This window comes from Ananas comosus, linkage group 8, assembly GCF_001540865.1.
Source record: "Ananas comosus cultivar F153 linkage group 8, ASM154086v1, whole genome shotgun sequence".
NCBI classification, from domain to species: Eukaryota; Viridiplantae; Streptophyta; class Magnoliopsida; order Poales; family Bromeliaceae; genus Ananas; species Ananas comosus.
In genome coordinates, this window is record NC_033628.1 from 8,450,654 (window position 1) to 8,522,742 (window position 72,089).

Below are 72,089 nucleotides of genomic sequence, written 5' to 3' on the forward strand. Positions count from 1 at the left end.
CAGACTCTTGAGCGAGGTTAGTGCACTGTGCAAACAACACTGCATACTCCATAGTAAGATGATCATATAAACTCTTGTAGAAGATACTGTTGTCATAATTAACATCTTTGATATGCAAATCGCATTCATCCGTGAGTCTCTTAATCGCAATACGGGTAGCATCTTGCTCAGCCCAGAGAGACATAAGGGATTGTGCACCCCAGCACCGGATAATTTCAGCTGCAGACTCACTGTAAGGAATCTGCAAATCTATATATGTAGCCCAGAAAGTTTCCCTCAGCATCCATTGTTAATACACACTATGGTACCTCGAGCTGAAGTTGTTCGTAAACCTCACGGAGCAATCTAGTGTAAGATAGCTGCACAGTTGACATCGGAACAACTGCAAGAAGAAGGAAGCAAAATTTTGCCATGGAAGAGTTATATATAGAGCAGAAAAGGCCGTGATAAAAAAGTGCCCACAACCACTCTATAATTCACAAATGAGAAATTTAAATCAAAAGAAACTGAAATCTGTATTCGAAACATTTTTTCAATCTAAAAAAATCTTGAAAGAAGACCTGATTCTATAAATCGAGAAAAAATGCTTGATAGAGAAAGAAGGAACAAATGTGTGCAAAAAATAAAGAGGTTAAGGTGTTATTTCCGAAGGCAACGCCCAGCAGAACCGTCATGCTGGAAATAGACAGCGTAAGTCGGTAAATAAATATAATCAATACATGGAACACTGACTTAGCAGGAAAAGCAACATCGGCAGATGGTTGCCTAAGATCAGGCCATCCAAATCTGTTCATGCAAAACTATTCTCTCCAGTAGATGGTTGCCTGAGACCAGGCCATCCAAATCTGTTCTTACCAAGCTGTTTTCTGTTTACCGACAATCATCATCGCCTCAAGAAGTCGAGAAAAAGCTAAAGATGGAAATAGCGAAGAGTGAAAAAGGATAAGTTGAAAGCTAATATGTGAAAGCAAATCAGGTTAAAACAAAAAAACTAAAAAATTAGTGTAACAGAAAAAAAAAACGTTTAAAAGAAAGAGTAGAGTGGAGAGTTCTTTGCATAGCGTATTAACAAATAAGGAGGAAAATAAGAATTTACAATCTGAAAGGGAAAAGTAAGTAGAAAAATATTAAAAGATAGAGAAAAGTATATAAATGCAAATCAGGAACAACAACAATAAAATCAGATTCTAAAATCAACACCAAGAAGCACAACTAAATCATATATATATAGAGAAAAAGAATAGAGAGAAGGAAAGCTTTCTTCTCAACTCCTGAACATATAGGGGTACAACAAACTCCTGTTCATTTAGCAAGTATATATGTACATGGAACAACTTACACACAACAATAATAACCCCTATTAATTCAGCACCAATAGAGTGAAAAGGGCAAAACTGAGAATAATTGTCACCAACGCCAACACAAATACATAAATGTTGAATCACTAATAGGCCATAAAATAACTCGCAGATAATCATTCACAACTAATAGATCAACATCAAATATTGAAGCAAATATCTTTATGATCAAGTAATGCATAGTAAGCTATTAACATACAGACTGAAAAATCAAGAATAACCAAATAATTATAGAAAAAAAAATGGAGGTGTATACTAAGCGATGCGCAAACAGTGAAAACCGTAGCTGAACCGGCATAGTTATAGATTTTTCAGCAATAAGCACATAAGCTGTCACAGCCCATTCCCTTTCCTCTTCTATCTCCACAGAACCAGGGGCCACGGCCCCCAAATCCACCGCGACTCCCGACGGTGCACGGCGCGCTGCTACCGGCGCAGCTACCGCGGCCTGTTGTGTCAACAACTCATGGAGCTCCTTGATCTGCTCTTCCTGTCGTTGCACTACGTCCGTGAGTGCGTTCAACTGCTCGCGGAGCACCGGGTCCCCGCTCGCCTCGGCTTGCTCAGGGACACCACTTGCCCCGCCCCGCGCCGACCTGGATGAAGATCGCCTGCGCGGTGCCATCGCTTCCTGAAACAGGACAACTCGATTAGCTCTCGACCCTCAGGGTCAAACACGAAACCATTAACACGACTCAAAAGTCAATCAGGCGAAAGTCATGCGAGGGCGTCTATTCTCATCGCTCGGTTTCATGTTGTCGCACGCCAACATGAACTCCCTTGATTGAGAATAAAGCACACCTCGAGTCTACCTCTAATATCCGTCTTAGAGGTTAATAACACAACCCAATCCATAATCCTTTCGCCGCACGTCTCAAGTCCTCGTCTCTCACGAGCCTTAACCTCTATGGTTTTACTATCCTAGGGTCTCCTAGGTCATCTAAACCATTTTCCCATTCTCTACTTTATGCTCTGATACTATCTACTGTCACGCCGCGACCTCGGCCAAATAGGCGGGTGGTCGCGGGCTGTGACATAAGCAACATCCACCAACAGTAAGAACAGTCAGAAGTGGTTGATTGTGAGTAGCCCATCCAAACTTCCACTTATTCCAACCCAACATTTTCCATATTTTCCCCTATTTATCATCATGGCCTCAAAGAAAATACAGAAAAATGAGAAGAAATGAAAGGAAATAAAGTAATATTGGTAAAAATAACAGCATATTGAAGGCTGGAATAAAAGAAGAGATGGAACAAATAGCTCAAAATATTTAAACTTGAATGGTTCAACAGAAGCATAAATTTTAATACTACGACAAAATAAAAGTAATATAAAATTTAAACAATTTTAAAAAATATGCACAAAAATGTAAGGCTCAGGTAAGTTGAATCGGCAATACCGCTCATGAGTACAGGGTAGTAATAGGAGCAGTGGATTACTAAGAGTAGCTAATGTGCAACCAGCGAGAATTATAACCGAGCATGCATAGCTACAGTTTAACTTTCTTGCTATCTCTAATGTTCTTGCCATTTAAGGGAGAGGTCATCACAGCATTGAGAAATAAGAGCAAAAGAATAGTAAGCGGAAAAAGTAATAATTAATAAGCATTCAAAAACAACAGTAATAGATAATTAAGAATCATGAACTATGACCATGAAATTTTCGATAATGAATAATCTGCAACACATTGAAAATACTAACAATCATATTGCGTGAAAATTATTAAATAGAATACACAAAAGAAAGACGAATCCAACATACGACATATTGCATTTCGCAGCATCCTGCTTCTACACTATCCTGCGCAAGATCTATGATCCTAATCACTTGATAAACGATGGTCCTAGAGGTAGCTAAGTCCTCAGCAAGTAGCAATAAATTTATTAAGAATGCATGGAAATGATATTTATGAATTCTACGCATAAACTAAAGCAACAAAGTCTAGCTTATAGTACATAGTCTATTTTACAAATAAGGGTAAAGCAAAGCATTATAAGTTACGGCCATCAACCCCGGAGTACAAAAAGAGCTGAGGAAACCCCTAGGCACGTAAGGAAAGCCAAAAGGGCACGGAGGAAGGTAGCAGGAGCAAGAAGTACGTGCAAGCTTGAAGTACAGTATGAAGACCAAGGGAGGAGCACAGGGCTAAGAAGCCGACCCTGATCCAGAGGAGTCAGTCGCCATAGCAGCACGGCCCGCGCGAAGGCGATCGACGGTCGCGCGGTATTCGGCAATTGTACGGCTCAGTTTTTGGTTCTCATCTATATACTTAATTCTTTTGGCAACAGATGAAGCGTAACAATCCCTGAGAACACTGTGTTCGCGCTTCAATTTATTTAACTGTGCAAGGAGGTCATTAAACTGAACCGTAACATTGTCGTACATGCTTTTATATATTATGCAGTCGTCATAATTTATATCTTTTATGTGAAGATCGAGCTCAGACTTCATTCGCTGGATAGCCACACGAGCTGAATCATCCTTAGCTAGAAGAAAATCAGGGGAAGCAGCACCCTAGCAGCGGGTAATTTTGACAATTGCCCCGTTGCGTGCGATAGGAAGGTCTATATACGCAACGAACCAGCCTTCAGCACTGGCTGTGGCAACACAATCAGGGACCCGGAAACCCAATTTCTGGCATATTTCTTCAAGTAATTTACTAAAACAGAGATGAACAATCGACATCCTGACAATTGTGGTTAAAAGGGAAATGAGAGAATGAAGCAAACAATTTAGAAGTGTGAAGAGATAAATTGGTAAAAATCAGCAGGCACAGGGACCTCAGAAACCAGCAGGCCGATTTAATTTCCTAAAAATATTTGTTAAGAAATCGCTGAATTATCTATATCATAATTTATAGGGAATAGGCTGATCCTTTTTTGTTTCTGAAAAAGCATTGCTTAAATATAAAGGAATGCGCAGGGACCTTAGTAAATACCATAGTGATCTCAGGTCTTTAAAAAATTTCGTATGTTCATCATAATTTAGAGTGTGTAGACTCAAGCATCACTCACCAAAAAGAGCCGAGAGAACAAAAGTTCAATAATTGGCAAGGCGAGCCGGGCACCGAAAAGGACACAGTAGCACACAACCTAGGAGGAAAAAGCCAAAGCAGTGACATCAGGCATCCCAAGTTTTGTATAAAGAATTTAATAAATTTGAGCCCTCGAGCCTTACTCCGGAAGAGGGCACAACAGTAGAGAACCTAGGAGGTAAAAGGCAACATCAGCCACCCCAAACTCCGTATAAAATTTTTTACAAATTCAAATGTCCAAACCTCAGGAACCAAGCCAGCCACCTCAGAGTACAACAAGTATTATAAGAGGGCCCAGCAGAGATAGGAGGCCGATGGAATCTAAAGCAAGAATAGTAAACGGAGGTAGAGTATAGGGAACCAAAAGGCCAAATCTTAGAAACGAAGGCAACCAACCCGCGACATCTCTGCATAGATGCATGAATATTTATAGATCCCTGCTGCAACTGGAGAGCAAGAAGGAGATGGGGATGCGAGGGAGTGGGGCAGGCTGCCCTGGGGGCCCAACCGTACCACAACGTGCTTAGAGAGCGAGGAGGAGGAGAGAGAAGGGCGGCGGAGTAGATCAGATAGTGGGAGAGCGCCCATCACAGGCGAAGGGTCACTACGGGCCTGAGGGAACCCACACCCGGCGGCCACGCAGCAGAAGCGGGTGAAGCCCGGACAGGGGAAGGGAGGGTTGTTAGATTGTAGGGTAGGGTGCAATAATTACATACCATAAACCTTATGCCCATCAGGTAGCCCATATCCGGCGGCGGCGGGGAGAAGGATGACGATGGACATCGCAAAGAGAGGGGAGGCGGGTATGGCACACGTGCGTAGAAGTACGATGATGCCCACCGCAGAGAGAGGAGTTGGGACACAGTGCACACTGGCGAAGCTAGGGCTCCTGCCACACGGTGTGCCCGCACGTACGAGGAGAGCGACAATGCCCCGCATCCTGCGGTACCTGCGAGGGCTCGGTTTCGCGAGAGAGGGATCGGGAGAGAGAGATTGGGGAGACAGGTTTCGGGAGACGCGGGTAGGACGACACGTTGCCCTTCGGAGCACCCACGCTACGCAGGCCGAGCACGGAAGGGAACGGTAGAGGGGGGGGCGTCGAGGAGGCGCCACGTAGGGCACAACAGAACTAAAAAATTAGAGTAATGCTTCTATACTTTTTGTTTTTCGTTACCGTTCAATCACTCCCACTCAACGGTACAGATTTAATTTTCTTAAAATTGTGACCTGCAATAGCAGGTCATTTTAGGAGTGGTACCGGTCACCAGGTACCTCAAAAAATGATATTTTTGTCTTTTAATACATGAACAATTTAGTCATTTTATCTCTATTATATTATTAAAATTTTATTATCTCTTTATTTCTTTTTTCTCTCTCTATCTTTCCTCTCATATTTGGTATTTCATATAAGAAAAATTTCAAATTATTTGACAACAAGAACATGAGATTATTTTGTGAACCAACTATGGATTTTTTTCTATATCCATCTTGAATCCAACCTGAATCATATATAAAGTTTAATATTATATTCGAATTTATATTTTAAAATTTTAAATTTAATATAAAATATTTTGAAATATGGTAAAAAGAAATAATTGTTTCGGGTTCCAGTCTTCCGGTTTGGATTTGGTTTTGGGTTTCGAAAAATTGGTTAGTTTCGGGTTTAGATATGGATTTTTGAAATCCATCGAGTTTAGAAATAGATTTTGTGATTGTTAATCAGATTCGAATTCAAATTTCTAACCTTTTTTTTTTCTGAATAGTAATCCTAATCTTTTTAATTTTTATGTTTAAACTAAATTCGTAAATTTCTAAACTAAATTTGTAAATTAATACCTAATTAATGCCTAAATTAGGGTAATCAATCAATTTCCTAAATTAGTGCAAATTAATGTATAAATTTAGGATATCAATTAAAAGTTTCTTTAAATGATGTATAGTTTAATTACCGAAATAACCTCGAATGATATAACCCATTTACCTGCTAAATATTAAAATTACACCTTTACCCTCTATTAATCAACGGTTAATTAAGTTTTATTTTGTTTTTTTAATAATAAAGTACCGAATCATTTCTCAAAAAATTAATATATCTATAGATTATGAGACAACCAAAGAAATAATAAAAACCAAGATTCTACTAGCTAAGTGATTCTTAGCAAATAATTTTTCGAAAGAAAAACTTAAAATTCAAGAATTTACGCGAAAACATTAAAAGAAGACCTATGTACAAATTTTTCATTCTGTTTCTTGTTTCGTTTGTTAAGAAAAATATTGTTAGTAACGCAAACAATTAATTAAAATCTCTTTCATTTATGTGTTGCAATTTTATTGAGTTTGATTCAAGAATGATGCGGTAGACTAGGTCCACAAAACAATTTCTGAAGAATCTTATTCCTGCTGATTCTAGAAGTTAGCATTTTGTTCTTATTCTTAGGGCAACAACTTAGACAAGTAGATATGCTGGTCCATAAAATGCAAAGGATTTTAGAATGAAGAGGAGTAAGCAATGTATATTCCCTGAGACAAATGCAAATAGAATATTCAAAGTTTTTAATTTTTTTTCTTAAAAAATGGTTTTAAATTAAAGTGCCAACTACATAGGTGTAGTTGCCACTATATATATAATATATATATATATTTATATATATATATTATATATATAATATATAATAAATATTAGTATATACTATATAAATATAATAATATAAACAAAGAATTCTCACACAGTGTCAAACAAAGTAATTGCTTCATCCCCTTCTCAATTAACGTATTCTTAATGAGTAATACTTCAATACACCATGTAAATTTTGATCATTTATTTTTTTAAATAGATGGTTGATATGTAATATGATTCTAAAGACGAGACCTACTATTCAGGCATAGTTACCGTTCACCAGGTACGTATTTAAAGGATATTTTGATCTTAGAAAAATATTTTGGTCTACAAAACCGGTTTTATCCAACTAAGAATTAATATTATAACCTTCTCAAATACCTACAACAATAGTTGGAATTCAAATTACAACTAAGCTGTAAATTTAAATGCAAAACAACGTAAAAAACTTAATTATAAATCAAATTCATCTTTTAAATATAAAACACAAATTTAAAATAAACTTTCAGATCAAATTCAAAATTTTAATTTAAATGTAAATCTAACTATACCCTTACTAATTAAGAATTTGATTTTAATACTTATGGTGTATTGAAGCATTTGCTCATTCTTAATTACTCTTACGTATTCTTAATTAGCTGGGTATTAAACTATATATGCTCTATATACCCACTTAGGGCTAACATTTGTAACACAACTATATTCTTGTACAATCCAAAATTTCATATTTTATATTATTAACTGCATGCTATTGTATTTCCTGCATTGTTTTCTATTGGATTTATTTTTTGGGTAATTAACGATGTGCTATATTGGAGCTAGTTCTTAATTTTGTGAAACAATATGCAATAACCAGTATTGTTCATTTTCAAAAGATTCAGCTGCTAGAGAATGGTCTTTTTATATTCTTATGTTTAATACTTTATCTCACGTCTGAGCTTCACATTTTGATGAATTCAAAATATACAAATTAAACAACTTGGGACTTCTTGTTATGATAACTTAATATAAAATATAAGTTTATCTCCAAAAGAATATTAAACAACTAAAGAATAATATTTTGAATATTTTTGTATTCAACAAATTAAATTCTCCCTCTTTATATATAAAGAGATTCTAAATGAATCAATACTTATTATCTGTTACTTTGATATGATACATATTACTATTCTATAATATATTGTAGTTATGAACTATATATACACACAAAATTTCAAGCTTGATTAATAAATATACATGTAAATACTTTATTTCCCGTCAAATTACAAAACGGGCTTTTTGCATCTATTCTAATTAGTGGGATGTTAATATCTGGGATATCTTAAATATTATATATGGGATCTATCCAAGTTGGTGCACTTTAATTGTTGGCTAATAATAACTAATCATAATAATAATAATATTTTTACTATTGCAAATATATCCCCTTGTTTGTGGAGGATATATTAATAGAGACCTACCACGTGACAAACCCAACTTATGTAGAATATTATTATTATTATTATTATTATTATTAGGCATGCATTCGGTGGGTGCATGCGGCCACCTACCAATTATTAATTTTTATTCATAAAAATATTAAAAGAAAAAAAGTTTAGTTAACAGCGTAAGATAAAAACAAATAGAATATTAGTGCTAGAATGTAATTCAAAAATAAATATATTTTGCTAAAGATGTGTTTTCTTGATATTTGCTTGGTAACTATATTATAAGCAAACTTTACTATAGGAAGGTACTGATGCCAACTACTTTGCTAGTCTAAAATCCACATCCTGAGCATGTTCTTCAAAATCTGAATTGTACGTTTTGACTGTACATTACTCTGTGGGTGAAAAATAGTGCTAAAATTCAACTCTGTGCCTAGTGTCTTATGAAGACTTCTGTAAAAGTGAGATATAAATCTACAATCTTGATCTGTAATAATAGATGTAGGCATTCTATGAGATCGCACAATCTCATAAGGTACATTTATGTGGGCTTCTCTCTCGACCAAGTAGTGTGAATAAGAATAAAATGTATTGTTTTGGTTAATCTATTCACGATTAGCCAAATAGAATATACCCGGCTTGTGAGGGGGGAAATCCTATGATAAAGTCCATAGTGATCCTTTTTCACTTCTATACGAGAATATGTAAACTCTGCTACTTACCTATGGAAAGTTGATACTCAACTTTCATCTATTGGCACGTCAAATATTGTGCTACAAACTTTCCAATATCTGTCTTTATTCTGGACTACCAATAGGGCAATTTTAAATCTTTATATATCTTAGTGCCACCCGGTTGCAATGAGTAAGGTGCTCGATGCACCTCTCTCAAGATCTCCTCTCTGATCTCTGTATCCGCTGGTACACAAACTCGGTTTTGGAACCGAATCTCATGATTGTCCAAATGAAATCCACCGGCGCGTCCCTTCTCGATATTAGAACGAATCTTTTACAAACTTGTATCTTGAGCTTGTTTCTCTTTGATTTTATCCAACAACATTGGTTGCACCACCAATGCTATCAACTTCATCAGTGTCTTGGGTGCCACAATCTCTAACTCCAACTGTCTCATCTCTTCAAGTAGTAGTGATTGAGTAGTAATCAACATTGCCCAATTCTCCACTAACCTATAACTTAGGGCGTCCGCTACAATATTTGCTTTTCTGAAGTGGTAGAGAATAGTCAAATCATAATTCTAGAGTAGTTCCAATCATCGCCGTGGTCTCAAGCTTAATTTCTTTTGAGTAACATAAGAGTAGATTGCATTATAAGAAACTCTCTCTCAGGAGCCCTCCATGTTTTCCTCTCAACTAGGGTATTTTCAATGAAGCTCATAATTTAAAAGATTAATTACAATAGTTTATATAAGCCTAAAATTCTAATTCTAGTAGGAAACAATTTTCGCCTTCCATCCAAGTCTGATTTATATGTAGTCATCAATTCCTTTTAGGAATACTTTTAAAGTGATTTTGCACTATTCCTAATCTTTTAGAACAAGATTAGATCCAATCAGAGTCAAACTCTGCGTATCAACTCAGAACATGACTTTACATAATCCAACATTATAGAGGATGGATATTTGCACAATCAATATTTTTATTTTTTCCAAACTCAGCCTGCACAACTCTCAGCTATGTAGGTTTTGGAACTTACGTATCGAAATTCCGCAATCAGGTCATGTTCAAGAACTAATGAACAAGTTCCTTAGAACCCAAATCTTTTTCTACCCAGCTTCTCTATTCAAGTTCCAAAACCTGAAACTCATATTCTGAAACTTGACACATTCAACTAAAATCTTTTTCTTCTTCTCCTTTTCTTTTCTCCTTTTGAAACGGAGGATATTTCATGCATAAATAAATATACCGATATTCATCGGAGGTATACAAAGTATTCAATATACATCTTAAAATTATGATCAATTTATTTTTATTTTTTATTTTATTAAGGAAAAAAGTAACTTGCAGTTGCATTAACTAGTTAACTAGGGATAAATGGGAGAATACAGAGAAAGAAATTAAGGACAACTAAGCTCCATAAAGCATTACCTATTTAAATTGAAAGTGTTTCACCTAAGAGTTTTCTACAAGAAATTAGGTTTCCACATAAGGGTATATCTTTGAATTTCAAGTTTGCATGAAAAAAAAAGAATAATAATGTTAACAATCTATTTAACTGATTTGGCTCATTAAATCTAGTCAAATTCAATCAATAAATAATGATCTTATTTGATGAATGCATTTGTTTAACTTCGAAATGAAATGTGTTAACGGAATCACCCTTGGAAAAGGTAAATGTCGATATACAGGGATTGCACATACATGCAAGTAGATGATTTTGTAAGGTCATTTATGTAATTGTTCATTTTACTAATCAAGTAGATTATGCGGGTATTAAAGAAGGGAGCTATCCAGCTGTGGTGATTAGGGGTGGCAATCCAGTCACTGTTCACGAGCCGGCTCATATTTGTGGCTCGTTAATAAATGAACCAAACACCAGCTAAATTTTTCAGCTCGATATTTTAACGAGCCGGCTCATGTTCGGCTCGTTTCAGGTGGCAATCTAGCTCGCTGTTTGCAGGCACCTCGTTTTCGAGAGCTGAATTTTTTTGCTCGATGCTTTAACGAGCCAGCTAATATTCGGCTCATCTATTAAATGAACCGAACTCGAGTCAACCCTAGCTCGCTCATGTTTAGCTCGTTGACGGTCCTACTGGTGATAGCATAGTGATTTTGCATGCTTAATTGTCTCCATTTGGGTAGCTAATATTAATAATTGCCACCGACTGTCCCTAGCGCAAGTGGCAAAGAGTTTTGGTGGTTGATATCTGAGGTTTCGAATTCGAAGTCTTGTTGTTTCACATTGTCAGCTAAGTTTATTTCTAAAAGAAATGAACGAAATAATTAGCATACTACCTCTCTCAATAATAATAATAATAATAATAACTGTCACCTAATTATGCCACTATTTGATTCATAAACTTTTTTAATCAAAAGAGAAAAGGGCAAAAAGGATTCATTAAACTGTAACTCTCCATGTCCCAGCTAGTTATAGTTTCTGGAAAAGATGGGAATGTAGGAATTCCAACCAGGACAAATTCCAAAAAATTTTCAAATGTATTGATGTCAATTTTTTTATCATATTCACCAAAGATTTCTTTTTTAAAAAAAAAAAAAAAAAAAAACAACACCAACCACATTGGTTAAGTTATTAAATTAACCTTCTCTTGGGCCTTTAATGTGTTAAGTGTGACCCATTTTGAGTAAAGCCCAATTTAGTAATAGGCCCAAATTGACCCAAATTTGGATGGGCCTCTTTATTTGCTCTATAGCCAAACCGGGCCGTTACCGTCCTTATTTACGGACCATACAGAAAAACACATATGGTTACGAAATTCTTACAAAATTCTAATCATCGCATATATTTTTTTTGAAGCTCTGATTGGATAAGCAGCAAAAAAAATTCCATGGAGTTTAAATACTGTAGTTTTGATCCAAAAGAAATGGAGAATCTCGTAACTCCAAAAAAATTTCACAGGCTATTTTAAAAGCTGTTTGGATGCACATTACACAATTCTACAGGATTTCCGACCATTTTCAAAAATTAGCCTTGAGGGAGTTTAAATTTAAATTATTAGCTATTAAATGATTTTAAATTTAAAAAATAAAATTTTAAAGACATCTAAAATAAAGACGAGAGGGAGGAAGTCGAGCGAGTCGGGGAGGCGGCCCGAAAAATAGCGTAAAGTTTTTCAGAGAAAATACTCGATTTTACTTTTACCTTATGTTTTTGAACCATCCAAACACTTTTTGGAAAACTTTTTTTTGCACCCATAGCATAGTTATATTATGCTCCAAAAAAATAAGCATCCAGACAGCCCTAAATGTGCAAATTTACTTTTACAAGTAAACTACCGTTAATTGACCGTTAAATTTTTACCATCAGGACCATTATGCCTTTAATAAAAAGAAAATTCATTTTTCAAAAAAATTGAGAATTTATAATTTATGGTTCACGTAGAATGACATAGAGATTGAAATAAAAATATTAGAAAATAATAAATGATGCTAAATATAATTAAAAAGTTATATCTTTCTCAAGAGTAGAATAGCTATTTCGTAGAAGAAGAAAATCAATTTAAACCGGTCGACAAACAGGGAGGTACGTATTTGCAAATTATTCAATTTTGGAGCGATATATTAGATAACTACAATTTCATTGCTTTATAGGCATGCATGTGCAATCATCTCGTGATTTAATAAATGTTCAAAGTATATAATATTTTATATAATTAGTCAGATCCAATTTCAAGAATCAAAACCAAAGAAAAAAAGCAAATGGAACAATTAATTCTTAAAATGGTGGTTTATCTCAAACAAAAAGATCCAAATAAACCACAAAAAATATATATGTTCGATTTTTCAGAAAGAGAGAGTTTTTTAAAATTTAAATTGTTTCCTCCCAGACAATTTTATGAATTTTTTGAATATAATTGATTTCAATTTGTTATCATACTAGAATGGCTGCGTTTGGTAATAGAATAAATATTTGAAGGAATAAATATTTCATTGTTGGGATAACGTGCTATTCTAGAATATAAAAGAAAATTTGTATTTAGTTTAATATTTTCGTATTCCCTAAGATAATTAAAATCTTGTTTGGTAATTTTATTAAGAATAATGAAGAATAGTTAAAAAAGTAAATTAAAATTTTTAAAATGCTAAGATTGTCTTTGTCTATATCTCGCATATATAGAATATTTAATATATGCACAATAATAAGTATAAAAAATAATATATTTCATAAAATATAAAAGAATAAAAATATTATATATAACACTATTATAATCATATTATTGTATAATATACTTCAATATTATTACATAACAAACTTCAATAAAAACGATAGCACCAAGTGTGCTATCGAATTTTCCGCCATTAGATTTAATTAACCCTTTGACTATTTTTATCCGTTAGATTATAGTATTAAACTAATAACTCATTTAACCCTAAAGAGTCCACATCATCCTAATCATATATTTTTTCATCTAAGGGTCGAAAATCTAATAGCACCAATAGCTTGGTGCTATTGATAGTATTCCCTTATATAATATTTTAGAATATTATACATTTAATATATTTATTACCTTATATAATATTTTATTTTATATTATATGGTATATTATAGGATAATGTATAATATATATTTATTTTCTTACAGTGTTTGGTGGAATAACGGGGATAACTTTTATAGTTTTCAGTTTATTTTGAAACCAAACAAAGCTTTATTTTGTCATTATGTGATTTTATCTTATTTCATTGTAAGGGACTGCGGATAAATAGCGTGGTGAAGTAATACATTTTATAAATTGAATAGCAGTTAAATGCAAATTATAGACTAATAAAATACTATATTTTGCCGTCATACTGCTTGCAAAATATACATCCATGTGCTAACCAGTGTTTTGCAAATGTCAGTATTTTGATACCTTTCTTAGCCGCATGTCTTTATAGTGATGTGATACAAAAGAGAAAATGATAATAGTAAACTAAAATTTTTTAAATTATAAGATAATAAAATAAAAATGTGCTAAATCATAAGTGGGACGGTTAGGGCTTAGTTTGGTATTGAAGTCTATCTAACGATAGAATGGAGTTGAGAAAAAGCATATAGGGTTATGCTTCTGCGTTCTCCGATGGGACCAAAGAAAATTTATCGTAACCGACTAATTGCAATATGCGGAACGCAATATTATGTACGGAAACAAACAGGGTATTTTTCCATCGTCGTTTCTCACCGCACGTAACGCAATCTCCCCGCAATTCCAAACGAACCCTAAGCGTGCCCTAGCTGGGACTTTGGGAGGCCATTGTGGTTAAGTTTGTAGACCTTGACCCGACTTGTTTTGCACAAAGGTCCATTTGGTAGTAGGTGATCCAGGAGGATCAAATCATCCGAATAAGTCTCAATCGTTGCGGATAAGGCGGAGGTCGTTCCAACTTCTTCGGTTAGAATAAGGCGGAGATGGTTACAACTAATTCGGTTAAGATATGGATCGAGATGATTCCAACTAATTCTGTTAGTATATGAATCGAACTAATTCGGTTAAGATATGAATCGAGACGGTTCCAACTAATTCGGTTAGGATAAGATCGAGGTGGTTTCAACTACTTCGGTTAGAACAAGAATAAAGCTGTTATTTTATTCTTATCTTTTTGTAAGCCGGAAGGCTATAAATAGGGGCCCTAGCTCTTGTAAATCATTCCAGTTTTAGAGAGAATTAATATACAGGCTCTTCCACATAAATATTCTTTTCTTTTCTTTCCTCTTTAATCTGGTTTCAGATATCCATCGGGGAGGCGTTGCGACATTGCTTTTCTCCTCCGACGGATCAAGTGGTATCAGAGCATCTGACCCTGGTCAGAAGCATCTACAAAGCTACTGGCGAACAACTCTCCGTTCTCGACATCTTTCGTAAGCCACCGACGAGGAAAATGAAGAGCGCATCTACCATGTCTGCAGGCGAGTAGATAGCGACGCCATCTGACCTTGCCGCCAAGGTCGCCGCACTGTCCGACGGCATGAAGACCGTTTTAGATTGGATCAAGACCCAATCTGCAGCACCATCGGCAATACCGGTGGAGAAGAGTGGTCGGCTCGCAGGAACTCCTCCTCCAAAGGCGCGTGTGACGCCGATGAAGGGCACTGCCGAGGATACCTCGGGTGTGCGAGACGACGACGACTCCGACGATGACGGAAGCATAGCTCCGTCGGTTGCAGAAGGAAGGTCGAAACCGTTTAAGGTTGAGGCCAAGATCGAGATCCCCAATTACGACGGTGTTGTCGACATTGAAAAGCTGGATGCCTGGCTTGACCAACTAGAGACGTACTTCGACCTCTACAACTATAGCAACGCAGAAAAGGTAACTTTCGCAAAACTAAAACTTGTAGATCATGCTTTGACTTGGTGGAAGGCTACTATCCAAACTACCGCCAACGAGGAGTTCACCTGGAGTCAGTTTAAACGACTGATTCGTCGGGAGTTCTACCCTATGGGATATGAAGAAGAGCGATGGAAGCGCTGGCATGTCCTGCGCCAAAGACGTGACCAGACAGTGCAGGACTACACCGACTTCCAACGCCAAGCCTTGGCGCTTGGCATCTCCCTCGATGATCCACAGGTTTTTTGTAAATATACCGCGGGCCTACAGGAACGCATCAGTGATGAGTTTCGTCTCTTCGGTGTTTGTGATATTGCCTCGGCCAGCCAAACAGCTATGGCGATTGAGCGGAAGAACAAACTATCTCTCGGGGAGAAGCCATCTAGAGAGTCTGCTGAGGGCTCGAAAAAGTTCAAAAAGAAGGGCTCTAAAAAGAAGGGGTTCTCTGAGCCTGATTTGTACTGTGATAATTGTAAAGTCACAGGACATGTCAATGATCGATGCTGGAAGCTCCATCCAGAACTGAGACCAAAGAAGAAGGATGATTGTGGAAAACGCACAACGGCAACGGCAGCATAGACAAGTGATGCTCCTACCTTAATCGGACGGATTGATTAAGCAGACACTAGTTTGTCTCTGATAGCTATGCCGAAGGAGACAAGCCTGCGCCCGTCAAATCCGACTGATAAGAGAGAAGAGTTGTTTACTTTTCGAGTTCAAGTCAAGAATGAAGTGATCGATGCCATCATTGATCCCGGCAGCCAAAAGAACTTGATCTCGTAGAACCTAGTTCGAAGACTGGGTTTGTTGACCACACCCATATCCATTAGGGTGGATTAACAGCAACATCAAGATGAAGATCGATCGCCAGTGCAAGGTGAAGTTTGCGGTGACCGGCGTCTACATCGATGAAATGCTGTGCGAGGTTGTGCCGTTGAATATTTGCAACCTCATTTTCGACAGTCCCTACCAATGGGACCGTGACGCTACCTTCTTCTGTCATCCTCAGCAATATCAATTTATTAAGGATGGACAGAAATTTTTATTCACCACAGAGCCATTATCAACAACTGTAGACCTGATAACCGCTTGCCAGGCCAAGAGGATGATCAATGCATGTCAGAAGTTTGCCTTACTGGTCATTCGACTAATTATATCTGAAAAGGTAAACGACAAGGTATTGAGTCTAGCATGTAAGGAAAGAACTAATAATATAGCTAAATTGATTGGCGAGTATCAGGATCTGTTTCAAGAAGTCCAAGGACTGCCACCAAAGCGAGCCGTGGAACATGAGATCCAATTGATCAGCGACTCTCCGTTACCGAATCTCGACATGTTTCGAAACTCGGTGGTGGAGAATGAGGAGATAAAGCGATAGGTGACTGAGTTACTCGAGAGTGGTGCTATCAAACCGAGAAGCCCTCCCTGTGGCTCCCCGATCGTGTTGGTGCCAAAGAAAGACGGCGGGTGGCAAATGTGTATCGACTACCGCACCCTTAACAAAATCGCCATCAAGAATTGGTTCCCCTTATGGCGGATCGATGATCTCTTGGACCAACTGAAGCATGCTCGCTACTTCACCAAACTGGACCTGAAGTTCGGCTATCATCAGGTTTGGATCCGAGAGGATGACACCTGGAAGGCTGCGTTCAAGACTCGACAAAGCTTGTTTGAATGGCTCGTCATGCCATTCGGCCTTTGCAATGCACCAGCCAACTTTATGCGACTGATGAACAATGTTTTATGCCCCTTCCTCGATGACTTCGTGATCGTCTACCTCGACGACATTCTCATCTACAGTTGATCGTGGGAGGAGCATCTGGAGCATGTCAAGAAGGTCTTCAAGCTGCTTGAGTGTTTGAGATAAAAAAGAAATTTGAATTCGAATTCAAATTGGGATGTAGAAGGAAAAAATAATATGTGATTTGATTGCTACTTTCCTTAGAGGACTAGGTACCAACAAGGAAAGGGACAAGGGAAATATCGTTGCCTTATTTTCAAAATATTTTGAATTGTTTCCAAAATCGAAGTGGTCCTAAAACCCCTATAAATGGGACAATAGAATTCAAAAATAAATCTCTTAGAGAGGGAGGGGGAGATAAAAAAAAGAAAGAAAGAAAGAAAGAAAAAAGCAAAAAAAAAAAAAGAAAGGAAGAAGAAGAAGAAAAAAAGGGTGAGAAACAAAAAAAAGAGTTTTTATACTCTCCTCTCTCTCTCTCTCTCTCTCTCTCTCTCTCTCTCTCTCTCTCGGCTGGCAGAGGAGGGGTGCCACGTGCACCCCACCACCTTTGTTCGTACACAGCAAAAAAAAAAGAAGAAGAAGAAAAAAAAAGGGATATCGGCTCTCGCATTCGACGACGACTTTTACGACAATAAGAGAATGCATGCATACGAATAGCGTAAGCGCGGCTTTTTGTTGGTTTGATCAACCCGACCATCTTCGTGATAGGTTTCGAACCAATCAAATCTGACAGCAAGTCGCCGCTTTCGCCGTGCGTATACATCGCTAATCCCTAACCGTGCGGCCATCTTCGTGATAGGCTCGACATTGTCAAAATGATTGATCGAACTGGGTGTTTTATTACGTAAACCATGCGGCCATCTTCGTGATAGGCTCGACATGGTCAAAATGGGTGATCGAGCACCATTTATTTTGTTACGAAAACCGTGCGGCCATCTTCGTGATAGGCTCGACATGGTCGAAAGCGTAAATCGTGCGGCCATCTTCGTGATAGGCTCGACATGGTCGAAGGGATTGATCGAGCGGCCATCTTCGTGATAGGCTCGACACGATTAAACTCCGCGTGCTTGAACAAAACGCGACAAAAAAAATAACATGAAGATTGATGATAAATAATGGACGGGTTTTGATTCGTCATAAATTTCGAGACGAGATTTCGTATATTTGGACAAATAAACAAAAATAAAAAAATAATAATAAACAAACAAAAGAAAACAACAACAAAAAAAAAAAGAGAAAAAAAAAAGAAAAGGAGGGTACCCCTCCCCCTCTCTCTCGGTTTGCATACACACAGGGAGAAAGAGAGAGGGAGTTGGGTTTTCTCTCTCTCTCTCTCTCTCTCTCTCTCTCTCTCTCTCTCTGCCGCAAAACAAAAAAAAAAAAAAGGATGAATGAAGAATCAAAAGAAAAAAGAAAAAAAAAGAGGTTTATTATTTCTCTGACAGTCAACAAAAAAAAAAAAAAAAAAAAGAGCAAGAAAAAGAGAATGAATGAAAGAATCAAAAAAAAAAAGAAAAAAAAAGAAAAGAAAAGAAGAACAAAAAAAAAAAAGAGAATTTAAAGAATTGGATTTGTTTTATTTCAATCCATTATGGGTCCAATCTCATGAGCAGTCAAAAAAAATAATAATAATGCAGAGCCCATATGCAAATTCGGGTCCAAGGCCCAAAACATGTAGAGCCCGAAATTCAGTCTACATACAAATTCGGACACAGGATATTAAAGCCCGAAATCCATCTCAGCCCGCATGTAGATTTGGGCCCAGAACATATAAAATCCAAGATCTATTTCAGTCCACCTGCAAATTGGATCCAAGGTCCAGACCCTGTAAAGCCCGAAACCAATCTCAACCCACATGCAGATTTGGGTCCAAGAGAAATGAAAATTCATATGAATGGATTTCTTAATCCAAAATCCAAAGATCCAAAATTCAAAAGTTCACAAATAAAATCACAAAAATCCCAAAATCCACAAATAAAACCCCAGAAATCCCAAAGCCCACAAATAAAAATCCCCAAAATCCCAAAGTCCATAAATAAAATTCCAAAAATTTCAAAATCCACAAATAAATCCCAAAATCCAAAATTCACAAACAAAAAAAATCCAAAAATCCAAAAGCCCACAAACGAAATCCCAAAAAATCCAAAGTTCACAAATAAAGATCCAAAACCCAAAGATCCAAAATCCAAAGTCTATAAATAAAACCCAATCAAATCTACCAAACCTATGTCATCCAAATACTCCCAACCCAAACCGAATTCGTGGGCTTTCCAAATGGGCCCTTTATTATGAATTAATTCTATGAATTAATTTTCTGGGCTTTCCAAAGGCCCTTCTATCATGCATTAATTCGATAAATTAATTTCATGGGTTTGCCAAATAGGCCCTTTATCACGGATTAATTCTATGAATTAATTTTATGGGCCCTCCTTGTCATAGATTAATTTCATGAATTAATGGGCCCTCCAAATGGCTCCTTATCATGAATTAATTCAATGGGCTCTCCAAATGGCCCCTATCATGAATTAATTTCATCAATTAATTCAATGGACTTTACAAACGGGCTTCTAGCATGAATTAATTTCATGAATCAGCTTCATGAACATCTCGATTTCAAACGACCGAAAAGTCGTTAAACTAAACCCAAATTTCAAATGACCGAAACGTCGCTAAACTAAACCCAAATTTCAAACGACCGAAAAGTCGTTAAACTAAACCCAAATTTCAAACGACCGAAAAGTCGTTAAACTAAACCCAAATCTCAAACGACCGAAAAGTCGTTAAACTAAACCCAAATTTCAAACGACCGAAAAGTCGTTAAACTAAACCCAAATCCCAACGACCGAAAAGTCGTTAAACTAAACCCAAATTTCTTGAACCATGAACCAAGTCCGTACACCAAATTCATGAACCATATCCAAGTTCATGAACCAAGTCCATACACCAAATCTATGAACCATATCCAAGTTCATGAACCAAGTCCATACACCAAATTCATGAACCATATCCAAATTCATGAACCAAATCTCATGAGCCAATACTAAAATCTCATGAACCAATACCCAAATCTCATCGTGAACCTTTTTTTTACTCTGGCACATATACCTAGAGTAAAAATTAAATATCGACTACCCCTAATACATATACTTAGGGCTATGTCAATCGCCTTAGCACATATAACTAAGGCAAAACATCTCCAAATCGACAGAGTTCTAAGTCATATACTTAGAATTCAGTCAAATGATATCAAGTTTATTCGAACTCTAACATATATACTTAGAGTTCATCCGACTAACCCTAACACATATACTTAGGGTCTAGTCAGCCTTTTGCTCTAGCACATATACCTAGAGTGGAAGTCAAACCATGGTCGACTAACCCTAACCCATATACTTAGGGTCTAGTCAGTCTTTTGCTCTAGCACATATACCTAGAGTGGAAGTCAAACCATACTCGACTAACCCTAACACATATACTTAGGGTCTAGTCAGTCTTTTGCTCTAGCACATATACCTAGAGTGGAAGTCAAACCATGCTCGACTAGTCCTAACCCATATACTTAGGGTCTAGTCAGCCTTTCACTCTAGCACATATACCTAGGTGAAATCCTTACCCGATCGAGCTCTAATACATATACTTAGAGTTCAAATCCGACTACCCCTAATACATATACTTAGGGCTTAGTCAGATCTTCATTCTAGCACATATAACTAGAGTGAAACTCGGTTAATCCTGATACATATACTCAGGAATTAGCCACTCCCTACTTTCGGGTAATTCGACCCACCTCAATACATATACTTGAGGTCTGGTCACATTTTCATCTTGGAACATATAACCAAGGTGGACATAATCGGACTCTAAGACATATACTTAGAGCCAATTAGATTCTAATACATAGAGTCTAAGATCGACTAGGTCATAACACATATATTTAGGATCTGGTCAATCTCAAATCCAACTGAACCCTAATACATATACTTAGGATTCAATAAATCAAAACTTCTTCGCTAGATTGGATATTTAGTCTGATAAAATTCATGTACAGTGGGGGAATGCCCCTGCTTAAGCCATGTAAACGGCAAATCATATCAATAAAATTTTATTTGCCTGTTTTGTCTCTTTTATTATCAGCATTTATATTTGGTCTCTTAATCGAGGGTTCCTTAACACCGAAAGTGTGGGATAATTAACAACAGATTCTTGAGTCTGTTGGAAGCCATGAACCTATAATCCTGATTTCAAAATAAAATATAAATAAATTTTATCTCTACCATGAATGACCACTCGCCTTAGAAACAACCTACGGCGGGACCGGTTCGTTCGCAGCAGACATTGAGGAACACCAACTTCGCTTAAACCCTAAAAAGTGTAAGTACGGCAACCAAAGCCTGGTGTATCTCGGATTTGTGGTGGGCGGTGGCGGGCGTCAAATCGACCTCGACAAGGTCAGGGCCATCAAAAATGTGACTGAGGTGCGGAGCTTTATGAGCGCTTGCTAGTATGTCCGAAAGTTTACCCGACACTTTTCTGTCCTTACTGCCCCTCTACATGCACTAACGAAGGCACAACACTTCTTGGAGAGCATTCAGAAAGTGCATAGCGAGGCGGAAGGACAACTATAAAAATCTCAGCAGAAATATAAAGAACGACATGATCGACATCGAGTAAAAGGCGACTTCCGAGAGGGTGATCTCGTTTGGCTCCATCGCAACAAGGAGCGCTTGAAAGGCGAGGGTAAGAAACTTAAACCCAATCGTTATGGTCCGTTCAAGATCCTAAGCAGAATTGGTGAGAATGCTTATCAATTGGTGTTGCCCGCATACATGAAGATGTATTCAATCGCCTATGTCGAAAACCTAAAGTCCTTCAAGCCATCAATGCTAGACACTGAGCCCAGAGAAGTACTGCCATCCGTGGAGGATCTCGTGGTAGAACGCGAAGAGCGACTAACTGAGGATACTATCCTAGAACGCAAGGTCACGGCGACACGCAGAGGTGAACGTGAATCCTTTTTGTGTTGGACAGAAAGGTTAAAAGCCAAGTACCGCTAAGTGGTTCACTAGGGAAGCTGGGGAAACTCAGTTGCCTCATTTGTAGTTCTAGATCCAGCAGGTGCAAATTCCTCCCAAAATTGGAGAGTCATGATCCGGGACGATCAAACCATCCGGATAAGTCTCAATCGTTGCGGATAAGGCGAAGGTCATTCCAACTACTTCGGTTAGAATAAGGGGGAGATGGTTACAACTAATTCGGTTAAGATATGGATTGAGAGGATTCCAACTAATTCGGTTAGGAGTGTTGAGCTGGAATACTATCGGTAGCAAACGGGCTCTGTTGCCACCCATTTGTTTTTGATAATGGAGCCTCCAAATCGACGATCGGCACCGTTGAAAATGATCTATACCACTTGAAGTATCTAGAAATCAAATTTCATACTTTTTCGATATTGTTCTCTTATCCATCAAGTGGGCGTAAAAATGAATGGCTGAAAATGAATATCCTCTAAAAAGTGATGATAGGAATTTTGTAATCATGATCGAGAGTATAGATCTTGTTCTAAATAGTTTAAAGAATTTTCTAACCAAAATTCAATTGATTTGAATAGTTTTACACCGTTAAACGAGAAAACGCCTCATATCTACCATTAAAATTATAAATTTTGAAACCCTTTGATCATTAGGTCAATGATGTCGAAAAGATTTGAAATTTGATTTCTAAATACTTCAAGTGATATAGATCATGTTCAATGGTGCCGATCGTCAATTTAAAAGCTCCATCATCGAAAACAAATGGGTGGCAACGGAGCCCGTTTGCTATCGATAGCATTCCAGCTCAACTCTCGGTTAGGATATGAATCGAACTTATTCGGTTAAGATATGAATCGAGACGGTTCCAACTAATTCGGTTAAGATAAGATAGAGGTGGTTTCAACTACTTCGGTTAGAATAAGAATAAAGTTGTTATTTTGTTCTTATCTTTTTGTAAGCCGAAAGGCTATAAATAGGGGCCCTACTGGCTCTTGTAAATCATTCCAATTCTCATTCCAATTTTAGAGAGAATTAATATACAGACTCTTCCACATAAATATTCTTTTCTTTTCTTTCCTTTTTAATCTAGTGTCAGATATCCATTGGTGAGGCGCTGCGACATTGCTTTCCTCCTCCGACGGATTAGTAGGCTCCGGATCTGCCCGAAATTTAATGGGCCTTTTGGGCTTTTGAACTTAAGATAATTGGAAATTATATTTCTAAAAGTAAATTAGGCAGTTTTCTTCGCATTGTTTCCAACAATAGCGCATCTGAATCGATGATTGATACTGTTAAAGTTGATCTAAACTGTTCAAACTTCTACATAAGTTCTATAGTTTCCAATTTTACAATATCATTTACCTAATGATTAGGTGATTTCTAATTTACTTTATATTAGTTATTAGAAATTATCAATTTTGAAACTATTTAAATACAGAAAAATGATGTTATAAAATCGTAAAATTTGAAACTAAGAAAATTATGTAGCTGAGATCAAGATTAATGATACTAGTTAATTTAGATGTCTTATCGCGAGAAATGACGTTGTAGTAAACAACCTAGTTTATATCTAAAATTAGCCTAGTTTTGCTCCCATTCCTGAGGTGTATTTGGTATAATTCTTTTTTATTTTTTCCCCTACTGTACATGCGTTGTAGTGAAGTTAGGTTTAACTTAAAAATACACTATTTGTACGCATCTATCCAAGAGCTTAATTTTTTTTTTTTGATTTTTAGTATTAAAGAAAAAGATGGATAAGACCATTTAAGTATACTAGCCCGTGAATAAGTGAGATGTAAGATTTACATCATACTAGTAGATTCTTATTAACTTATGCATGTATATGGCCTTACCATAGGGTAAGTGTTTCTTTTTTTCTTTTTTTTTTAGAGAGAGAGAAAGAGGAAAAGAAAGTATCCCTACCTGCTTTGTTATTTTCTTTTCTCTTTTTTTTTTTGAAATAAACTTAGGTGAAAATATGAATTAACTAAATTTCGATATCTTGAATACCAACCATCAAAATTTTTGGTACTTGCGTTAGAGGCCGTCAGCACTATAGAATAAAATATTATTTGATAAAAAGACTATTTAAATATAGTACTATTTAAAGTGGTATCATGCAAAATTATTTCCAAACATCTTCTTTGTTCAGTAAAGGCAAACCCAATTGGAGTTTGTTCTTCAAAGCCTCAAAATTTTGTTTCTATATTCAGCCATAATATATTTCCAAACTTTTCCTTGTATAAAGTACTTTATTTAAGAAGAACATAGCTGAAAACAAAAGCATATGTTAGGCCAAGCAGGTCTTAAATTGCGCTCCCAAGTGTTGATCTCTTAGTAATCATGAAACTTGCCTAAATTTAGTACAAATTAAAATTACCACCCAAACTACAAAGAAAATATAAACAACTGAATAATATAACATAGCCACTGTTGGTAGCCGAATTCCTCGACCCTTGACCCGGTCAAAAATCCTCCTCAGGAAGCGCGTCGGGGTGAGGAACGGCTGCGGATAGTGACCTTCGAAGTTTGCGCCCTTCGACAGATCAAGCGATTCGGCTGACGAGGGATCGGATCAGCCGAATTCGAAAATCTTTACTGTAGAATCGGTTCGGCCGGATGAGCCGAATGTATGAACTGTGTAGGGATCAATGTCGGCAGAAGAGCCGAATAAATAAAATACACAATGACTGGTCGGCTAAAAGAGCCGAATGCCTATATATATATATATATAAATAAAATAGAGTGTGCCCGAAGAGCATACAAACTCTGCAAATATGTAGTTTACAACAGAGTGATGCCCGTGGGGCAGACAGACTCCAGGGTTCTACTTAAAAGCTACTCCTAGGAAAGCAGAAATGCGAAAAAGAAAATATTACATTTAGACTACTCCTAGAAAGCAATAAATGTAGAAAAGGAAATATATGAAAATGCGGGGAGTGGTTGTATCCATGATCGTGGAAGTTACTATTTATAGTGATGTCTTCTCAGCCACATTATTGGTTGGTTGAAAGTAGTGGGGGGAGTGGTTGTATCCATGATCGTGGAAGTTACGCCCACTTCTCATGGAAGTTACGCCTCCACTTCTCAACCGTTCCCGCCTAAACGCTCTTGACTTTGAAGTTACTATTTATAGTGATGTCTTCTCAGCCCACATTATTGGTTGGTTGAAAGTAGTGGGGGGAGTGGTTGTAACCATGATCGTGGAAGTTACGCCCACTCCTCATGGAAGTTACGCTCACTTCTCATGGAAGTTACGCTTCTCAACCGTTCCCGCCTAAACGCTCTTGACTTTCAGGCGCTTTATTGTCGNCGACTCCTGGTGTACCACGTGTCCTTATTTCTTTGGCTCATACGTGGGCTAAGTCGGCGTGTTAATTTCAATTTTGGCATCAACAATGCCCCTCCAATAGTCTTTCGAATAAACATTCGGATGACTATTGGTGCCAAATCGACTGCTCAAACGATACAGCCGAGACCCAAGCTTTAGTTTCGCTGGTCTTGGTCGGCTTAAAGAAAACGGCTCTTTATCGTCCAAGCCGTATATACCTCGGCTTCATCAGCCGATTCTTTACTTTTACTTGATTGGTTCGGTTCTTCTTGAACCGAATATTCTTCTATCAAGGATTTCTCCTTGAAGAAAATGGTTCTTTACCAGCCGCATATACCTTGGCTTCATCAGCCGATTCTTCACTTTCACTCGATTGGCTCGGCTCTTCTTGAACCGACTATTCTTCTATCAAGGATTTCTTTTTGCCTTTGCTTTGCTCTTTATATCGGCTCCATTGCAGCCGATTGTCCTTACTTTCCTTCCGAAATTGCTCATATTGGGCAACTCGAACACCTAGATCAAATAAGTTAGAAAAATACTTATCTTCAAAATGGTCTTTTATCTTAAAATGCAGACCATTTAACGCCATTTTGGCAAACTCTGATTCCGGCATTCTCATAAAGCACCGGGTATTGGCTATTTTGAAACAGTTCAAATACTCTTCGACCGTTTCCCCTGACATTTGTCGGTATAAAGCCAAGTCGGCAATCGATAATTGTGACAACGACCTATAGAATCGCTCATGAAATTTTCTTTCCAATTCGTCCTAATCTTGGATGGAATTGGCTGATAAATTTGTATATCAAGTAAACGCCGTTTTAGTTAACGACTTGTTAAACAATCTTAATTTTAAAAATGGATTTGTCGCGGCTTCTCGACACTGTGCTGTGAACAGTGCCACATGTTCGGCCGTGTTTTCGGTCTTATCCTCAGAAAATTTATCAAACTTCAGCATTTTTCAGTTTGCCGGGTATGGATGCTCTGTGTCTATATTTGCAGGATAAGGTGATCTAAATATAGGCCGCATTGCCGGTCTTGCGCCTACTCCAAAAGTATTTCGGATGGCTTCTTCGATTTGCGCATATATTTTATTATTGTTTCCCTGCAAAGGAACTTGTGCTTGTGCTGCATTCGGTCCTTGTAATGGTCCGAAGTTTTGTGCTATGAGATTTACTCCTTGAATATTTGGAGCCTGCCCCCCAGCTCTAGCCATCGGCGGAGGTGGTGGCAATCTCCAAGCAATTTCCGGCTATTGACCGGTCTTGACGACGGCCGGTCTGTAAGCTGCTTGGAATGGTGCCCCCTGGTATTGGGGCTGTCCATTTACCGGTGTCGCAGGATTTTGCAACACTGGTGTCATCATAGGCCTTTGTAAGCCTGTCATTTGTTGCTCATTTCGAGTCAATAATTGCCCTATTCGGGCAATATTTTCATTGTAGGCCATGATGACGGCCAGCACCGCGTCTAATCGAGCGGTACTTTGATGGATATTTTGATCTAAAGTTTGCAGGACTCGGGCCATCTGGCCGAGTGCCTAAGTTAGACTCGGTTCTTGATGAGCCGACTGTCCACTAGTCTCGTCTCCAACAGGTAGTACCGCCTAATTCTCATTCGCATTTTCGGCGCTACTAGCTTGGTCATTCCCTGAAGGCCTGGGAATGGCTCTATTCCGGAGGTTCATAATATTATCGTCAGCCATAGGACAAAGTCTAGATTGGAAAAACCTGAGTAGGTCCCACCGGGCGTGCCAAAAATTGTTGGTAGTCGAATTCCCCGACCCTTGACCCGGTCAAAGATCCTCCTCGGGAAGCGCGTCGGGGTAAGGAACGGCTACGGAGAGTGATCCTCGAAGTTTGCGCCCTTCGACAGATTAAGCGATTCGGCTGACGAAGGATCGGATCAGCCGGGTTCGAAAACCTTTACTATAGAATCGGTTCGGCCGGATGAGCCGAATGTATGAACTGTGTAGGGATCAATGTCGGTAGAAGAGCCGAATGGAAGAAGTACACAGTGACTGGTATCGGCTGAAAACTGGTCGGCTGAAAGAGCTGAATAAATGAAATATACAATGGCTGGTCGGCTGAAAGAGCCGAATGCCTATATATATATATATATTAATAAAACAGAGTGTGCCCGAAGGGCATACAGACTCGGCAAATATGTAGTTTACAACAGAGTGATGCCCGTGGGGCAGACTGACTCTAGGGTTCTACTTAAAAGTTACTCCTAGGAAAGCAGTAAATGGGAAAAAGAAAAGATTACATTTAGACTACTCCTAAAAAGCAATAAATGTAGGAAAGGAAAGATATGAAAATGCGGTGATCTTCTCGTTCAGGGGAGAGAAAGACCCTTATTACAGACTTTGAAGTTACTATTTATAGTGATGTCTTCTCAGTCCACATTATTGGTCGGTTGAAAGTAGTGGGGAGAGTGGTTGTAACCATGATCGTGGAAGTTACGCCCACTCCTCATGAAAGCTACGCCTCCACTTCTCAACCATTCCCGCCTAAACGCTCTTGACTTTTAGGCGCTTTATTGTCGACTCCTAGTGTACCACGTGTCTTTATTTCTTTGGCTCATACGTGGGCTAAGTCGGCGTGTTAATTTCAATTTTGGCATCAACAGCCACAAAAAGCTTTTCCAAAGTAGATTAATGCAAAAATTAAATCGTTTAGGTAATCTTTTTTTTTTATTTTCAAAGTCAGATGGTGGTGTCAAATTAAGTTGAAATAAATTTGAAACATGTTTCTTAAAATAAAAATTTGCATTTCACTTCTGCTCTACCATATTGTCACCGGTAAAATTCCACATGTATGTTTAAAAAAGAGTTTATCTAATATATTTGACTAAATTATATAAAGCCTTTCTATTAATACTTGTTTTTTTTTTTACTTTTTTTTTCTCATTTAAAAACCTGCATTTTGCTCAAAAAATAAAAAATGCCCACATGGTATACGGTACGAAGTTACAAAATGACCAAATTGCCTTCATTTTCTTCATCTCCTTCTCTTCAATCTTGCTCATCCAGGTGGCAGAAGAGATCTTGCTCATCCAGGTGGCAGAAGAGAGCGAGGGCGTACGTCTGGGTATGGACAGAGGGGTGGGTGAGGGCGAGGCGACGGCCGAGGACATGTGTGTGGATATGGATGATAGTTTCAGGGGTATTTTGAGTATAAAAAAAAGATATAAATGAAATTGTAACGAAATACTGATAGTGGAGGCTGAAATAAATATTTTTTATTTTTTAAGGGGGTAAAATGTAGATTTTTTAATGATAGGAGAAAAGCGAAAAAGCGGATATTGACGATAAGATTATCAGTAATTTAGCGAGATTTTTCAATCAGTTTATCGTATAAAGTTAGCGCTTTTTATGCATCAAATAATCATTCTATGCTTAAATATATATATATATATAATATATATATATATTATATATATATATATATATATATATATATTATATTATATATATATATATATATATATATATATATATATATATTATATATAATATTTTTTTAAGTATATTAATATTTTTTATTTTATGATATTTTACAAACACTAATTTTTGTATTCGTTTACATGAATGATAAATTATGAATTTTGAAGAAATGTTCAGAAAATATATTCTTTAGAAAAGCATAGATTGTTTCTTCTTACGACTACTGGGCTCTACAAGAAACCGAGTTCGAACGCTGCACCTGCACCACACACCCATCCTCCGACCACTCCTCCTCCTCCTCGCGCCCCTCACCCAACCCCTCTCCAACCCCTCTCCACCCCAAAAACCTAACCGTAACCCTAACCCTAACCCTAAATCCTTCCACCCTCTCCGACCTTCCCCACCTCTCCCTGCCCCGCCTCCTCAAATCGTGCGCCCGCTCCTCCTCCCTCTGCCCAAGCCTCCGCCTCCACGCCGCCGCCCTCAAGTTCGGTCTCCTCTCCTCCGACCCCTTCGTCGCCTACGCCCTCATCTCCTTCTACTCCTTTTGTGGCGTCCCCGACCTCGCCCTCCGAGTGCTCGATGAATTGACCCATCGAGCCACCTCCGCCCTCTCCTGTACTGCCGCCGACGCCGCGGCGCTTCACTCCGACCCCCCGCCGCGCGCGCGCCCTCTTCGCGCGCATGCTCGCGTCCTCCGTCGCTCCTGACGCCCATGCCCTCGTCGGCGCCCTCGCCGCGTGCGCTGAGGCGAGCTCCTTCCCTCTCGGCTGCGCCGCCAACGCCATTGTTGTGAAAAGGACCTCCGCGGAGCTCTCGGTCGGAGCTCTCGGTCTTCTTGGGCGCGGTGCTCGTCGACATGTACTGCAAACGCAGCTGCGGGTGCGACACCATCACCGTCTTCCATTCAGTCCTGGAACACAATAAGACCACCCAAATGCGAAATGCCATTATCCACGGGTTGGCCGCTCATGGACGGGGAGACGATGCACTCCAACTGTTTGACGAAATGGTTAAGAGAGGCGTGTGGCCCAACGATGTGACCTTTGTGAGCCTCCTTAAATGCTAGTGCGAGAGGGGAAATCCTATTTTGATGTGATGATGCAAGATTACGGTATTGAGCCAACCATAAAGCACTAGGGGTGCATGGTGGACCTGCTAGGCCTGGCGGGGTTGCCCGGAGAGGCTTTCAAGACGGTTCTCAAGATCCCTGTTCCACCCGATCATGTCATATGTAGGGCTCTTCTTAGTGCGTATAGTGTGCATGGCGACTTAGCCATCGCGGAACAAGTGATGGGAAGGATAACTAGAGAGGGATGTAGTCCGGTAGGAGATGAGCCGCTATATGATTATGTCGAACATGTACCAGAAAGCAGGCTTGAGTGAGAAGATGGCTGGGGTCAGAACAATGGTTGAGAGGATGCCAAAAGGTAGAAGCTGGATTGAATTTCGAGGGAAAACATTTGAGTTTGGAGTTGGGGCCAATGATTCTACGTGCTCAATATGGGCAGAGATCGGGGCAAAGTTAAAGGAGCTAGATGATCAATTTGAGAAAGAAGGGAGTGAGTGTGCTAATGGGAACCACCATAGTAAGAGAGTTGCTGTTGCTTTCAGTTTGATTAAGATTGGCGGGTCAATGCCGATTAGATTATTCAAGAACATGAGGATATGCAGGAGTTGTCACGAGTGGATGGAGATTGTTTCAAAGCATTGTGGGAAAGAGATTGTAGTTAGGGATTGTAATCGGTTTCATCAGTTTGTTGAAGGGCTATGTTCATGGAAGGATTATTCGTGAGTTTGTAGACTTTGGTACTGTCTTTACTTGTCATATGGTTGTCATATGAGAGACCATGATAGTTAGAGAACCACTATTGTTCTTCTAAAAATTGGCTAGACATGATGGGGAAAAGAGAGAAGGCATTCAGATGTTGATAATGTCTTAAACAGGAGTTGAATATGCAATGACTTGATGAAAGCGCTGAACTATTAGAGGCGCCTACTTGGATGTTGGAAAAGTTGTCCGCTGTTAACTTATGCCTACAATTTAGGGGTTTTGATTTCTAGCTTTCTAGGATCTTCATAACTCTGTTCTTTCCAGACAGTATGTTCCACCTTCAATGTCATTTATCAATTTTCGTTCAGAATAATTTAGAAATTGGATATATTATGCAGTTGTAGACATTTTCTGTACCCCTAATCAACGAATTACAACATGCTTCTTGAGGAAAGTAAGGCACTACTTTTGAATAGATTATTCATGTATCCAAATAGGCCCTTAACTCTAAAGCCGAAATTCATATCAGAGAATGTGCTGAAAAGCAATGCATCAGTTTTCAACTGATTAATGATATTATTATCTAAGCTAACATGTATCAACATTCAACTACGAGTAATAAGATTGCAAGGTTCTGGCCTTGGAGGGAAGAAACAAATGGTCAGAATTAGTATCCATGATTTCATCATTGTTTGTTTCATTAATGTCATAAATTCGTGTTTGATTGAGCTATATTTGTTTGTTGAGATCAATGGTTATTCAAAAATAAAAAATAAAAGGTGAAAACCTACCTGTGGTACATTACATTGTTTTGTCTTGTTAATTTTAATGGTTGATTGCTACGATGTTATGATATACTTGCTATCACCGTAGAGCAAACTTTTCAGTTTGATGTATTGTGATGCGTCATTGTTTAGAGAGGCTTGAGTCCAGCTATTTGAGTCTGTACCAGGCAAATTGCCAAATTGTGAAACAGAGAGCCTATTGAATTTTCTTAAATGTGATAGAGATATAAAATAAAAAGATTCAAAATTTAAGTAAAATTTAGATTATCGTTTATGCTTAGTTTTATGACATTCTATTTAAGCTGGAACTTATATTTTGAGGTTACAGTCTAGAAGCTAGACAGATTTGCCTGCTCAAATTAACCTTTAGTTTCTACATGTTATTTGTAATAATCTCGAGACGTGATCGTCTATCATCTAAGGGCCTATTTGTATGTCTAAACAAGTTATTTATTGACAACTTGTCCACTTCGTGGATTTTTCTTTTAGGCTCTGTTTGGATGCAAACATCTAGTTTAGCACATCTCTTTCATTTATTTAAGTTGGTAGATGAGTAGTGTGTTCAAATGTCTAGAAAAGCTACCATATTCAGCCCTCAAGATGTTTACTCGGAACAAGATTAATCATCTCGTAGGTGAAATACAGCCTTCCAAGGAGCTAAAATGAAACTACCATATTGCAATTACACAAAATCCTTATAGTGCATAAACTATCACCGGATAACTTGTTCCAACATCCCACCAAGGCCTTACCATTGAAAGCTAGGAATTTGATTTTAGCTCCTTGCAAGGTTTTAGCAGTCATGATTTGTTAGGATAATGTATTTCACCTATGAAGTGATTTACTTATTTAGAGAATGACTTGGAGGCCGATGGTGTGCATTTCGAGACATTTTAATCATTCTCTTCATCTACCAAATGCTACAAATTTCTTAGGTAAATAAAAGAAATGTGTTGAACAAAATGTTCATTCATCCAAAGAATCTTACATGTATTTACCTTTAGATTTGCATAATTTATAAGAAAATCAAGGATGAACCTTCTGGTTTAGTATGATTATATGATATTGGAGGCTAGTTTTGATGATTAATCTAAGTTAACAGTCTTTTGGCAATAATTTCAAATATGGAAAGCTATAGTGTAAATGAGGATTGAATTCATTTGTTTCCATTAAATATCGTGCTTTGGCTTTCACGTGTTTCATGTAAGAGGGTTTTTACTTCCTGAAATATGATTGTCTGCTCCTTGTAAGTGACAATACGATTTATTTTGCATAGAAAGCTAGAGAATAATGAGGATGTGAGTTCATTTATATCTGTAAGGGATTGCTTGCTTAGGCTTCGACATATTTCATTCAATAGGTTTTTACGGTCCTAAAATATGCTGTTTGATCCTTACATAATTTAGGATAAACTTCAAATTACCCTTTTGTGGTATGCATATATTTTACTTTGCCACCTTGTGATTCAAAAAGTTGCACTTTGTTCCCTTGTAATTTTTTTTCACCAAAAAATTTTATTTCAAATAGGATGACAAAGTAAATATTTTTGAAAAAACATAGGGTGACAAAGTGAAAAACGCACAAAACTACATGGTAGTTAAGTGTAACATTTTGAATCATGGGGTGACAAAGTGAAAATGAGCTATGTTGGGTTAGTGATATCAAATTCACTTATTAGCCTAATTGGTTTTGTTTTGGGTTTGGTTCAACAACTCATGTAATGGGCTAGTTAGTATTTGGTTTGAGCTTTAGTTGACCCATTTGGTATGTTGGGCCAAGTGGAGTTAAGAGAGAACTCTTTGGGTTAGAGAGAGTGGGTTCTCATTTTTGCTCTCTAGGTTTTCCCTTTTCTTGTAATAGAGAAGAGAGGTGTAGAGAGGGTTGGAGAAGGAGCTCTCTTGTTCTTCTTGCTTGATTCAAAGACTTCCAAGGTAGATTGGAGGAATTCTAAGAGGTATTCCGAAGCGGGATTCGCGGAATCGGAAGGTGCTTCAAAGAAGGTGTAGCAAGAAGGGATTTCCATTGGAAGGTTGTAAGCCCATTGTGATAGAGTGGTAATCTCTAACCAAATCTTGTAATCTCCTCATTTGATAGTGGATTTGATCTCTCCGTGCCCGTGGATGTAGCCCGGTTTGGGTGAACCACGTAAATCTTGTGTTGTTGTTGTGGTTGTGCTTGGATTTTTCTCTTTCAACTTCATTTACTCCAATCTTGCATATCTTGGTTGTGGATAATTTAGATACATCACATTTGTTTACTAGTGTGATTAGTATCTTGATAGTGAGGGTTCCGTCATTAGCTCACTACAAGCTAAACCACCATAGTGCAAAGTGCAAGTGAAAATACGCTGAACCACATGGGGGCAATTTGAAGTTTACCCTATAATTTATGATTCCATAGTACCGAATTGATATATCTTAGAACTTTGTCTCATAAATTTGTTCAATTATCTTGATAAACCAAATGCAAGGCTTGACTATGAAGTGAATGCTCGAATCAGCATGAAATAGTTGCCAACCCGTTCATGTCGGATTTTGTGTCTAAATCAATCATCATCTCAAAAAGTTTGGACTTGTTTCCTAAGTTGAACATGCATATATGAGTCGACTGAGACGACAGAAAATTGCAACTTTTTTTCCTGGTTACAAAAGTGATGTACAAGAAAGGGATTCGCATCTGAATCTGTTAGATTCCATGTATTTATCCGCGCATCAATGCACAACAATCTGAGCAATTATTTTTCCTATTTTCATTCCAGATCATTTTGATTCAGTTATTCAATTCTGATTCCCATTTTTGAACCGAAAATGCCCTAAAAGTACTTGATCCCTCCTTATTAGGCAATAATTGTTGTTGCTCACTTGTATCTTAATCCATAGTTCATTTAATATATGGATTAGTTAGCTTCAGCTCTGATTTGCTCCAAGTCCTTTCTCTACATGTCATGCATCTATGTGTCTGCATTGATATCCCACAAGTTGTAGATGCAGAGACGTATTTTCCGCTCTCCATAGTCTGTTCATCCTTTCTATGAACTGCTCAGCTTTCTCCTTCAGCTCATCGTCCTCCCGAAGCTCGTCCGATGCGTCATCCTCGACCTCATCGCCCTCCTTGCATCCCGCATCTCCATCGCCTTCTTCTAGGCTGTCAACTGGCTCACGCTCATCGCGCTGTTTGACAAGCAGAGGATCGGACATAGCAGCACTAAGCAAGAGAACGGCTATGATGAGATGGCAGATGAAGAAGGCAACAAGAGAATTTGCAGCTGATGAATGAGTTATCAATTGTACAATTGCGGAATGCAACATTGCTCCCCAGGGAGGAGGTGAGATATTGTTGCTATTAATGGTTTGAATTGCTTGAAAAGTTTTGGCTTTTGGCCTCTTATATATATGTATGTGCCTTAATTTGTTCTTCAAAGTGTGTAAGGGAAGCTTTTCCTTTTGTTTATGTTGTGGATGGTTCAGTATAATAATAAGCTTTACTTGTTCCTTGGTGTGAAAGCTTATTAAAGTGGGGTCAAACACATATGGGCCATATGATCCTATCTTTATGCCATGTGACATCATTATTATTATTATTATATTATATCATACTATGCTACATGAAAATTCTCATGACTTTGTTCCTTCCTGCAGGGATGGCAGGGTTAAAATGCCAGGTCCTTTCTGGGCAAGGAAGCCATCCGCTGACCAAGTCAATTTTCTTAATTTTTCTTTAGTGCCATTAATTCTGTTGTTTGGTTAATTTAAGTTGAAATTTGACTTGTTCGGTACCGTAGTGCCGTATTTTTCTTTGAATTGCTATTTGAGTAATGATATTAGAAAAAGTATTTTACTAAAATTCACTCAATGAACTTTTCTTTATAAATGCAGAATTTTCACTTTTAGACTCGGAATCTTGTTTCAGTTTCCCATCGCACTAGAAGCTGGGCAATTTTTTGCGTGTTAAACGCTCTCCTAGATGCAACTGCAGCTGAAGTCAAGGTACAATCTGGGCCAAATTGTCACTTAAGAAGTCATTTTATATGTATTCATATTAACTTTTTAGTTAGTCATTTTGCAGTGGACTTAAGATGATTATTATCTATTGAGTTGACAATTCGACTAATAGTGCGTCAAATGTGTCTACCATTACTTGTGTGGAATGACATTGATTATTTAATTTAAACATTACAAAATTCTGAATGAGAAAATGATTTTTCTATGACGCATTTAAAATCGGCAAGTAGTGTTTCCCTTTTTCCTCTGTTTTTTCTTGTTCTTCAATATTTTTTATTTTTATTTTTTTTTCCTTGTGTTTTATTCCTTACTGCTACTCCACGACACACAGATTTTATTTTGTGGGAACATTTCGTAAACTAGTCGCAGGTTGTCTTGAACTATTTTATTTTCCTTTCCCTGGATATATGCTTATTTATTTATTTACTTTTTTCTTTTTTTATCCTTCGTATGTATGTTTCGTATAGTATCTTTGTGGCAAGTAAATATAAATAATTAATTTGTAGATTGGACTATTAAAATAAGAAAAATAGCGTTTGGATAGATAAGATAGAATAAAAAGAATACTGGATAGTTATAAATAGAAAATAATAATATTGTCCCTTATATTTAAATTTAAAATTTGAATATATAATTTTAAAAATTGAAAAATTCAAAATAAAATTTAAATTTGTAAATCTCAAATTAATTATATTAAAGTTCTAAATTATAAATTTAAGATTATATTTAAATTTAAAAATATCAAATATCAAATATCAAAATTTAAATTTAATAAATTAAAAATAATAATNTTGAATATATAATTTTAAAAATTGAAAAATTCAAAATAAAATTTAAATTTGTAAATCTCAAATTCAAAAAATTAAAGTTCTAAATTATAAATTTAAGATTATATTTAAATTTAAAAATATCAAATATCAAATATCAAAATTTAAATTTAATAAATTAAAAATAATAATTTATAATATATAATTTAAAATTTATTATTTAAAATTTATAATTTAAAATTATAAATATTAATTTTAAGATTACAAAATTTTAAATTTAAAACATTTAAAATTTAATTTTTAATTTTTAATTTTTAATATAAAAATTAAATAGGGGTGAGATTAGCTAATTCCATCCCTATTCCAAAGGGAGGGTGCTAACCCCACCCTTATAAAAAAGTGTTTGGGGATTATGGGGCTGGGCGGGGGTGGGGGGAGATGGGGATAACCCCTTATCCCCCCCTTAATCCCCAACCAAACACCAATGGTTGTCACACCCCAATAATTTCACATCGGATAGAAATAGAGATGTGATTGGATATATAAGAGATTTAAATACTAGTAATAATAACTGAACTTAAGCATTTTAGGCCGGTGTTTGGGCCCAACGAGTTATTGTTGCTAGTGGGCTGGGTCGTTACAGTTAGTATCGGATCTGATTTACCAGCCGAAAATGTGTGGCGAGTCTCGACCAGGGTCTGGATGATAAGGCTAGCGGGCCTGGTGATTTTAGGCTGTGTGTGTAATTGGATTGACGAGAACGTCAGGATCTTAATGGGGGATTGGATTGATGAGAACATCAGGATCTTAATGGGGGAGTCTGTCACACCTCAATAGTCCTACATCGGATAGGAGACTCGGGAGAGTCTGTCACACTTCAATAGTCCTACATCGGATAGGGGGAGTCCGTCATATCTCAATAATCCCATATCGGATAGGAATGAGAATCTAAATTAGACACTAGTAATAATAATTGCACTTAAGCATTTTGGACTGGTGTTTGGGCCCAACGAATTATTGTTGCTAGTGGGATAGGTCTGGGCCCAATAAGTTATTGTTGCTAGTGGGATAGGTCGTTATAATAGTGCAATTCTTTTACTATATAATGTAACATTTGTCCCTATAATGCAACTTTGTTTTAAATAGTACAATATCGCATCGTTTGCCAGAATTTTCTCTCGTACTACAGCCACCATCACATCGCCATCGGCAATGCTTGCATTACAAACATGCTTTAGAAATATTCTCGATAAGGATCATCACCCTTCTCCTTTGCTACCTTCGTCTCAATCTCTAGTGAAGCTTTGAGTGGACACGACGGTCGTCTTCCTCTTGATCGTCAAGAATACCACGATGCGGACGCGATAGAGGAGTTGGTGTCGAAGCAGCGGTGGAGGTAGGAGGGGTGCTCGAGGCTGCCGGTTGGGTGGACACCATGGGCCTTCGAGGCGGAGGTGGTGGGGTGTTTAATGCACATAAATATTTTGGCCAGTTTTCAAAAAAATAGAGCAAAATTCGTAAAACGAAAAAAAAATAACAGACTTTCGTAAAAGTACAAAACTAATAAATTTTTTATACAAAAAAAATCGTAAAATTTTAATATTTTTTATATTCAATATACATCACACTTTCATTTAGAACATTCCGAAAGAAATCGATTCTTCTAGAGCGAGCTTTATGAGGCACAGAATTACTTTTCTTTATCTCTTTCCTTCACCTGCATTAAATTAAAATTTTCTCTTCCTTTCGGGTAGTGATTGCAGAGAATACAGAAATACTCATCCCAATATTTTATTTGGTTTCTGGCCTGCTAAGTAACATATATGTTGCTAACTGTACCCAATTAGTATTCTCGTTCCAAATTCCAAATTGGGCCGATTGCTTTAGTCTCCCTCCACATTCGCATTCGAAAAATAAAATTTCTTCTTGCTTTTTCTTCCTCCGCATTCGCATTCGCATTCGAAAAAAAATCCGTTTCTTATCTCACTGCCGGAAATTCAAGCGGTTTGATTGTAACACGGCGGCTCCCCTCCGTTGGTAAGTCTCAGAGCCTCATTTTCTGCTCTCCAAGCTCTGTTCATCTTCTCGATGAACTCCTCCGCTTTCTTCTGCAACTCTTCGTCGTCGTCGTCGCCGTCGTCCCCACGAATCACAGTTGGCACATCCTCCTCCTCCTCCTCCTCCTCCTCTGCATTGTCCTCGTCATTTTCCGCATATCTATTGCCTTCCTCCAAGCTGTAAATAATATTAATGGACTCGGACCCGCAGTTTTCTTCTACAGTCGGTCGTCGATCGGGAGCCGAGACCGCGACGGTAAGCAAGAGAACGGCTATGATGAGATGGCAAACAAAGAAGGCGAGAAGAGATGAAGTGGTGGTGGATGATGGCCGATCTATGAACTGCCCTACAGTTAAGAGTAGCATCGTGCTTAGGGGATGTAAATACTAAAAAATGGTGCTTGTGTATTGGTTTATAGTTGAAGAAAAAGTTGCGTAGCTTTGGCCTTTTATAAATGCTTCTGCTAATAAGTGGCAATTAGCTCAGGTGTGCAGGGGAAGAAGCCTTTGGGGCTTTTCCGGAGAAGTCCCAACGAGAAGATTCAGTACAGGTTCCTTGGTGTGAAAGCTTTACTCCAGGTCAGGTCAAACATATAGTAATAGTTTAGAAGATATTAGGGAAAACTTCAAAAACTCCATTGTGGTTTTAATTTTTTTCACTTTAGTATCCTGTAGTTTAAAATGTATTAAGTTAGTACCTTATGGTTTCTCATTTTATCACTTTAGTACCCTTTAGTTTAAAGTGTATCAAGTTAGTCCCTTGTGATTTTTTAAATCACATGGTACTAAAGTGATAAAGTGCAAAATCACATGGTACTAACTTGATACATTTTAAACCATAGAGTACTAAAGTGATAAAGTGAGAAACCACATGGTACTAACTTGATAAACTTTAAACCACAGGGTAATAAAATAAAAAAGTGTGTAACTACGGGGGGGGGGTTGAAGTTTTCCCAAGATATTATAATTATTATTATAAGCTCAATTTGATGAGACGAGCATTATGTTATTATTTTATGGAAAAACTTCAAAAACCTCTCCCGTGGTTTCGCACTTTCTCACTTGAGTGCCCTGTAGTTCAAAGTATATCAATTTGGTGTCATGTGGTTTCATTTTTATCTTTTCTATAGCTTTTTCGTTAATATTTTATTAAATTATATATAAAAAAACTTCAGATACCCACCTAGGTTTATCGAATATTTACTTTAGTACCCTTTAATTTTAACTTTGTCACTGATTTAAGGGAAAAAAAATAGTAAGATTGATAATAAAAAGATAAAAATAAAACCATAGGGCACCAAATTGGTACACTTTAAACCACATGGCACTTTAGTGAGAAAATGCTAAACCACAGGAGAGGTTTTTGAAGTTTTCCCTTATTTTATTGAATACAAGTCAAGATATCTGTGTGCTGCGACGGGTAGATTTCTAAAAATAGATAAAAATGTAAAAAAGGTCAAAGAAAAAAAAAAAATACAATAAAAAAAAACTAAAGAAGAAACAGCAACGCCATAGTAAAAGTATTAAAATAAAAATATAAAAAATATAAAAGAAGAATAAGAGAAAAATCATATGAATAATAAATTATATTTATAATAGTAATAAAAGTTTAAAACTAAAATACCATATAACTCATAATTCTAGTTAGAAATTACAATTACTTAAAGTATGATCTTTAAAATATCACGTCTTATAGTTTGAGCAAGAAAATATAACCATTAAAATTCGACGACTAAAGTGTAATGCGTCTTAAAGTTTGAGGACCAAAAGCATAACTTATCATTTTATTCTAGATGACGATAGAGTTGAGTATTGATAAGTTTTTTTCCGATCAGTAATTTTATTCGAGAAAAGAAAATATTAAGCTATCTAATAAATTTTAAAATGTCTAATTGTTTAAATTAAAAATCAACTATTCATATTTCGGTAATTCTAAAATATTTTATATGTAAAATTAATCACTCGTCAGATAATAAATATAATATTGAAGTTTGATACTAAAATCAAAGTAAAAATATATAGAATTTTTTGAACTATGACCCATTTTGAATCAGCTATTCAACATTTTAAAATTTTATTTTAACTATCCAATCTTTTTATATGTTAGATTTAAGTCAACGAATGATGCTTTGATTTTAAAATTTAAATACGTTGTTTAACTTTACAGATTTAGTAAATATACTTTATATAATTTTCACACATAAATGTATTAAAATAAGTAATTATATTAGATTAAAATAATGAGTCCGATTCTTCAGTCCAAAAAAATGGAGAGAGAAAAAAATTAAAATAAAAAATAAAAACAAAATGTATCCACCCGTACCACCATCTCCAGGGTGGCCACGCCATCCCCAAGCCCACCCCCTCGCGCTCCAGTCCCCTTCTTCGCCACGTGTATCTTTAATCTATTAGATTTAACTAGTTAAGGAACTCGCGCGACGCTGTGGATAGTTATTTTAAAATTTAATTTTAAAAATTAGTTATAAAAATAAATTTTAGAATTTAAATAATGCAATAAGTATATCAAAAAATTTTAGTAGGCATAGTAGTCCCCCCATTAGTTAGTGAAATAATTTTAGTAGGTATCGTAGGCCCCCAGTAATTAGTGAATGAGAAGAGAAATTATTATTTGTTATTCTCGCAATTAATTTTCATCAAATATAAATTAACTTAAGCTACATCAATTTTTTTTTATTTTTTAATATACAATTTATATGTGAATACTCAATATTATAAAATTAATATTTATATTTAATACCAGTAGTCTAAATTATTTAACATTTATTTATATATTTTATATTTTATAAAAATAAATAGTAAAAATATGTAACATATTATTATATAATAATATTCTATATACAAATAAAATACTATATATAATAAATAATATTATAATAAATAAATATATATTTATAAATAAATTTATTATAAATAAATAATTATATTTATAAATAAAATATATTATATATTACTAGATATATATATATATTATAGTGGGCTGGTATGCTTCTGTAAGCACGAGAGCCTTCCGGACTTCCAGTTTTTCGATGTATGGACTTATACGAACATCGACGATCGCCTCGTTAGTTGACTAGGTATTTGAAGTACCTAGAAAATAAATTCGCGATTTTTCGATATGATTTCCTGTGATCGAAAAAGGGAGCTCAAAAATCAATAATCTTTAACGGTGTGCGTGAGCCGTTTGCAAGTTAACGGTTGTAGGAAATATCAAATCCATGAAATTTTGATAGAAAATCTTTATTACCATATAAAACAGATTCAATAACTGTTGATCTAAAATTTAATATCATTATTTCATCAGTATTTTGTTAAGATTTTATTTCAGCCGTTGATTTGGCCTCTTCGTTATCACTAGGCAAATGATATCGAAATCCGCGAAATTTATTTTCTAGGTACTTCAATACTCTAGATCAAGTCTAACGGGCATCGTCGACTTCGAAAGGGGCCAACATCGAAAACAACTTGGAAGCACGGCAGTGCTCCGTGTTCCAAAAGCACCCCAGACGCAACTCTACTATTATATATATATATATAGAGAGAGAGAGGGAGCGGAGAGGGAGTGAGGAGAGAGAGAGACCCGGCAGACGAGGACGAAAGGACGATCGCTCTCGTCCCTTTGTGGCGGAAGGCGACAAGTTGTGCGGTCACCGTCAACGGGGAGATTTGACTGATTTTAGAGAGAGAGACGGGGGGCGCTCTACGCGCCGAGAACGAGATACCAAGAATGGCGTTAACTTGGTCCACCTCTTCTTGTGTTGCAATACTGTCACTGCTTCCTGAGCTGAGCTACTGCGCAATCTACGGACTGTGCTAGGTTTTGCCTCACTTACATACATACGACCCTAGGCTTGATCCGGACGCGTGTTCTAATTGGGCACTACACCCTACATTATCTCCCTTAGACAGTACTTGGAGAGAGAGAGGCTGACTAGAATAACTATAAGTAGCAAACGAGCCGTTTTACTACTATTTGTTTTCGTGATAGAGCCTTCATAATTGACATCGCTCCGTTAAATATGATCTGAAACCATTTCAAACTACCTAGAAATCAAATTCAACTAACTTTCGATATTGTTTTTATCCATCAATGAAAAGAAAAATGAATGACTGAAAATGAATTTCTTTAAAAAATGATGATAGGAGTCTTATAATTCAAGAATCAAGAGTATAGATCTTAGTTTAAATAGTTAAGAATTTCTAACAAAATTCAATTGATTGAATATTTACGCCTGTTAATGAGAAACGCCTCTCATTGACCATTAAAATTACAAATTTTGAAACCTTTATTCATTTAGGCAAATCATGTCGAAAAAATTTTGTGAAATTGATTTCTAAACACTTCAAGTGGTATAGATCATGTTCAACGCGAGCGATCTCAATTGGAGCTCTATTCATCGAAAACTAATAGGTTAGAAAACGCGCTCGTTTACTACTGATAGTATTCTAGCAAAAACTCTCTCTTCTCTCTCTCTCTCTCTTTCCTCTCGTCTCTGACTCCTCTCTCTTCTCTCTCTCATCTATTATATATATATAGTTGAGGTGGAATGTTATCGGTAGCAAACGGGCTCCGTTGCTACCAATTTGTTTCGATGATGGAGCCTTCAAATCGACAATCGGTATCGAATATAATCTATATCACTTGAAATATCTACAAATCAAATTTTAAATCTTTTTGACATCATTGACCTAATAATCAAAGGGTTTTAATTAATGGTTGATATGATGCGTTTTCTCGTTTAAAATCAATTGAATTTTGGTAAAATTCTTTAAACTATTTATAACAATATCTATATTCTCGATCTTGATTACAAAATTTCTATCATCACTTTTTAGAGGATATTTATTTCAGTTGTTCATTTTTACGCCCACTTGATGAACAAGAGAACATTATCGGAAAAAAATAAAATTTGATTTCTAAACACTTCAAGTGGTATAGATCATGTTCAACGGTGCTGATCGTCGATTTGGAGGCTCTATTATCGAAAACAAATGGGTGGCAACGGAGCCCGTTTGCTACCGATAGTATTCTAGCTCAGTTATAATATATATATATATATATATATATATATATATATATTTATATATTATATTATAATTATATATATAATAGATATAGAAGTAGAGCTAGTATACTTGTAAAGTTATCACCTAAGTGATACTGTGTGTTTTAGGCCCTTGGATGGAGAGATGTGAGGTTGGATGATGGTGTAGTTGTGGTGGCTAGCGTGTAATAGTATTGGACAAGGGACTGATTAGAATAAAAAAGTAGATCCAAATAGCTAAAAACAAAACAAGTATCACTTGGGTGATACTTGTAAAGTATTCTAGCCCTACTCATTATATATTATATATATGATATATATATATATATATATATATATCATATATATATTATATAGGTTGATTCTAGGATACTTTTACAGAGTATCATCCCTATGTTAGCCATCACGTTTTTAGCCATTGGATCTATTGTTTGTTACAAATAGCTCCTTGAATCAAACACTATTTCAGCTACCACAACCTACCACCATATCTCAACCTCACATTTCTTCATCCTCAAGGTGCTTAAAATACACCAAAACTATTCACTTGGGTTATATTGTAAAGTATTCTAGCCCCTACTTATATATATATATATATATATATAATATAATATTAATATTCTATATATATATATATTATATATATATAGTATATATATAGTTGGACTGGGCAATATTAGTAGCAAAATCCATTTGCTACTAGCATTTTAGCCTGGATCAACTCTTTTTCATTATTTCTAAATCATTGATTAAATACTATAACCCGGGGAACCACTCAACCCTAGGGGGACCACTCAACTATAACGGACTAATATCATCCTGACCTACAAATGTTCATCAGGTTAAAAACTGATAGCAAAAAGAGCGTTTACTATTAATAGTATTCCAACTAATTCACTATATATATAGAGTTGAGCCTAGAATACATTTAAGCACAATGAGGGTGGTGCTTTATGAGTTTCTAACATTGGATGGAGCGAATGTAGGGTTGTGATGATGGTGTGGTAAGGTGATGGTAGGTAGAATAGTGTTTGATTCAAGGCTATAGTAATGAAGAATATTATCCAAGAGTTTCAGAAACTAAAAGCCATTTAATGGGGTGATACTTTTAAAAGTATTTACACCATTATATATATATAATGAGAGGGAGAGTCACCTGACTCCTTCTCACGTGGTTCCCACGAGGTTTGGAATCGGCGCTCGTGGACCTTGGAGAAAACACCATTGAGCTCCCTGTTTTTCGGCTCAGCACGACCCGCACCCGCCCGCGCACCAGGCCGCACGGCGCCGCCACGAGCCGCCCCAACCGGCCCCGCCCACGCCCCGCGTCGGCTCGTACTACCGCCAGCGCCGCAGCCGCCCGTGCCAGCGCCGCCCCGCCCCCACTCCGCTCGCGCTGGCGGCTACCGCACAGCGCAGCGCCGGCTGTCAGCCGCGCCGCGCCCTCGCATCGCGCCTCGGCCAGCCCCCGCGCCAGGCCTACTCCGCGCCGTCCCGTGCTCGCCCGCTCGCGGCTCCAGGCCGCGCCAGCACCCGCGGTCGCCCGCGGCCCTCGCCTCGCGCTGGCCGCCTCGCCACCCCCGCAGCCATGCGCTGCTCGCGCCTTGACTGCCCCCGCTCCTTCTCACGGCTCGCCCGCGCTAGCGATCGCAGCGCCGGGCGCGCCCTCGCCCGCGCCTCGCAGCCCCCGCCGCCAGCTGCCGCCTTTGCGCCGCGCTGCCCGCGCGCGCGCAGCTCGCCACCTCGGTGCTCAGCCCGCGCCAGCGCTCGCGGCTGCCCGCGCGCCGCTCCCTTACCCGCGCCTCGGCCTCCTCGCGACACGTGTGCAGTTATTGAGGTATAATATATAGTTATAGATTATAGATAGATGCTTATTCTGCACAACAGGTAGGGATGCAAACGGATCCGGGTTGGTGGAGCTCCCGCCCCGATTCGCCCCGACGGGGGCAGTAAATAGGAGAAAATAAACGGATTCGGGGCGGGAAACAGGGTAAAATTTACAATTCGAGATTCGGGGCATGAAACGGGAGAAATTTTGACCCGCCCCGAATCCGCCTCGAAAATTATTTATATTTTTTAAAAATATTCCTAAAAAATAATGTATTTACAAAAAAGTTCAAAATACAAATAAATTAGTATTCTCATTTCTAATGTATTTGAAACTTTTAAATTTTATTTTGAATTGTGATTGATATTTTTTATTTTTATAATTAATAGTGTTAAATTATATATATAATATTATTGAAAATTATTAATTTATATTTTACAAAATATTAATAATATTACAATTTTATAAAAAATATTAGTTTGCTGGGCGGATTCGGGGCGCCGGCGGGAGGCGGGTAACGAGGCGGGGCGGATTATGAGATGTATTTTTTAACCCGTCACGGATTCGGGGCGGGAGGCGGGGCGGAATTTTGCTTGTCGAGGTGGGAGGCGGGGCGGGGCTCCCGCCCCCAGATCCGCCCCGCTTGCATCCCTAACAACAGGCCAATTGTTTAGGCTGCATTTGGTTTCGATATAAGTAAAAAGTGTTTATTTTAGGGATAAGTATAAGTTCAGATATAAGTAAGAATTAGATTAATTTTGTATTTGTATGAAAATTAGGTTTTCGGAGAATAAGATAAACATTATTTGAATGATTAGATTGGAATAAAAGGAATAAAAGTTATAATTTTAAATTATAAAAAATTTATCTAATTAATTAACATCAAAATATTAATTAAAAATAACTTAATAAATTAATAAATTTATTATCTATGAATATTGTATAAGATAATGAAAATATATTAATTAATTAATTAAATATAAAAATAATTTAAGTTTTAATTAGTTAGTAAATTACTTTAGTTAGATAACTGGTAAAAAAAAAATAGATAATAAAAATATTAATGGTTGATCAATATAAATATTAGTTTATGGATAAACACATTAAATTATTAATAATTAATTAGCTAATTAATTATAAATAATAAATTAATTAATTACTTTATTATTTAAATAATGGATAATGATTTAAATAATATTAACTAATAATTTAATTTCATAATTAAAATTAAATTTAGATTTTAATTAATCTTGTTCCCACTTGGGAACAAGTTTGTTCTAGAAAAAAGAATGAAACAGCAGTTCTAGACCTATATCGGGTTATACTAGTTTATTCCAGAGACTCAAAAATTATTGTTCTCGAATACAAAAAATTATATTTGGAAATAAAAAGAGGAACAAAGATTTATTGATAGATTTTTTAGATATGTAAAATAAGAAGAAAATTAAATATATGCCAAAATCTTCAGGATCAAAATAAAATAAGAGTTACGCCATAGAGAAGAAATTTCAGATCAACCTGCGGAAGCAAAAAGTTCGACTATGATCTGGAAGTCACGAATCGAACTTGAGTAATTTGATTTTTCCTTCTATCTCAGACACTCTGTCGTATGGTGTGGAACGGATGATAATTTTTCAGCAGAATGTGTATGAGAATGTGGCAGGACCAATACTCCTTTATATACAGTCCAGATCGACTTCCCATCGAAGTCTGATTAGAATTCTATTTAATTTAAATCGATGAGATAAAGATAAAATATACCATATCAAGTAGTTCTATATCTATTAGAATTGACCTTTATTTATAATAAATTTAAATTTAAATATAATTAATTGGGTCAAAATTTATGAAAATCCTAACATTTATTCCTTCTCTTGTTTCGGGACCAAACGGGCCCTTCGAATAGGTATAATAATGATAAGTATTAAAGAGAGCGTGCAGTTTAATGCATTTTTAGTCCGTGCCACTCAGGAATTCATCTGAGTGATGCACTTGACTTGCGCCTCTCGAACCCAACCGTTTTTGAATGCATCAACCCATCTAGCCCACACGCCTAAGGATGTCAATGGGTATGGATATCCAAAATTTTATCCGAACCTGAATCCGAATGAAACGGATATATCCAATGATATGGATATGAATTCGGATATGGATATCAAAAATAGAAACCCGACAGATATGGATTCGGATATGGATTTTGATTGTACCCGAACCCGAATTTATTTTGTATTATATATATATATATATATATATATATATATATATATATATATATATATNAACTGATTGTATATATTATATGACATTTAGAATGCATGCACATTGAAAATTAGAAAAAAAAAATTTTAAAAAAAATTTCTTATAAATCAAATTATAGTTTCTTTTCCGCCTTTGATTATTTAGACTAATTGATATCTTAGTAACAGATTTTAAAATCTTATTACTTTTGTATGTAAAATCTTTAGACGGTGTGTGGGTCGTATCTATTAGATTGAATTTTGATTTTAGTAAACTTTAATTTGCTTTTTTGTGGCTTAGCATATTTATTTGTCATCTAATGATTCAAAAAGTTGAATTAACTATCTTTTAATTTTATTTTTATTTTGTGAAAAAAACTTGCGGTCAAATCGAATAGCAAAATAAAATTTTTGAAACTGTGGAGTGATATCCTTAGTGAAATAAAAATAAAATTATATAATAATATTAAGTGTAACTTTTTGAATCACATTACGAGAAAGTGAAAGTGTGCCAAACCAGATGATAATTAAGTATAACTTTTTAAACTATAATTGATCTTCTCTAGCACACAATGGTAAAGGGCTTAATTGTTGATACCCGAGGTCTCAAATTCGAAATCTAATTATTTCATATTTTTAAATTAATTTACTTTTAAAAATAATAAATGAAGTGAGTATCGGACTACCATATTCTCTCTCTCTCTCTCTCTTTTTGAATTATAAGGTGATAAAATAAAAGTGCATTAAAATCAAAATGGGGTAAGTTGAAGTTTTTACTAGGGATGTAAATGGGTATGGATATCCGAAATTTTATTCGAATCCGAACCCAAATGAAACGAATATATCCAATGGATGTGGATATGGATATCAAAAATAGAAACCCGACGGATATGAATTCGGATATGGATTTTGATTGTACTCGATCCGAACCCGAACCCGACCCGAACCCGAATTTATTTTGTATTATATATAATATATAAATAAAAATTTAATGTTATATTTGAATTTGTATTCCAAAAATTTAGATTTAATATAATATATTTTGAAATATTGAAAAAAAAATAATTATTTCGGATTCAAATTTTCGGATTCGGATTCGGGTTCGGGTTCGGGTTTCGGATTTTTAGTTGGGTTCGGGTTTGGATATCGATTTTTAAAATCCGTCGGGTTCGGGTTCGGGTCTCGGGTTTGGAGTCGTGTTCGGGTTCGGATTTTTAAAAATCCGCCCCGAATCCGACCCATTGACATCTCTAGTCACGCCGAAGGTGCCCACTTTTTCACTTTGGTTTCCAAACATTTTTGTTTTGCAATCAAGTCCTATTTTTTTTAGGTCCTAACTACTAAAAGGACCATTAAAATTTACACCATGCACCATGTCAGTGCTACATTTAGCGTCAGCTTAGCATCTACGTATCTTTTTTAGGGTCCAAAGTGAAAAGAATGTAAAAAAAGTTGGGAACAAGTTGTGCAATTAAAATTAAAATTTTAAACTAAAAATCTAAATTTAAAACTTTGAATTTGAATTGACAATATAATTTTGATATAAACCTAAATTAGAAATTTGAATTAGAATTCAAAATCTGAAATTTAATTTTAAAGTCAAACTCAATATTTGAATTCCAATTCAAATTTCTAATTTAAGTTTAGATCAAAATTACAGCTATAAATTTAAATTTAAATTTTAAGTAATTTAAAATTTTAATTTTGTTTTTTGTTTAAAATTTTAATTTTGATTTTAATTGCAACAGTTGTCCCCAACCTTTTCGTATTTATTTTTCACTTTGGTCCCTAAGGCTAACATGGCACATTGGCACTAACGTAGTGTGCTCCGTCAATTTTAATAGTCATTTTAACCGTTGGAGCCTAATTGCAAAAAAATTAAAAGATCGAATACTAAATTACAGAAAAAAATATATTGGGGCCTGAAATGAAAAAAATGTTCAAAAATTAGAGACAACCAGTGCAATAAACCTTTAAATTTCTTTTAGGAAATTTATTAAGGTCTTGTTTGGTTCACTTATTTTAAACTATGAAATCAAAATGAGACTTATTGGTTCTAATAGTTAATTATTGCTCGTTTTATTGAAATCGAATTTTAATTCGTATTCCACTTTGAAATGAAAATGACCGAAAGTATTTATGGCTTAATCCAGTTTTTTACTTTTTTAATGTTTCATTTTTAAATTTCCTTCCTTATTTTTTATCTATTTTTAATAATTCTTTAATTCATCTTAATTAAAATTTATATTGAATACAAATAATTTAACTTATTTAAAAATTATTTATATATTTTAAATTTTTATAAAAATAAATAAAATTTTAAATTGAATTAAAAAAATTTATAAATTTTTTTTAATCATATATTANCTTAATCAAAACCCTCTCTTAAAATTTTAAGAGCGCTTTTGGTTCAAAATGAAAAAAAGGACTCGGAATTAGAATAGAAATAGACAGGAATCGAAAACAGAATAATAAAACCTCCCAATATATTTGGTTCAGAATAACAATCTGAATCTATATGATTGATTCCTATTTAAAAAGAAATTGATTATAAAAATAATTAAAATAACATTAAAATTAAAATACAAAATATAAAAATAATTTAATATTGAGTTTGCACCTCGAAATATAAAATTAAATTTATAATTTAAATTCAAACTAAAAGTTAAATATTAAAAATTTACATCAAATGTAATTTTTAAAAAATTTAAAATTTAAAATTGAGTGGACAATTTAAAATATCAAACTAATTTTTATTTGAGTCAGATTAAACTTACAATTAAATTTAAAGTTAAATTTATAGATCAAATTCAAAATGCTTGATTGAGTTTATATTTTAATTTAATTTCTAAATGAAAATCTAGAATTAAAATTTAAATTTTAAATTTTAAATTTATGCTTTAATTAAAAATTAAACTCAAAAAATTAAATTAAATTTTAAATAAAAAATATAAAATATAATCACGATATTTTTGTAAAGTATATTCTTTCCGTTTGAATTTAACTTCCAATCCGACCTAGGAGGTCCGATTGGAATAAGAGATTTTCATTCACTCAGGAATCAAAATCGAAATAGGACTCTCGCATATCAAACACTCACAAACAGAATTATTCATTCCGATTTCGATTCCTGAATAAAGAAAGGCCGAACCAAACATGTCCTAAAAGCAGAGTTTGATTAAAAATGAATAATTTTGAAAAAGCAAATAAAAGCATAGTTTAATAAAAAAATACGAGAAAACAAAATATTTCCAAAATTTTAATCTTTTAAATTTAAAAAGGCTACTTACAAACAATAGCTCCATTTTTTAACAGTAGTTCCAGGCTACTCCGCGACAACAGTTTCACGGTACTTACAACACATTCGTGTCTCTCTCTCTCTCTCTCTCTCTCTCTCTCTCTCTCTCTCTCTCTCCTTTTTCTTTTTTCCTAGGAAACTTACTACACTTTCTTTGAGAAGGAAGAAAAGTCATCCAATTGAAAATTGAAACTTACTGGAATCTGCATCCAGCGACGTAGGTCCCTAATGGTCACTTGTACTACAATCTCTCATAAGTTTCAACAAAATTCTTGAGATATTCATAGACCGAATCTTACATAGATAGTTAATATACTATATTCATATTCTATAGGAAAAAAAAAAAAATCGTATCCTACTCAATTTTAATTTCGAAACTGATTCATATTCGAGTACTTATATTACTAATGTACCTGATGGGTCCATCTAAGTAAGTTTGAGTAGTGACTACTATTATACTATCCAATTAAAAATCGGATAACCGACCGTCCCTAACGTAAGTGGCAAAGGGTTTGATGGTTGGTACCCGAAGTCTTAAGTTCGAATCTGCTGTGAGTCGAATTTTCTGGTTTTTGACCTGGTCAAAGATCTCCCTTGGAAAGAGCGTAGGAATGTGAAACCGCCATGAGTAGTGACCCTCGAAGTTTGCGCTCTTCGACTGGATCAAGCGATTCGGCTGATGAGAGATCGGATTAGCCGAATTCGAAAATATTTACTGTAAACTCGATTCGGCTGAAAGAGCCGAATGTACAGAATGCATAGTATTTTGGGTCGGCTGAAGAGCTGAATGCCTTTATATATTAAACCGAAGTCGAAAACTAGTTTTCATTTCCTTTTTCGGCTGATGAGGGATCGGATCAGCCGAATTCGAAAATCTTTGCTGTAAACTCGATTCGGCTGAAAGAGCCGAATGTACGGAATGCACAGTATTTTGGATCGGCTGAAGAGCTGAATGCCTTTATTTATTAAACCGAAGTCAAAAACTGGTCTTCACTTCTCAACCGATTCTTATATCGGTTCCACTGCAGCCGATGGTCTTCATTTCCTTTCCTGAATTGCTCATATTGAGAAACTCGGACTCCCAGATTGAATAAATTCAGAAAATACTTATCTTCAAAATGGTCCTTTATCTTGAAATGTAATCGATTAAATGCCATTTTGGCAAATTCAGATTCTGACATTCTTACAAAACAACGGCTTCTTGCCGTCTTGAATCAGTTCAAATATTTTTCAACCGATTCTCCTGTTCTTTGTCTGAACTGAGCTAGATCAGCAACCGAAAGTTCCAGCTCTGATCTGTAAAACTGTTCATGAAATTTTCTTTCCAATTCGCCCCAATTTCGGACAAAATAGGTTGGTAGACTCGTATACCAAGTGAATGTAGTCTTGGTTAACGAGGTATTAAACAACCTAAGCTTCAGGAAAGGATTTGCAGCGGCTTCTCGGCATTGTGCTGTAAACCACGCGACGTGCTCAACCGTATTTTCGGTTTCGTCGCCTGAAAATTTATTGAATTTCGGCATTTTTCAATTTACTGGATATGGATGTTCTACATCTATATTTGCAGGATAAGGGGATCTGAATACAGGCCGCATTGCCGGCCTTGCCCCTACTCCAAAAGTATTTCTAATAGCTTTCTCAATCTGAGCATAAATTTTATTATTATTCCCTTGTACGGGAACAAGTACCTGTACTTGACCTGGATTCGGTCCTTGTGGTAATCTGAAATTTTGTGCCGTAGGATTTAACCCCTACATATTCAGGGCTTGCCCCCCGGCCCTAGCCCCTACATTTTGAGGCTGATATGTTGCCAGTGGCGGCGGAGGAGGTAACCCGCAGTCTATTTCCGGCATGTTGACTGGCATTTATAGCAACCGGTCTATAAGCTGCTTGAAAAGGTGCCCCCTGCTGTTCGGGCTGACCGCTCACCGGTGTTACAGGATTTTGTAAAATCGGCGTAACTACAAGTCCTTGTAGACCTGTTACAGGCTGCTCGTTTCAAGTCAGTAATTGCCCTATTCGGACAATATTCTTATTAGAGACCGTGATTGCGGCCAATACTGCATCTAAACGAGCAGTACTCCTGTGACTATTTTGATCCAATACTTGTAGGACCCGTGTCATTTGCCCAAGCGCTTGAGCTAGACTTGGCTCTTATTGGTCAGATTGACCACTAGTCTCACCTTCAACCGGTAAGACGGCTTGCTGTTCACCTACATTATCAGAATTGCTGGCTTGATCGTTTTCGGAATTTCAAGGAATGACCCTATTGCGCAAGTTCATGACATTATCATCAGCCATTAGTTCTTGTAAGAGAAGAAATTTACCTACAATACGTGTCCCACCGGGCGTGTCAAAAATTATTGTGAGCCGAATTTCCTGGTCCTTGACCTGGTCAAAGATCTCCATTGGAAAGAGCGTAGGGATGTGAAATGGCCATGAGTAGTGACCCTCGAAGTTTGCGCCCTTCGATTGGATCAAGCGATTCGGCTGATGAGGGATCAGATCAGCGGAGTTCGAAAACCTTTGCTGTAGACTCGGTTCGGCTGAAAGAGCCGAATGTACGGAATGCACAGTATTTTGGGTCGGCTGAAGAGCCGAATGCCTTTATATATTAAACCGAAGTCGAAAACTGGTACAAAAGAGTGTGCCCGTGGGGCATACAGACTGCAGAGATCTAACTTAAAAATTACTTCTAGAAAAGACGGTAAATGCGAAAAAAGAGAAGATTATATGTAGACTACTCCTAAAAGAACGATAAATGCAGAAAGTAAAAATATTGAAAATGTGGTGGTCATCTCTTTCATGGGAGAGAAAGATCCCTATTACAAGCTTCGAAGTTACTATTTATAGTGATGTCTTCTCAGCCCACATTATTGGTCGGTTTTGAGTAGTGGGGGAGTGGTGTGTAACCATGATCGTAGAAATTACGCCCCATTTCTCAACCGTTCCCGCCTAATTTTTGGCATCAACAGAATCCTGGTTGATTCACATTTCTAGCTAAGTTTATTTCTAAATGAAATAAATGAAGCAGGTAGCATACTACCTATCTCTCAAAAAGAAATAAAATAAAATAAAAATCGGATATAGGTTGGGTCTATTGGGTGTGGGTACCCATATATATGTGTGTCAACCGTATAAACCATAAATATTTATTACATGATAAATTCAATATAAAAATACAAAAATTGCAATCGTTACACACGCGCGCGCGCGCGCGCGCACACACACACACACACACACACACATATATATATATATATATATATATATATATATATATATATATATATATATATATAGAGAGAGAGAGAGAGAGAGAGAGAGAGAGAAGGAGAGTAGGGCTACTGTGCTATTAGGAGCACATCAACCCTTATGCTTCTAACTTTTAATCACCCATTAAGGTTGATGGGTGGTTAGAATGAGAAGGCAGGGAGGAGATTTGAGGAGAATTGGATGTTTCAATTTCTCATCTACTTGATTTCTCTTAAATATCTCCTCCCTCTCTCATTCTAACCACCCTCAAATTTGATGGTGTTAGGAATGTTAGAGAGCACAAGGGCTGCTGTGCTCCTAATAGCACAGTAGCCCTACTCTCTCCTCTCTCTTCTCTCTCGTCTCTCTCTCTCTCTTCTCTCTTCTTATATATACCTATATATATAATATATATATATATATATAGAGTAGGGCTAAAATACTTTTACAAGTATCACCCAAGTGATACTTATGTGTTTTTAACCCTTGGATCTACTTTGATTACTAATAGTCCTTGGATCAAACACTATTCCACCTACCACCACCTACACCACCTGTACACCATCATCAACTCAACATCTCTCCATCCAAGGGCTAAAAACAATAAGTATCACTTGGGTGATACTTTTACAAGTATCTAGCTCAACTATATATATAATATATATATATATATATATATATATTATATATATATATAGATATATAAATATATTATATGCGAACACACCACAACCAAATATTATTTATATATTATATATATTATATTATATGTATCTATTATATATATTTAGTAGAGAGGGAGAGAGAGAGAGATGAGGGAGTTAGGGTACTGTTGCGATTAGGAGCACATCACTTATGCTTTGTAACTTTTTAGATACATTAAGTTTGATGGGTGGTTGAATGAGAGAGGGATGAGATATTGAGGAGAAATGGGATGTTTCATTTTTATCTACTGGATTTTTTATATCTCTCCTTCTCTCATTCTAACCCCTCAAATTTGATGAGCGTGGTTAGAATTTAGAGAGCACGGGTGCGTGTGCTACTAATGCACAGTAGCCTACTCTCTTTCTATCTCTCTCTTCTTCTCTCTCTCTTGCTATCTCTCTATTTTATATATTATATATATTATATTATATATGAGTAGGGTAAATACTTTACAGTGCTACAGTGATGTACTTTATGTGTTTTTACACTTGGATTATTTTTGTTCTATAGTCTTGGGATCAACACTTTCCACGTACCACACTACCACCTACCACTTATTCAACGAATATCTCATCAGGGCTAAAACATAGATATCTTGGGTGGATACTTTTACAGTATTCTGATCACTTATATTTATATTATATATATTATTATTATATATTATATATTCTTATATTATTATTTATTATTCTAAGACTACAATACATTCACATAAACATTATAATTAAAAACGACGTTCTACGAGCAGAGTGGGAAGGCTGGTGTTGATACCAGACAGGTTGATCTGTTGATTACATTTCAGCTAAGGTTTTTCTAATAAAATACGAAGGGATAGCGTGCTCATCTTCAAAAAAAAAAAACAATTAATATTAAATTATTATTGTGAGTCCAAATCATCTAAATATAGTGTTAAATACCAGACTAATCAATTTATATTATATTCATGTCCACACATGCATTTAATAGTATAATTAAAACATTATCATAAGGGTATAGAGATCGTTTGGCCGAGTAAGCAAGTGGTTATTCTAGCGATTGTATATTGAGGGGTTATAAGGGGGTTAGATCCAATTTTGTATTTAGAATGAAATTGGATTATTTTGGAAAGAAAAATAGCGTATGTTGATTAGGTAAGTAGATAAGACGATAGTGAATTTTTAATAAAAATAATAATATTACCTCTTATTATTATTTGAATTTGGAATTTTTAAATTTTAAATTTATATTTTAAATTAAAATTTTAATCTTTGAAATTTCAATTTGAATTAAAATTTAAATTTAAATCTCAATTTTAAATTTTAGAATTTAATTTTTAATTCACTTTAAATTTAAGTTAGGTAAATTTAAAAATATAAATATAAATTGTTAATTTAAAAATTAAATGATCAAATTTAAATTTGAAATTAAAATTAGATTTTATTAAAATTTTATTTGAGATTAAATTATAAATTTTAAAATTAAGTTTTAAAATTTTAAATTTTAAAATTTCTAAAATAGATTAAGGTGGGAACAATTAATAAAAATAATTTATTATAATAAATTTATAAATTTTTTTTATAATTCTACATAAATTTAAATTTAGTAAAAAAAATTTATTATACTATTTAAATAAAATTTATTATAATATTTAAATATAAATAATATTTATTAATATAGTACAATTAATAATTTATAATAAAAATAATGTATTATAATATGAGTTGGACTGGGCTACTATTAGTAGCAAAATCCCATTGTTGCTTCCAGTTTTTTAGCCTTTGGATCAACTCTTTTCATTATTTCTAACAATTGGATTAAATAGTATAACCCAATAGAGACCACTCAACCCCAGGGGGACCACTCAACTCTAACCGACTAATATCATCCTGACCCTATAATTTTTCATTCAAGGGTTAAAAACTTGATAGCAAAAAGAGCATTTTACTATTAATAGTATTCCAGCCTAATTCATTATAATATATATATAATGTAGTATACCATATGGGATTGAGTTGGTAAAAGGGTCTTTTGGTCTTTTTCCTATCCTTATCTTTTCCACCGCTTTATATAGCTTTGAGAGGCAGAGAGAGGGAGAATTTTTATTTGCTATTTCCTCTCTCTCAAGATTGAAGTGGAGAGCATGGTGGAGGCCATGGTTGGAGCTTGGAGCGACGTCGACTTCGTGCCGGCGAGCCGTTGGAGCGTGCGTGCGTCGTGGTAGTGCCGTTGGAGGCCGAGCGAGCGCGGAATTTCTTCTCCTATCGACTTCTCGCTGTCATGGATTAGCTTTTGAGGTGGGTTAATGTTTACCGAAATCATTGGATTATCTACTAAGTTTTAGTATCGTCGACATGTATCGTTGGTTTATTTTCTTGCTAGTACTCGAATTCATGGATTAGGCTTAAAATCTGAATTTGGAGTTTAGCTAGTAGTATAATTTTACATGTTGGACCTGAAATTGACTTAGGAGAAAACTGTAGATTCTACACCGTCATTTTCTGAAAACTATAAGATTTAGCTTTAGGAGCTGTAGCTTGTTAGTATCGCCGCAATTGTAGGCGGTGGATATCCAGAATAGTATAGAATAAATTTACGCTCGTGCTGGGATGCCGAGTGTATTTTTACAGTAGTGTATAGACTATTCCGAACTGTCGGGTGTCGTTGCAGTTGACGGTGGACCCAGATTGCTGTTTTTGCATCAGATTGTGCCGAGGGCATATTGATTATAGTTGTTAGACCAGTTAGACTCTTCTGTTTTGATTACAGCCCGTGAGAGCCTGATTGAGCTCGGCAGAGATACGATTGCATACTCGGTTGGGTAGCACCCACGAGTGCCACTCCGGAGTCGGGCTTTGTGCGTTGCGTTGGTATCGTTGTGTCCTGGTTGGACTCGCTCTCCACTGACTACCCAGCGTGGTGGTTGTTAGTGTAGCTTCGATAGGTGGGACGGGTGTGTTCACAGTCCCTAGCTACTGGTAATTTTGAAGAGAAACAGGGGGCCGCCTTCTAGACTTTCGCTTGATTGGGTCGAGAGTTGATTGTGTTTTGTATCCGACCCTTGTTTTGCTTGTAGGTAGCTATATATCGACGCCGATATCGACCGCCGATGCGGGATCGGGCTGCACCATCAGAGATGCCTGAGCCGGCAGAGCCGAGTGCACGGCCAGAGTCGAGCGCACCCCCAGATCTGAGAGAGCACTTAGCTGCCCTGACTGAGGTGACGAGGCAGCAGGGGGCTTGTTGCAGAGGATGTGTGAGACCTTAGCTCCGCCGTCCAGTGCAGTACCTAGAGCACCAGCGTGGTCAGTTCCACCGCCTAGTACTCCTGAGGCCGCACCAGCCGCAGCGGTACCCCCACCAGCGACAGTTCCTACGTCGCCACTTACACTCCCTAGAGAGGTGTCGCAGATGTCAGAGGCTGAGTAGGAGCGGATGACTGAGAGGCTGGCTCGTTTCCGCCGTCTTGATCTGCCGACCTTTGATGGCAGCTCCATGGAGCCATGGTTTGTAGACGGCTGGGGGAGCGTGATGGAGAAACTATTTGAGGACCTATTTATACCAGAGAGGGAGCAGGTACCCTTGGGAGTACACTACTTGGCTTGCGATGCGCATTCTTGGTGGAGGAGGATGAGGCGAGACCGAGGGCTGGTAGCAATGCAGATAAAGTGGGATGAGTTCTGCGGAATGCTGTACGAGGTGTATTTCCCAAACAGTGTGAAGCAGAAGCTCGAAGAGGATCTCAAGAAGCTTCAGCAGGGGAAGCGATCAGTTCAGAAGTATACCCGTGAGTTTACTCGGCTTCTGAACTGTGTGCCCTTTGTAGCTAGGGATGAGGCCCACCGAGTATATCTGTTTGAGAGAGGCTCGAGACCCGAGATTTTTCGGTTGGTACAGGCGCAGAGGTTGAGGACATTGGATGCATCTATTGAGCAGGCTTTATGGGTGGAGAGAGGTGATGTGTCGATTCGTGAGCGAGCTCAGGTGCCAGTGCAGAGTCAGGATAGGAAGCCCCCGGTTCCAGATGACGGAGGACAGTCAAGCAGCAAGCGTCTGTCGAGGCCTCCACGATTACGCTCTCAGGGTCATGAGTCTTCGGGGCGTCAGCGTTCTAGAAAATCTCATTAGCAGGGACACTCGCAGGGGACGCCACAGTGTGTGATTTATGGGGGACCACACTGGCCCCGACAGTGTGAGCAGAGAGAGGGCCGATGCTACTGATGTGGACAGTCTGGACATATGAGGGCAGCGTGTCTCCGAGCAGCATCACCAGCACTATCGACGGTGTCAGCATCGCCGGCGCCTCAGCAGTCTTATGGAGCAGCATCGAGTCACCGCGAGGAGGACGAGCGTCTATGCTGCGACAGGGTGAGCGGCGACAGCAAGCCCCGAGTGGCAGGATGTATGCAGCACAGATGGAGGACTCTACAGTAGCCGACCGGGTGGTGACAGGTATCATTTTGATTTCTGGTGTTAAAGCTCGTACCCTTCTTGATACCAGTGCATCACATTCTTTTGTTAGCCGAGCATTTGCATTACTGCATGGTCTAGAGGTAGGGTCGTTGTTGTATGCACGAGAGGTGCAGATTTTCGACCATGTTTTGTAGGTAGCAGAGTATTGTTGGTCATGTCCGATGCAGTTAGACTCTTGGATTATGCCCGCAGACTTGTTGGTCTTAGGGCAGCTGCAGGACTTTGATGTTGTGTTTGGCATAGATTGGCTGACGCGGTACTATGCTACGATAGACTGTGGAGCGAGGACGGTGGCGTTCCGCGAGCCAGGCCAGAAGGAGTTCACGTATATAGGCTGCAGGAGTACGTTGTTTGCCGCTTGGATATCGTCGGCGAGGGCTCGACAGCTAATGAGTAGAGGATGTATCGCTTTTTTGGTGACGGTTGTGGAGGTGCCTATGGCGACGCCGGGACTCGACCCTATAGTCTGCGAGTTTTCTAATGTTTTTTCCCCGGAGTTGACGATGATGCTGCCGGATAGAGAGATCGAGTTTGTGATTGATGTAGTTCCTGGAACTGCACCAATTTCGAAGGCACCCTACTGGATGGCACCGGCAGAGCTGAGAGAGCTAAAGGCGCAGCTTCAGGATCTGATGGATAAGGGGTATGTGAGACCCAGTGTATCGCCTTAGGGAGTGCCCGTGTTATTTGTGAAGAAGAAGGATGGTCCACTTAGGCTGTGTGTGGATTATTGGGAGCTAAATAAAGTGACCATTAAGAACAAGTATCCTTTACCATGCATCGACGATCTGTTCGATCAGCTGCAAGGATTTTGTGTCTTTTCGAAGATTGACCTCCAGTCAGGTTACCACCAGTTGAGGGTGAGGGCCGAGGATGTTCCCAAGACATCTTTTGGGACTCGGTACGGGCATTATGAGTTCACTGTTATGCCTTTTGGATTGACGAATGCCCCTGCCGCATTTATGGACCTGATGAGTAGAGTGTTCAAGCCGTACTTGGATAGATTTATGGTTGTGTCTATTGATGATATTTTGGTATACTCCCGGAATGATGCTGAGCATGAGGAGCATTTGAGGATTATGCTACAATTTCTGATGGAGAAGAAGTTGTATGCTAAGCTGAAGAAGTGCGAGTTTTGGCTTCAGGAGGTCTCTTTCTTGGGCCATGTGATTTCTGCAGTTGGAGTAGCAGTTGACCCGAAGAAGATTGGTGCTATTTGGGATTGGCCCAGACCGACGACGGTGATTGAGGTGAAGTGTTTTCTTGGACTAGCTTGATATTACCGTCGGTTTGTGGAAGACTTTACGAAGCTTTCCGCACCCCTCACTCGATTGACTCGAAAGAAAATTAAGTTTCTTTGGAGTGAGAATTGTCAGAGGAGCTTTGATGAGTTGAGACAGACGTTGATGTCGGCTTCTATCCTTGCCCTCCCAGTTATGGGGGAAGGATTTGTGATTTACAGTGATACATCGCATAGTGGATTAGATTGTGTGCTGATGCAGTATGGTAGGGTAATTGCTTATGCTTCACGGCAATTGAAGGATTACGAGAAAAATTATCCTACGCATGATTTGGAGCTAGTTGCTGTGGTCTTTGCTTTGAAGTTGTGGCGGCACTATTTGTATGGCGAGCACTGTGAGGTTTTCACTGATCATAAAAGTCTCAAGTATCTATTCACCCAGAAGGAGTTGAACCTGAAGCAGCGCCGGTGGTTGGAGTTGTTGAAGGACTATGACGTTAGTATCAGTATCACCTTGGCAAGGCGAATGTGGTGGCAGATGCGTTGAGCAGGGAGGCAGTGCAGAGCTTGAGCATGTTGATTACTCAGCAAAGGCCGTTACTTGAAGAGCTGCCGCGGTTGAGACTGGAGGTAGTGTCCCTTGGGTCTACTGCAAGACTGATGTCTTTGGTCTTGCAGCCCACCCTGTTGGGCAGGATCAGGGAGAAACAGATTGGAGACTCTCATTTGTTGAGGATTCGAGAGCAGCTAGAGAGGGGACAGGCAGAGGCTTTTTCTATGGACAGTTCGGGAGTACTGCAGTATAGGGACCGACTATGTGTGCCTATGGATTCAGAGATTCGAGAGGAGATATTAAGAGATGCTCACTATTCACCTTATGCGGTTCATCCTGGTGGAACAAAGATGTATAAGAACTTGGAAGCACACTTCTGGTGGAATGAAATGAAGAGAGACATTGGCAGATTTGTAGCTCAGTGTTTGACTTGCCAACAGATAAAGGTAGAGCATCAGATACCTGCTGGCAAGTTTCAAAGTCTGTCAGTGCCCGAGTGGAAATGGGAGCAGATCACGATGGACTTTGCCGTGGGTTTATCGAGAGCACATAGTGGTTTCGATGCTATTTAGGTAATAGTGGACAGACTGACCAAGTCTGCTCACTTCCTACCAGTACAGACCACTTGGTCCAGGGAGAGACTAATTAAGTTATATCTGGATGAGGTTGTGAGATTGCATGGTGTGCCAATCTCAATAGTATTAGATCGAGACCCGAGGTTCGTTTCGCACTTTTGGAGGAGTCTTCAGACAGCCTTAGGTACACAGTTGCATTTCAGCACGGCGTTTCACCCACAGATAGATGGTCAGTCTGAGCGGACCATTCAGACTCTGGAGGACATGCTAAGGGCATGTGTCCTGAACTTTGGAGGAGGGTGGCATTGATATTTGAGACTGGCTGAGTTTGCGTACAACAACAGCTATCAAACGAGCATTCAGATGGCTCCGTTTGAGGCGTTGTATGGACGTAGGTGTCGATGCCCTTTACATTGGAGTGATGTGGGTGAAAGAAAAACTTTGGGGCCTGAGATTCTGATAGCGGTTGAGGAAAAGGTTAAAGCTGTACGACGTCACCTTTTGACAGCTCAGAGTGGACAGAGGAGCTACGCCGATACCAGGAGACGAGACTTAGAGTTCCAGGCTGGAGATCATGTGTTTCTGAAAGTCTCGCCGTCCAGAGGTATACGCAGATTCGGAGTGCGTGGAAAGCTCAGTCCACGCTTTGTAGGCCCTTTTGAGGTATTCGAGCGAGTTGGACCAGTAGCCTACAGGATTGCTTTACCCCCATGACTGGCCGGTATTCATGATGTTTTCCACTTCTCGGCATTGAGGAGATATGTGTTCAACCTTTCACACGTGATTGAGTTCACTCCACTGGAGCTTGGTGAGGACTTGAGATATGAGGAGCGACCGGTGCGGATTCTTGCTCATGAGATGAAAGAATTGCGCAACCGGATTATACCTTATGTAAAAGTGCAGTGGAGTCATCGCAAGGAGCGTGAGATGACGTGGGAGCCAGAGACGGTGATGCGGGAGTCCTATCCTTACTTGTTTGATACTCAGGATTGAGGTATGTGTTAAGTTTCGAGGATGAAACTTTTTGTAGTCAGGGAGAATGTAGTATACCAGATGGGATTGAGTTGGTAAAAGGGCCTTTTGGTCTTTTTTCCATCCTTATCTTTTCCATCGCTTTATATAGCTTTGAGAGGCAGAGAGGGAGAATATTTATTTGTTATTTCCTCTCTCTCTAGATTGAAGTGGAGAGCACGGTGGAGGCTACGGTTGGAGCTTAGGGCGACGTCGACTTCGCGCCGGTGAGCCGTTGGAGCGTGCATGCGTCGTGGTACTGGGTGAGCCGTTGAGGTCGGTAGCGGTACCCACTGAGGACTACTTCTTTTTGCAGTAGTTCTCACATCCGGTTGTTGAACCCTTTTTGCAGAGCCTTCTTCTTCGGCTGCTGCTGTTGCGGATACTGATCGTGGAAAGGGAGTCGCAAGTTAGATCCCTTCCCGTTTTGCTGCTGATCTAGAGATATACCCGCAACAGGTAGTGTTGGTTTTTGGTTCTTGTACATACTGATGTTAGATCCTCGCTGGAGCGAGTGTTTATGTATCTGGAGACTATGTATGTATAGAGAATCTGATGTTATTTATATATGTTTTTCACTTTAGCAGCTCTATACTACTAGTTGTAGTTTTGTATGATTACATGTATAGGTACAGCTATCGCTTTGTATACAGGAAAAATTTTCTTGTATACGTCGGATTTGTCGGCGTGCCCGGAGAAACGAGTAATCCAGGGCGTGACATATAACATATTATATTTATATAATTTAGTTTTAATGCAATTTATAATTTTAATTAAGTTTGAAATTAAGTATTGGAATAGCAATATTCCACCAAAATTGTGGAATAGCAAATCCCTTGCTATTCCGGGATAATCGGGAATAGTAAGGTTTGATCGGGATAAAATATCCCGGCAACAAATCTCCCTGTTTGGCTGAATAGCGGGGATAACTTTTGTTATTCTTGCTTATCCCCGGAACCAAACGGGGTCATAGAGAGCAAGTCTAAAACATTATAGTGAAGAGATAAGTGTCAAGTTTTTTTTTTTTTTTCCCCTCTTATCTTTAACTTTTGATGGTTGGATATTTACTAGGTCTAGGTGTAATTCGGATATGAAAATGATTCCGGACCTTACCCACCAAATTAAGGATTGGGTTTGGGTCGGGTCCAAGTAGGTATGGGTACGATATATTCGGACTCATACCCAACACTTTAATGGATATATTTTTTTTTTACCCATATACCGCCCACTTTTAATCAGTTGGATCAAATCTGACTCGGGTTTGGATAGGGACTAGTGCCGATACGTGATATTCGGTATTTTGAACGTCTCTAAAAAATACTAGTCGGATGCTCCCTCCTAGAGTAAAATTTTGAAGTTATAATTTTATAATTGTTGATTCAGTCCCAAGAAAATTAGTTGGGAGCTCCTTGGGAGGAGAGATGTTAATGGATCCAGATTGGTAGCGATTTTGCCCTAATCCATCCTAAATGGGAAGTAAGTTGCGATTTTTGGCCTTTTTAATGTTTTAAAGGACATTGTTGACAACTCATTGAGTTTTGGGCCTAGTCCCCAAAAGAGAGAGAGGGAGAAAGAGAGAGAGAGAGCAAGGTCTGTAAATGATTTTAGGCCTATTTATCTTGTTAATAGAATAGAAAAGATCTTATCCAAAGAACTCGCCAACAGATTTGAAGGTGTTATGAAAGAGGTCATCTCCCCCTCTCAAGTAGCTTTTGTACAAGGTCGGTTAATCTCGGACTCCTTCGCAACTACTAGCAAGCTTGTTAGCTAGTGCTCAAAAGTAGGACAGGAAAGTTGTCCAAATTAAAGGTGATTTTGAAAAAGCATATAATAGAGTGTCTTGGCATTATCTATGAAAGATCATAAGGTGGCTTGGGGTGAACCACAAGTGGTGTGGTTGGATTGAATAATGTATTTTCAATGCCAAAATCACAACCCTCTTTAATGGTATTTTCTCAAAATAGATCAAAGTTAAAAGGGGTTTACGCCAGGGTGATCCTCTGTCTCCTTATCTCTTTCTGTTGATAGTGGAAATTAACAATAATCCAATATACCGACAACACAATCTTTTTTTGCGAGGCTAAGAAAAGGCAAGTGAAAAACTTTCTAGTCGTGTGGCAACTATTTAAGTGGGCATTAGGTTTGAATATAAATAATTAGAGAAGGGCATTAAGGTGAGAGGTTAGTTGAGAGCATAGGATGCAAATTTGGAATTTTCCTAATCAGCTATCTTGAACTACTCCTCATAAACGGATGACTTTGAATGGATGACTGATGGACTATTATAAGTAAAATTGAAAAGTAGATTGAAAGGTGGTAAGCAAAACTCCTTTCACAAGGAGGCAGACTCATTCTTGTGAATTCTGTTATCTCGAATTTAATTTATATGTTTTTTTCCAATGTTTAGAACTCCCAAATGGATTTTATGACCTATTGAAGCCCTTCATAGAGCTTTTTTCTGGAAGGGAGGATCTTATAGTAGCAAGGGACATTGCTTCATGTGCTGGAAGTCGGTTTGTAGGAGCAGAAAGGAAGGAGAGCTAGAAATTTCTAGAGAACATGAATTTAGTCTTTTTGGCAAAATGGTGGTGGAGGTTCTTCTCGGACCATCAGTGACGCCCCTAAATGAAAGCCTATATTACTTTCAGAGGAGACCACGTAGAGTTTCTTTCAGACCCTACTCATAGTGGTGACGGAATATTTTGGTGACTAGATATATATTTAAGAATAGAGTTACTTACATGATTGGTGATGGAAGTAGAGTGTGCTTTTTGTTGAACATTTAGTATGGGTGCTCCTCTCTAATGTACTCCTAAACCTATGCATCTTTAATGAAGTGGTCAGCAAAAATTGAGAGACTGTTTCGGAGTTAACAGGTGGAAGTAGTATAAGATTTTGTTAGGCTTTGTTCCAAGCTCGCAGGATAATAAAGATTTGATCCTGAGCTAAAAGAATTGATATCTTAAATCTCGTAGTTCAATAGAACAAGTGAAGTTAGATAGAGATGGGTATGGTTCGAAAAGTTCTTGGTCAAATCACTTTATTAGTTCCTACAAGGTGGTGGTGTTCAAGTCAGGAGTTTTGTAGCGCCATAGAAGATCCATGCACCTCTACAAGTTAAAACTTTTATTTGGCTAGTTTTGAAACAAAAGGTGCTAACAGTAGATAACCTATAGAAAGGGATTGATATGAGGAGGAATGCTGTGTTCTCTGCATGGGAGAGCTAGAGATGGTTGACCACCTTTTTGCAATCTGCAAAATTACTAAACTTCTATTGGCAGGTCTTTTGTCTAATAAGACGTTCATACAAGTTAGCAATTCAGTTGACGAGCTTTGGAAAGTTAGCCGAATCAAAAGGTGTTGCTTTAGAGACAAGAAAGCTATCGACAATCGCCGCTACCTGGTGGGTTTGTTGGTTAGAGCAGAATAGAAGAATTTTTAAAGAATAAAGCTCACCACAAGATAAATATTGGTAGAGATTTGTTCCTGCAGGAAATTGTGGGATACGTTCGGATCACAAGGGATGTATAGAAGAACTTTTTTTTTTCTTTTTTTTGAGGCTTGGTTACCTCACCATGTAGTCTGGTTCTGGTTCATATTTTAAATGAATGAAGTTATAGTATTGTAGTGTCCCTGGGGTTTAGCTGTCTGAGTGACTGTAGCATCTGTGGCTTGTCGACACGTCTGGAGAGTGTCGGGACGAGTCAGAGTCATTTTTGCGCGAAATTGACGCGGAAACGGACTCGGCGTAGTGCAAGTTGGAGTTCTGACCCTGAAATCTGCAGAGTGCAGGATTTCAGTGTTGAGTACCGATACCTAGGTTGGGTGCCGAAACCCCAGAGGGATTACACAAAAAGGGAGCTCTCGGGTTTGCGCATTTCAGTGCTGAGTACCGGAACCTGTTGTTGAGTATCGGTACTGGGACTGAGTACCGGTACTGCATCGAGCGAGTACCGGAATCCAGTGCGCGAACTATACTAGCTGGCGTGCCGAGTGCCGGTATCACCGTTGTTAGTGCGTAGTGGATACTCAGATTAGTGTAGCTTGAGGTTAAGCTCGTCTTGAGGGGTCGAGCTTGTTTTTACAGTAGGGTTTGGACTGTTTTGTACTGTCGGGAGCTGTAGCTGGTTGACGGTGGACTCAGATGTTTACATCTTGTTTCAGATTGTGCCGAGAGCACGCGAGTTTTGGTTGTTAGACCAGTTTGACCCATTTGTATTGACTATAGCCTATGTGAGCCTGATTGAGCTCGATAGAGACACGCTTGCATACTTGGTTGGGTCGCTCCCACGAGTGTAGCTTCGGAGTGAGGCTTTACTTGCGTTGGTGTCGCAGCAGTTCCGTTTGGGCAGTTCTTGGATCGGCCACCCCTATGGGTGATGTGCGGTGTAGCTCGAGTACAGGCTGGACGGGCCAGTTGGCAGTCCCTTGAGATTGGGTCAGTGTGTAGCTAGTGATGCATTTCTGTGTCTACAGTGAGCCTGGTTGGAATGGCTGTAGTATAGTGGCATATAGCTGTAGAGTTTCTTCCAGCTTTCTTACTATCCTTTACCTATGTTCGTCTTACTTGTACTGTAGACTTAGTGGGTGGGCTGTTGAGGTCGGTGACGGTACCCACTGAGGACTACTCTGTTTTGCAGTAGTTCTCACACCCAGTTGTTGCCACCTTTTTGCAGAGCCGTCCACTGCTGCTGCTGTTGCTGATTCTGACCGCGGTAAGGGAGTCGCGAGCTAGATCCTTACCATCCTTGGTCGCTGTGTTAGAGGAGTACCCTGCTGAGGTAATTTTGGGGTTTGTATGTACATACCGTTATGTTGTTGTACTCGCTGAAGTGAGGTTGTGCCCTGACTTTTGTACGTACAGTAGACCCTCTTTGTTTATATACATGTTTTAGTTAGCAGCTCTTTACCTCTTGTGTAGCTATATCTTGTTTACAGGTACAGCTATTGCTTCGTATACTTAGAAACTTTCTATGTATACGACGGGTCTGTTGGCGTGCCCGGGGAAACGTGGTAATCCGAGGCGTGACAGATTAAGTTGGTATCAGAGCTTAAATTGGTCGTTGGGAGCTAGAAAATCCTAGGCTTGGTAGACCTCAGGAAGGCAAGACGCAAGAGGCATGACTTATTGCGAAAGTCGGCGATTGAGTTGTTTTAACTCCTCCTGGAGTGGAGGGAGTGACTGAAGGAGTATCTGTTTCTGCCAGATAAATTATGCCAGCTATAGATGGCATACTTTTGCGGAGGAACAGAGGCGGCCTTCTAGACTTTCGCTTGATTGGGTCGAGAGTTGTTTGTGTTTTGTATTTGACCCTTGTTTTGGTTTCAGGTGGCCATGAGGCCGTATCGATGCCGAGGTCGACCGCCGATGCGGGATCGTTCGGCGCCACCGGAGATACCGGAGCAGGCGAGACTGAGTGCAACCGTGGATTTGAGAGAGCAATTAGCTGTCTTGACCGAGGTGACTAGGCAGCAGGGTGTGTTACTGCAGAGGATGTGTGAGACATTTCCTCAACAGTCGAGTGCCACGCTCGGAGCGTCAGAGCTGCAGGCGCCACCCCCGACTACCCCAGTGGCCGCACCAGCCACAGCTATGCCCCCACCAGCGACAGCTCCTACAGCCCCAATTGCACCTACTGGAGAGGAGTCACAGATGTCAGAGGCGGGACAGGAGTGGATGATTGAGAGGCTAGCTCGTTTTTGCCGTTTCGATCCGCCTCACTTCGATGGTAGTCGCACCGAGCCCTGGGTTGTCGAGGCGTGGGTGAATGCGATGGAGAAGCTGTTTGAGGACCTTTTTGTACCGAAGTGGGAGCAGGTACATCTGGCAGTACACTGTTTGGTAGGTGATGTGCATGCCTGGTGGAGGAGGATGCGGCAGAACCGAGGTTTGGATGCGCTACAAATGATGTAGGATGAGTTTTGGGGGATGCTGTACGGGGCCTATTTCCCAAACAGCGTAAAGCAGAAACTCGAGGAGGATCTGAAGAAGCTGCAGCAGGGGGATTAGTAAGCACAGGAGTATACACGAGACTTTACCAAGCTTCTGAACTGTGTGCTGTTTTAGCCAGGGATGAGGCTCATAAGGTCTATCTGTATGAGAGAGGATTGAGGCCAGAGATCTTTGTTTTGGTTCAAGCGCAGAGGTTGCGGACCTTGGATGCGTTGATTGAGCAGGCACTGTGGATGGACCGAGGAGCTGTATCGGTTCGTGAGCAGGCTACGGTGCCGGGACAGACTGAGGACAGGAAGCACCTGGTCCCAGATGATGAAGGACAGACCAGTGGCAGACGTATGCCTAGGCCTCCACGATCACGGTCTCAGGGTCGTACGTCTTCGGGGCGATAGCGGTCTGGTGGACCCCGTCAGCAGCGTCAGTAGCAAGAGGCTCCACGATGTATCATTTATGGGGGACCACACTGGCCTTGACAGTGCGAGCAGAGAGAGGGCCGGTGTTTTGGATGTGGCCAGTCAGGGCATCTGCGGGCAGCTTGTCCCCGAGCATGATCACCAACACCTTCGACGGCGTCGGCCCCGCCGGTACTTCAGCAGACTTTTGGAGCACACTGAGCTATAGCTAGGCTGACAGGGCTTCAATGTCGCGGTAGAGTGAGCAGCGACAACAGGCGCAGAGCGACAGAGTTTATGTGGCTCAGGTTGAGAACTCCACATCAGCAGATCGTGTGGTGGCAAGTATTATTTTGATTTCGGACATTAGAGCTTGTGCATTATTTGATACTAGTGCATCACATTCTTTTATTAGTCGAGCATTTGTATCATTGCATGGACTAGAGATAGGGCTACTGTTACGTGCACGGGAGGTGCAGATTCCCGACCATGTTTTGCAGGTGACAGAGTGTTGTTGGGCTTGTCCAGTTCAGTAGGGACCCTGGATTATGCCTGCAGATCTGTTGGTCTTAGGGCAGTTACAGGACTTTGATGTAGTGCTTAGCATGGATTTGCTGGCTCGGTACTATGCCACGATCGACTGTGGAGCTAGAACAGTGACGTTCCACGAGCCAAGCAAGGAGGAGTTCACTTTTAGAGACTGCAGGAGTACGCTATTCGCCACCTGGATCTCTTCTGCGAGGGCTAGACTGATGATGAGTCGAGAATGCATCACTTTCCTGGGGATGGTAGTAGAGGTGATTACGGTGGTACCGAGATTCGAGGATATCCCTATAGTTCGTGAGTTTCCGGATATTTTTTCTCTTGAGTTGACGACTATGCCGCCGGACAGGGAGATTTGAGTTTGTGATTGACGTGGTTCCGAAAACTGCGCCAATCTCGAAGGCACCTTATCAAATGACACCGGCGGAGCTGAGGGAGGTTAAGGTGCAACTTCAAGATCTGATGGATAAGGAGTATGTGAGACCCAGCATGTCGCCTTGGGGAGCACCGCTGTTATTCGTGAAGAAGAAAGATGGTTCACTTAGACTGTGTGAGGATTACCGGGAGTTGAATAAAGTGACCATCAAGAACAAGTATCCTTTCCCGCGCATTGATGACATGTTTGATCAGCTGCAAGAATCTTGTGTCTTTTCGAAGATTGATCTGTAGTTAGGTTACCACCAGTTGAGGGTGAGGACCGAGGACATTCCTAAGACGGTTTTGAGGACACGATACGAGTATTATGAGTTTACAGTGATACCTTTTGGATTGACTAATGCTCATGCCGCTTTTATAAATTTGATGAATCGAGTATTTAAGCCGTTCTTGGATAGATTTGTGGTAGTGTTCATTGATGATATTCTGATTTACTCCCGTAGTGATATTGAGCACGAGGAGCACTTGAGGATGGTATTACGGCTTCTAAGAGAGAAGAAATTGTATACCAAGTTGAAGAAGTGTGAGTTTTGGTTTCGGGAGGTTTCTTTCTTGGGCTACGTGATTTCAACAGTTAGAGTGGCAATTGACCTAAAGAAAATTGATGCGATTCGGGATTGGCCCAGACCGACGACGGTTACCGAGGTGAGGAGTTTTCTTGGATTGGTTGGTTATTATTGTCGGTTCGTGGAAGGCTTCGCGAAGCTTTCCACACCCCTCACTCGACTGACTCGTAAAGGAATTAAGTTTATTTGGAGTGAGGATTGTTAGAAGAGCTTCGATGAATTGAGGCAGAGGCTGATATCGGCGCCTATTCTTACCCTGCCATTTATGGGGAAAGGATTTGTGATCTTCAGTGATGCATCCTATAGTGGTTTGGGTTGTGTTCTGATACAGCATGGTAGGGTAATTGTTTATACTTCCCGGTAGCTGAAGGATTATGAGAAGAATTACCCTACGCATGACTTGGAGCTTGCCGCTGTGGTGTTTGCTCTAAAGTCGTGGTGGCATTATCTGTATGGTGAGCACTGTGAGATCTTTACAGATCATAAAAGTCTTAAGTATCTGTTCACCCAGAAGGAGTTGAATCTGAGACAAGGTGGTTGGAGTTATTAAAGGATAATGATATCAGTATTCAGTATCACCCCGGCAAGGCGAATGTGGTGGCAGATGTGCTGAGCAGGAAGTCGGTGCAGAGTCTTAGTATGATGATTACTCAGCAGAGGCCGTTACTTGAGGACTTGCAGCGGTTTGGACTTAAGGTGGTGTCTGCTGGGACCACTGCGAGACTGATGTCTATGGTCTTGCAACCCACTCTATTGGACAGGATTAGGGAGAAATAGAGTGGAGACTCTTAGTTGTTGAAGATTCGGGAGTTGATAGAGAGGGGACAGGTAGAGGATTTCGCTGTGGACAGTTCGGGAGTACTGCGGTACAGGGACCGACTATGTGTGCTTATGGATTCAGAGATTCGAGAGGAGATTTTGAGAGAGGCTCATTCCTCGAATTATACGGTTCACCTTGGTGGAACCAAGATGTATAAGAATTTAAAGGCACACTTCTGGTGGAATAGAATGAAGAGAGACATTGGAAGATGTGTAGCTCAGTGTCTGACTTGCCAACAGGTGAAGGAGGAGTATCGTGTATCTGCTGGCAAGCTTCAGAATCTTCCAGTGCCAGAGTGGAAATGGCCGGGATCAGATCACCATGAACTTTTTCGTGGGTTTACCGAGAGTATAGACTGACCAAGTCTGCCTATTTCCTACCGGTGCAGACCACCTGGTCCAGGGAGCGACTCGCCGAGTTATATTTGGATGATGTAGTGAGGTTGCATGGTGTGCCTACCTGGATTGTATCAGATAGGGACCCGAGGTTCGTCTCGTGTTTTTGGAGGAGCCTTCAGATTGCTTTGGGTACGTAGCTTCACTTCGGTACGGCCTTTCATCCACAGACAGATGGTCAGTTGGAGCGGACCATTCAGACTCTAGAGGACATGTTGAGAGCTTGTGTCCTGGATTTTAGAGGAGGGTGGTATCGACACTTCAGATTGGTTGAGTTTGCGTACAACAATAGCTATCAAGCGAGCATTCGAATGGCTTCGTTTGAAACGTTGTATGGACGCAAGTGTCGATCTCCTTTGCATTGGAGTGATATGGGTGAGAGAAAGATTTTGGGCCCTGATATT

General features: G+C 38.4%; 2 protein-coding genes across 2 annotated transcripts; one reads left to right on the forward strand and one right to left on the reverse strand.

Annotated features, from left to right (window-relative positions):
- LOC109714609 (putative pentatricopeptide repeat-containing protein At3g08820) lies at nucleotides 30,314-30,775 on the forward strand. The gene has a single exon (XM_020239307.1). The coding sequence runs from the start codon at nucleotides 30,314-30,316 to the stop codon at nucleotides 30,773-30,775; it is 462 nt and encodes a 153-aa protein (XP_020094896.1).
- LOC109714610 lies at nucleotides 34,482-35,111 on the reverse strand. Its single transcript, XM_020239309.1, has one exon. It carries the CDS (start codon nucleotides 34,845-34,847, stop codon nucleotides 34,482-34,484), a length of 366 nt encoding a protein of 121 aa, XP_020094898.1. The 5' UTR covers nucleotides 34,848-35,111.

Coding starts and splice junctions, on each gene's coding strand:
- LOC109714609 (XM_020239307.1), top strand. CDS start 30,314: ATGAGCCGCTATATGATTATGTCGAACATGTACCAGAAAGCAGGCTTG.
- LOC109714610 (XM_020239309.1), bottom strand. CDS start 34,847: ATGTTGCATTCCGCAATTGTACAATTGATAACTCATTCATCAGCTGCA.